Below are 72,089 nucleotides of genomic sequence, written 5' to 3' on the forward strand. Positions count from 1 at the left end.
GTCTAAACTCACTATCTTTTCAATATACCTTACCAATATTACGAACACCTGAAAGTGGATAATTTCAGAGACCATCATAACACTGTCAAGATATGATTGATAGATAATGTTTGTATCCAATTTATGTACGATCATATTTGAAAATAGGGGAATTCATTTGATGACTGCCTCGAATGCATTCCTTTCCAGGATTACACTGTTGTTCGGAAAACGATCATGTTAAGTGAAAAATAAACTCTTGCTTTTTTGTGTGTGTTTTTTTTTCCATAAAGCACTGTTAGCTTTAGAAAAGATCACCATCCGGAGAGCCTGAGGAGACACAGCAGGCTACTGAGGAAACAATTAGTGAGCGTGCATTAGAAAGATAGATACGACATACAGGGAGAAAAGTCTTAGCTTTCAGCTTTTAATATTTGAAGTTTGCTTTATCAGAACGCCTTTAGGGGGTTGCATTGAAGTTTCTTTTACAGGTAGAAGAAACAGCTTCAATGAGTGATAGGCACTGGGTAACTGCATTTTGGAAAAGTTTTCAGCATTTGACATTATCCTCTATGGTAATTAAAAAAAACTTAGACTGACTTTTGTAGGATTTCTGTCCTTAAATAGTTACAGGAAGTCATATTCAGTGTTTCACACAATTATTTTTTATTTATTCCTCAAACAGTACAATGTAGCCTTTAAAAATAATTTTCAAAAATAGTGTTTTCTTTTTCAGCAGTTTTAGGCTTACAAAAAAATTGCACAGTTGGAATTGAGAGTTCCCATATACTTCCTTTCTATTCTACCCAGAAAGGTTATCCTATTATTAACATCTTGCATTAGTAAAGTACATTTGTTACAATTGATGATACCCTATTAGTATATTTTTATTAACTGAAGTTCATAGTTTACATTAGGATTAACATTTTGTGTTGTACTTGCTATGAGTTTTGACAAATGCGTAATATCGTGTATTCACCATTATGGTATCATTTGAAATAATTTCATTACACTAAAACGGCTCCGTGCTCTGACAATTCCTCTACACCTACCCCCAAGCTCCAGACAGCACCTGATCTTTCCATTTCTCCATAGTTTTGCTTTTTTAGTATAAGGCATAGTTGAACTCACATAGTAAGTGGCCTTTTCCAATTGGCTTCTTCTACTTAACAATATGCAGTTTAATTTCTATGTTTTTTGCTTCATGGCTTGACAGCTCATTGCTTTTAATCACTGACTATTTCACTGAATGGATGTCCCACAGTTTGTTTATCCATTCACTTTTTGAAGGGCACCTTAATTGCTTCCAATCTGTGACAATTATGAATAAAGCTAATATATAAACGCATGTGTAGAATTTTGTGTGCACATAAGTTTTCAACTCGTTCGGACAAATAAATACCGAGGGAGGTAATTGCTAGATATTGTTATACGCCTGTTTAGCATTGTAAGGAATGCCAACTGTCTTCTAAAATGGCTATACCAGTTTGCATTTGCCTTAGTAATGAATGAAAATGTCTGTTGATCTTCATCTTCATCCTCATTGGGCGGTGTTAGTGGTTTGGATTTTAGCCATTCTAAGCCATATGTACTGATACTATTTTTCGGGTAAATTTTTTAAACTATTAAGGTAGTTAAAAATAAGGGCTTTAAAGGAGCCAGAGTTCTTAGTGTTGAATTTTGTCTCTCTTACTTGCTAGCTGTATGATCTTAGGGGAATTGCATAAAAGCATTGTGACTCAGTTTCCTCCCTATAAAAAGGTTACTGGTAGTATCTGTCTCATAAGGTTATGCAAGAAAGAATGAACTGATATGCTTAATGTGGTTAAAACAGTACTTGGCATGTCATAATCTCCACCAAGGGTAACTGTAATCAGGGAAATGGTGTAGCCAATTTTTGAGACAAGAAAAAAGGTAAGTACTTGGCCCAGATTTAGTGGTTTAAAAAGTAGAGCAACCTGGATTTAATTTTCGGTTTGTCTCCTGAGCATATGTTCTTTCCAATATTCCATGAAGCTTCTTAAGTTGATATGTACATAGAAATACAGTGCACCCATTGTCCACATTTCTTGGCATTTCTAGTCAAGTGTGAAATGATTCATTCACAGCTGTACATTACTCTAGAGTTCAGGTTGCCAGAAAAAACAGAGCCAACACAGTGTATCTTGGGGGCCCTCTGCTCCTCGTTCCTTGTTAACTTGCCTCCCTTGTATGACCACAGTTCCCTTCCTCATTGCTCTCAGCCTTCCCCTCCTGGTTACTCAGAAAGCCCTGTTATTCCAGTCCTTTCAGCCAAGGTTATATATTACACCTATTAATATAATCCCTGAATATTCTATACACAGGTGCTTTATTGTTATCATTTTCACTTTATTCTAAGAAAGTTCATAATAGAAAATACTGCTACCCCTTTGCACACATTTTAAGCCTTTAAGTTATAGGGGAGGTTTCAGTAAGTGACTATATTTGCATTGCACTCAGAAGACATACATAGAAATGGTTCAAATCTTATTTATCTTTTTTATTACACTGCATCTTCACATCTCCCAAAATATATCAGTCACTTAAAACATATGTTTGAATAAACAAATGACACATAGTTTGGGTCCACCAACTCGGAAGGGGTATGTGAAATCAATCATACACACCCCAAGGGAGGGCCTTTCTCGGAAAGGAACAATCATAACAGAGAGGACCATTGACTTGCTCGGACCTGGCACTGGGCATGTTTCCCCTCCAGCTGGACAGGCTTGCTTACGAGCCTTTAAACTCTGCACGTTTTAATGGGAACTTCATAGATTGCTCATTCTACTTCTTTATAAGAGTTTGCAGTTTCATTATGTTCTTAAGGTTTGTTATTTTTTAAAATTATATTTTATTGATTTTTTTTGCAGAGAGGAAGGGAGAGGGATAGAGAGTCAGAAACATCGATGACAGAAACATCGATCGTCTGCCCCCTGCATACCCCCCACTGGGGATGTGCCCTCAACCAAGGTACATGCCCTTGACCGGAATCGAACCTGGGACCCCTCAGTCTGCAGGCCAACGCTCCATCCACTGAGCCAAACCGGTTAGGGCAAGGTTTGTTATTTTTTATAGAGATTTGGTAAGCTATTGTTTTAGTGTATATTTGATTGTAATTTGTTTTGCTCGCTCTTAAAACATTAATTTGAAATGAATTGCACATCATTTACCTGTCTTATTAATGCTTTTACCAAAGAAGTGGAGCTCATCCCATCAAAAGCCTAATGATTTTGTTGCTGCTGTTGCTGTTCTTGTAGGTAAAAGTCTCAACCATGTAATACAATTACCTGCTTTTTTTTAGGTGGAACACTCCAAACTCAATTTCCATTTTTATTGTTGCCTTGGGGTCATTATTTTTGAACAAGGTATTACAATGTGTGGTAAGACAATGGTGTATATTATTACAGTATGTAAAGCAGCTTGTTTATAATCTGAGAAGACACAGTGTCTCCTCATTGTAGTATTTGCATTTCTGTTTGCATGAGTGTACAATTGTTACTTTTAGCTTCCTCACTTATAACTATAGCTTTTTCTTGCTACTATGTCTGCCTTTACCAATTCTCTTTACCTTGATTTTTTTAAAAAAATATTTTAATACCTTAAGATTTAAAAAGAAGATATAAAATATTTATAGACCCTACAGTAAATAAACATTTTTTTTTATTTTATCATCTTCTATTTGAACATGGAATTTGCTTTCTCAGAAAAATGTATTTGGGATATATATAGTTTAGAATCTTGGATGTTATAAGATGGAAAGTCCTTAGGAGGTACCCTATGCTTGAAGTGAAGAATGCTAGTTTGAGTTATAGGTTTGTCATTTATGAGGTTTGTTAGAGGTTATAAAATGTGCTAAAAAGTAGCTGATATGATTATTCCTATTATTATGTTTACTTTTTATTCTCTCAAGGAAAAAGCACATATTAAAAGTCTAATAACATCACATCACTCTGTGATTCTCAAGGACCACAATGTATGTGACAGTCTCCATCAACTACAATGAACCACACACGTCAGTTTTGCTTCTTCTTTTTTTCTTTGAAAAAAATAGTTTTATTGATTTCAGAGAGGAAGTGAGAGGGAAAGAGATAGGGTCATCAATGGTGAGACAGTCATTGATTGGCTGCCTCCTCTATGCCCCACACTGGGGATTGAGCCCGCAAACAGTGACCTCCTGGTTCATAGGTCGATGCTCAATCACTGAGCCATGCTGGCTGGGCTAGTTTGCCTCTTTTAACCTTTCATGTAGTTGGCCCTCTTCCAGAATGTTGAGATTGCCAGAAATCTGACATAAAATTAAATAGGTTGTCACAGGGCTAAGAGTTTAATTTGTGTACACAATTTGACCTCTATTAGTGTTGTTTCTCATATAACTGCTGACTTTAGACCCCAAGAGCCAAGAAAGGGAAAAAAAAATTATACCATCTCTCTTTCTTTCTCATTTTTTCCTACTTGATTAAGGTTTAATGGGGTTGTGGATATTAAATGCTGGCCATAGCTGTGGCCTGCTAAGTGCTGAATAAACCATGTTAAATTAGGCCAGTGCAGGTGTTTGGGAAGGGATAGGGAAACACATTCCTCCTTGACAAACATCTTCCAGTTGGCCGTAGGCCAGCATCACAGTCTGTCAGTCCTGTGGCTGCTGCCATCAGCTGCTCTTACTGGACTCTAAGCCCTGTGGGCTTCTGGCTCTAATTCTGCTCCTGCTGTGGATTCTTCGCTTTTGCGGGTACCAGCACATAAGAGACTAAGAGTTAGTTATACAGCTGATCACAAACTTATGAATCATTGATTCTCAACCTATTGTCTATTTCTAGCTTTGCCTTGTTCCAAGTGCTGAGCAAAGTTCGGGATAAATTGTTCCTACAGGTACATTCAATCAATAGCATAGTCAGAAGGCTGTATACATGTATGTAGAAAACAAAATATGCAAAATGATGTGATATAGAAAAAATATTTTAGTTTTATCTGGTCTGAATGAGCTTTAAGTTATATGAAAAAAACAATATTTCAACTGGAAGTTTAGGAACTTAAGACAAATATGAAGAATGAATTCCATACCTTTCATGCCACTGAAAGCCTATATCTCCAATGCTCAAGTAATTTTATAAGAACACGTTGTTTCTTGTCTGACATCTTAACACCTCCACCTCCTTAGTCCTCTCTAACAGGCTTTCCTAATCATATAAATCATTACACATACAAAGGTGACTCCAGCGCCCAGTTTGAAAATATTTTAGCTAATTGGATAGGACATAAATGCCAATGGCTCATTTACTATTCCAGAGCTCTCAGAGACCTTGACTACAGTGAGACTTGGCTTTCAAGAGTGCCTTGGCCTAAAATCATCACTAAAACTAAGATTCCATTTGTTGTATAAAGTCCCCTTAGCATGATTCACTTGCAAAAAAACAAGTATCTTGTTACCCTGACAGTCCAAATCTTTTTGCAAATATTCCATTGAAATAGTAGTTCTTATCTTACTTTAAATCTCTCTTGCCTTTTCTTCCCTAAGAGCCTAAAGGATTTAAGGTTTTTCCTTAATCACGTAGCCTGGCATTGTATTACGGTAAGCAATGATCTGTGTCCTGAATGCCATTCTCCTACTACTCAAGTTCACTTACTCCAAACAACAATCAAACAATGTCTCTTCATCTTTGTGTCGATGGAACTCCATGAGGAAAGAAAGGGAATATGTCTCTTTTGTCTCTCACCTTAGTTCCTATTACAGTGGATTATTCTTATTATATTTGACTAGGGGCCCGGTGCATGAAATTCGTGCACTGGGTGGCGGGGGGGAGTGTCCCTCAGCCCAGCCTGCCCCCTCTCACATACTGGAGGCCCTCAGGCATTGACCCCCATCACCCTCCAATCGCAGGATCGGCCCCTTGCCCAGGCCGGACGCCTCTGGCTGAGGCGTCAGGCCCAAGCAGCGGGGACCCGCAGCTGCAGCGGCCCCACGATCGTGGGCTTCGCTTTATGCCCAAGCAAGGGACCCCTAGCTCCTGGAACTGCCAGCTTCGACCGTGCCCAGCTCCCATCGCTGGCTCCACCCCTACTTCCTGCTATCACTGGCCAGGGCGGAAAAGGCACCTGATTCTCCCATCATGGCTGGGGGGCAGGGCAAAGGCGGCCCCAGGGCTGCCTTTGCCCTGCCCCCCAGCTCTTAGCTCCCCCCTGGGTTTCCAATCACTGTCAGTGGCAGGGGGCTTCTTCCTGCTTTCCCTTTCGCCTCCCTGCATTGTGCCTACATATGCAAATTAACCGCCATCTTGTTGGCAGTTAACTGCCAATCTTAGTTGGCAGTTAATTTGCAGATAGCCCTGATTAGCCAATGAAAAGGGTAGCTCGTACGCCAATTACCATTTTTCTCTTTTATTAGTGTTGATGAATATTTATTGAATCAAAGAACAGTGAAGACAAAGCAGATGTTTCAGCTACTTATTTGTCCAAATGTGCTTAAGTACAGATGAGAAGATGAATTAACAGGTAAATAGAATTAATAAAAAAAAATAATAGTCGATAAGAAGAAATCCCTAGACAAATCCTTAAAGTCTCAGAGCTTATCTTAAAATCCAAATTATATTTATTTGTAAAATGCTGCCCAAAGGCTACTGTGGATTGTTCCATTCTTCTCACATAGATATAATCTCTTCTTTCTTTAGTTTTTATAGCCCAAATATTGACATAACTGTCTTATCTCACCTCCCACACTATAAGATCGGTGAAGGCAAAGTTCATAGCTGATTGATCTTTGCTTTTCGCCTCTCCCATCTCCTGTGTAATGAATGGTTCAGTGCCTGCCCAACAACATGAACAGACTGAGTCCTGCTGAAGCGGAGGGAGGAGAATGGCTACAGCCAGGAGGAGGAGCCAGGCCGAGAGCTCTCAGACAAAGCTTGATTAGGAATGCACCAGAACAAGGCCGGCCTCCAAGGGATCATGCAGTCTGGCTGCCAGCTGACCTTCAGTTATGCCAGTCTCCTTCCTCCAACATTTTGAACCTGACAGGAAAGATACTACCTTTGATTAGTTTTTAAGGAGGGGCCTCATAAAAAACATGCAATGTGTGCCAAATCCTTTGCATGAAATACAGAGTAACTTATGGCTCTTCGTTAGCATTTTATCGGTGCTCTTTAAAACACTTACCGGTCAAAACATTCTAGAAGCTAACTCTCTCTGGTATATATCACTGCTTTGCCAGACACCGAGATAGTTTACTGCATTAAATCTAGGATTTTAAAAAAATGTTCCCTTTTGGGAAATAGAACACACTTGGTGTAGGTATTAAAGTGAATAGAGCTTAATTTTCTGATTCATCCAAAGTTTTTGTTTGTATTTTAATGTACTAATCATCTAAGGGAAAAAAAACCCACACAAAATGTTTGATGAGTTATCTATAATAATAAAAGTGTAATATGCTAATTAGACTGGACAGCTGGACGACCTTCCAGACATCATTCCAGACATCTTTAGATGACGCCGTGGCAGTGGGGGGCCAAGGCACAGGCAGTTAGGGGTGATCAGGCAGGCAGGCAGTGTGGTTAGGGGTGATCAGGCAGGCAGAGGGGGTAGAGAGATCAGGTAGGCAGGCAAGCAGTTAGGGGTGATCAGGCAGGCAGAGGGGGTAGAGAGATCAGGTAGGCAGGCAAGCAGTTAGGGGTGATCAGGCAGGCAGGTAGAGTGGTTAGGGGTGATCAGGCAGGCAGAGGGCCTGGGGAGATCAGGTAGGCAGGCGAGCAGTCCTGCCCAGTGCTTGCACCTGCTGCTGGAACCGGCCCTGCTAGCACCTGCTGTCGGTGCCCAGAGCCAGCCCCGATCACTCAGCATCATCAGCAGGTGCAAGTGGCAGTTGATGGCCCTGATTGCCCCTGAGGGCTTATCCACCTCCCCCTCTTCCTGAGGGGCAATTGGGGCAGCAGCTGCTGCTTGCACCCACTGACGGCACTGGCCCCACTTGCACCTGCTGCTGGCACTGGCCCAAATCGCTCCATGAAGTGGTGGGAGTAGGACTGCCAGCACACAGGGGACCAGGGCCATAGCAGGAGGGGCAGAGCAGTGGCATGGAGGGTGGGTGGAGACCTGTTTCTGTGCCCACCGTGGCCTCGCAACCCACAGTTCCTTTCAAGGTGCACAAATTTGTGCACTAGGCCCCTAGTTATTCTAATAAAAGCCCAGATTTAAGAGAACAGTAGCTCTCTAGTTAATCTTTCTCTTTGCAGTTAATCTTGTATTGGTTTCAAAGTTATTATCATTAATTTACTACAATTGACTTTCTATGTTTGGTTCTATATATTTTTTTTTAGAACTTTTATCTCAGTCATTCCCTCCCTTAGAATCCGGAAAATTTTTATTTGACTTGGATTAAGAAGATCACAGGGAAGCTGTGACTCATCTGAGAAATAATATGTACACGTATATATTATAGCTAACATAAAATCTTATATTAGAAGAGGAGGTCTAATAATGAAGTAGACCACTCTCAATTTCCTTCCAACTCTGGGATCTATTATTATTAATTAATAACAGTTATGGAGTAAATTTTTCCATGGCTACTTTAGACATACCTCAAATGACAATTAGGAGCTAAGTGTCACTATTTGAAAAGGGCACCAATTATTTTCAAAGTCTCCACCAAAACTAAACTTAGCAGTTTGTAGGGACTAACACACAGCACCCTGTTTTAACTCAATTGATATGACCAGAATAAGGAGAGCACCCAATCTTAATATTTTAATCTGAACGTACCCCATAGCAATAGCTAAACTAATTATAAGAACAAAAATACCTGTAGATGTGTTAGGAAATAAAAAATATTTATTTTTACTGTAACTATTTCACTGCTTTGTTGGAAAAATCATCAGATAATGTCTGTAAGTTCCCTTACATTTGAGAAAAGGCTATAATTAATAGGAGACACAGGAGCATTGAAAGAAAGAATATATAATTATGTATATGATGATAGGCAGTAGGTACTTTTTGTTGTTTTTGTTAATCCTCACCTGAGGATATTTTCCCATTGATTTTTAGAGAGTGGAAGAGAGAGAGAGAGAGAGAGAGAGAGAAAGGTGAGGGAGAGAGAGAGAGAGAGAGGTGCATCCCACACTTGCTCCCACGGGGGAGGGGTATAGAAACTCTTTGGTGCTCAGGCTGAGGTTCTAACCACTGAGCGAGCACACCAGCCAGGGTGGCAGTGGTATTTATTTTATTTATTTTTAACTTAGTCTTTTATTACTTTGGCGTTGAAGAGATTTGTAGGTATTTATACACTCCATGGTCCAACGTACATCCTCACAGAGAATGTAGGGCAGCTGTCCCTCTGGGCATATGGCTAGTGTGTTCTCCCTGCTCTTTTCTCATGCCTCTTCAACAGCCCTGGATAGCAGCCTTGGTGTAACCTGAAGGGGCAGATCAGTGCATGAAGTGGGAATCCGGGGAGAAGCCCTGTCTGGGACTCTTCTGTTACCATCTGCTGTTAGTGAGAAGCCGGAGAAGGAGGCACAGCCCCTCTTTGGGGGAGCAGCGGTGGGGCCCAGCGGCCTGGACCCGGGGCACAGCTTCCCAGAGCCCAGAAGGTGCACCGCCCCTATTTGACATGAGTGGCAGCGGGTATTTAAATGAACCAATTTCCTATTTTTGAATGACAACAATTTAATGATGTATTACCCCTTGTGATTTATACTTAGATTTTCCTAAGCAGAGATAAATCAACAGGAAAAATGTAATCATAAATTAAGAGTGTTCATGTCACAAATTTTGCAAATGATTCTTTAGTTGAGCAATTTGCCAGTCTTCTACCTATCACTCTGTTAGGCTCACTGATAAAGTAGCAATAGCCACCTCCTTTTAAAATGTCAACCTAAGGATCTAAATTGAATTCTTACCTTCAGGAAATTAGGGATTGTATTTTGACATGCACTACATCCTTACCATATATCCATCTCTCATCTAACGTCATTTGGAATTTAAGTATAACATTACCCTGCGCTGTTCTTTGCTAATCACACAAATTTATAAATATGTTATTTATTTATCTAACACAATAATCTAGTTTTAATCCCACTAGAGAACTAATAATGCTAGTCTGACTGCTTGATTTCTCATCAATTTTTTAAATTGTATTGAAAAAAGTTATTTTTACAAGTGTTCACTTACTTGGCAACCCACTGGGGAAAAAGGCTTGTACATTTTGCCAAACCAGTTGGAAGAGTTTGACAATAAATTAATATTAACTTCCTTTCACAGTATGCAAATTATTTTTATGAGAGGTCAATAACATTTTTATATGTTCATCCTGCTTCAAAAATGTTTAGTCATTGAGAGGGTGAGATCATGGTAGTGAAAGCATGAGTCCTCAACTCTGGGACTTTTTTCCTCCAGTTGGAATTACTACATCTGTTATCTGGATGCTCACTCTTTCACAACAATACTAGTAGGAATGATACCTTTCTCGCTTTTGTGTACAATGTAGCTAGGAAACATTAGATTTGACATATATGAATTTGTAAATATGAACACTTAAAAAGTATCTCAGAGTTTTGGTTATATGTAGAGTGACAAAGGGTTTTATCACTTGAAAACATGTCTTTTAAGATGACACATTGAATAGCATTACCTATGTCTTCTATGATAATGATCTAGTTTGTGAACTTCTGACCCATGATAAAGCCATTCTACTGTGCACATAAATATTTTAATCTTATTTTAAAATTATATAGTTTTCTGCCTGATTAGCAATTGCAAGTAGGTGATGATTTCGCATGTTGAATTTTACATTTCACCAAATTACCTTGGCCACAAAGTTTCAAGGAGCTTTGATGCTTGTGTGTGTATGTGTGGAAAAGATAATGTGGTGATATCAGAAATTATAACATAGTTGAGTTTGAATACATTCATGTAGTTAAGAACATATTGGTCATGATGGCAAAAGCAAGAATGAAGAGAAGGGGATGCAAAAGATGATGTGGAGTTAGAGAATAGATTTAGGGACATATGTTCTGTATAACGTATGTTTAAAAGTATTTTGAGCTAAAGGCATTTGAGAAGTAAATACAAGAAAAGTTTTCTGCTCTCCTCCTATTTGCTCAATAGCAGGATGTAGATTTTCAATGGTGTCCCCCTTTCTTCTCTAACAGTAAGGACAAAAGTTAATCACCTGAGACCATTCTAGACCCTTATCAGCCCAGAAACAACAGCCAAGGAGTCTACATAATAAAGCTTGCTGAAACTAGCTCTTATCCATCATTCATTTCCCCATATAATTAAGTTATTAGAATTTGCCCATGGAGAAGCTCAAAATTCTTTCCCCCTGTCTTTTCATTTCTCTAAAAATGTATTGTTTATTTGTTAAAGTGAAATATAAGCCCAAATTTAAACCACCCATTTGCTTTACTCCTTGATGGATGCTCCCAGGAGCATGATGTTCCTGTTAATAGACTTGTTTGTTTTCCTTTTGTTAATCTGTCTTTTGTTAGTGCATTTTGCAGGTCCCTCAACAATAAACCTAAGATAAGTAGAGGGGAAAATGTTGCAGGGAGTTCAGCCATAACATATAAGAGTAGAGTAATAATATAAACCATGTGATGAAAAATATATGGGCATGTAGGATTTAATTTTCCCCTACCTGATATTTGAAAAGAAATAATAATTTTGATAGCGTAGTTTCCTAAATTTTGTCTTATTTTTATAATCTTTAATATCCTTCTCTACAAATTCCTGGAGGTACCTATTTCATCGATTGGGAAATTGAATGAATCTGCTCCTTGAATCAAGATCAGGGGCCTCGCCATGAATATTCAGTACCTGTTTCATTACAGTTAGACCATTAGTCTGGCACCCTATTGGGATTCTTACTGCAACCAAGTCATTAATATTTCAATCCTATTTTAGATGAGGCATACCTATCATTCCTTACCTCCTTCCTAAGTTTTGAGGCAATGTAGTAAAGGAGATAAGAGCATTCTTATTACTATTAAGAAGTCCTAGAAATTTCCTACACTTTGCTTCTATTTGAAAGACCTTAGCCAAATAACAGTTCTCTTAACCTGTTTCCTCCTCAAAAAAAAATAATAATAATTAATTAAATAATATTGAATTTCCTTGGACTGGACCCTTACACTATGTTCAGGCCAGTGACTTTAATTCTATCTCTTATTTTTAGGTGCCCCACCTGTTACCTACCTCCTTTTAAATATTTGACCTCTATTTAACCTACTTACATATATTAACGCTGACTTCCTAAAGATTTATGATTTAGACTATTGAACACTTTGTAGCTATTCATGACCTACCCAAGTATCATTTTATTATTTTAGGTTTCTTTTCTATCCTCCTACCACTTTAAGATTGAACAATAGTATTAGATCCTTTTGGCAGTGTTTCATATCTCTGTGGAGATCCCTCTGTCTCTTTTCCTTAGCTAGATAGATTTCCCATGAGAAAGTCTCAATATCACTTCTAACATATAAACACACACATACATACCAAAAAAAAAAGTAATCCTAAAACATAAATGTTATTCAGAATATTACTTATAAAATAAGCAGAAATTTAATTGCTTAATATCACTTTGATCTTTATAAAGAGATAATAATATACATTCATTTAGTCAATCTCAAAATAATTGAGCATATTTTAATATCCCACCTCATTATTATATTTATGAAACACATGCAATGGAAGCAAAGACCTTTCTGGCCTTTAGACCTCCCATCACCTCCTACTTCTAGAAAGCTCAATAATACGTATGCACGAGTAAATAAGAAGTTACTCACATACTTTTTTATCTGCAGTAGTTTTCAAGGCTCTTTAGTAAGAGAAATGCAGTGCCAGGGTTTAGGAAAAGAACAACAATATCAATTTTTTAGCTTCTTCAGATGTTTTGCCTCAAGGGTACTGCCGCTCAAAATGTGCTTGGTTCATTTTATCTTAATCACAGATCCAAATGCAAAATCCTCAAGGGCATCCTATGTATTTGCATAAGTCTCTTGAGAATATGTGTAAATATTCAAGAGAAGGTTGTTTTGCAACTTCAGTGAAATGGCTATGGATTTCATACAGATCAAAGCAGAGAACTGGAGTAAAAAATAACCTCGGTTCACGCCAGCAAATGAAAAAATAACCACTCAAAATGCAGGTGCCTGTTTCATTACAATTAGACCATTAATCTGGCAACTCATTGAGTACTTATTCTGTCCCAGGATATCTGTTATGAGCTCTCACAGGCAATCACGTGCCACTCTTACAAAAATCTTGTAAATCCCTCAACTTGCCCAAGGGCACCCATATCTTAAGTAACTGAGGTAGGTTTTGAATGTCCAAACTCTTCATTCTAATTCCATTCCATTGCCTTTCAATACATGTTGTGTCTGATCTATTTAAGTTTGAAGCTTAAATAGATTCTCAACATTCTAAAAAAAAATATTGATTTAATTTTTATTGGATTTGTTTTAAGTATCTAATGTGATCATGACCAGAATATGAAATGTGAAGCATGAACTTACTTCACTTTTTTTATTGTTTGGCAAATACTTGAATTTTATCAAATGCTAGGCTTTGTCATCTCTGCAAATCTAGGTCTTTGGATTTACTAATACTTGAAAGTTGCATACTGTAGGAACCATGTCAGAGTCACTGAATAGCCAAGGCTAATTAGAGTATGGAGGACTTCTTAGTATGCCTGATGGCCAAGGCCACTCTGAGCGTGGGAATCTTAATCAGGGTGTCCATGGACTATACCCATATGCAAGGCCACAGCAATCTCATGGTACACTGTGCCCTTTTATAAGCCAAATGATTGATGTCACTGTTGGCGGGAAGCCACTTTTGTCTATGTATTAAAGTATATCATTAAGGCTAGAGAGTTCAGACAAAGCTGAGAACTGTTACTGCTGGATGTTAAGGGGGAAAAGGCAGGGAGAGGTGAGAGAGGCTGGAGAGGTTACTGAGGCCATAGCTCTAGGTGAGAGTTCAGGTGCCTCTGCTACTTGAGGTGGTAGGTCCAGAGGCAGCGCACAGCTTCTTAGATAATGGCTGTAGATACAGAGGCTACTGCTGTTTTATAGGGAAGATGTATTCGTTTATCAGCTGGTGTGTGGCTCCCTGTATGAGACTTTGCTGTGAAGAACTGTTTTGCCTAATGGTTAATGGCCACTGGTTCCTACAATAAAGACTCATTCTTATATACCCACAACTTCTCATGGCTTCTTCATCTACCATCTGGAGTCTCAAGAAAGCTCAGCTCTTGCCCTGACCGGTTTGGCTCAGTGGATTAAGCGTCGGCCTGTGGACTGAAGGGTCCCAGGTTCGATTCTGGTCAAGGGCATGTACCTTGGTTGCGGGCATATCCCCAGTAGGGGGTGTGCAGGAGGCAGTTGATCAATGTTTCTAATTCTCTATCCCTCTCCCTTCCTCCTTGTAAAAAATCAAAAAAAAAAAAAAAAATATATATATATATATATATATATATATGTATATATATATATATATATATATATATATATATATATATATATATATTTTTTTTTTTTTAAAAAAGAAGGCTCAGCTCTTGGCAGAGGGGCTCAGCCCCAACAGTTAGTCCAGTAAGCAGTGTTCAAGAAAGAATGCTCTGACACTGGATGTAGCCTTTAGTAGGATTCGGAAGAATATATTTACTCAGAGAAGCTGTGCCCTGGCTGCTCTGACACATACATATGATAATATGCCTATAACAATATTTATCATCTACTGCTATTTATGCATCTATAATATATTGTCCACCATCATTTAACATAGTATAAAGCAGTGATTCTAAAAAAAAAATTGCATAAATTAAAATCACCTGGGTTTCTTTTTGAACATAGATATCTGGGTCCTACCCTGCCATTTCCATTTATTAGGTCTAGAATGGGACCCAAGAATTTGCATTTTAATGAATTAGGAGGTAATAGTGATTTTGTTGATTCAGGGACCAGATATTGATAACAACTGGCATAGAACATGGATGTTTTGGGTCTCAAGAGAACTGATTTTGTTTTCCATTTTATTTGGGGTGGGAAGTTGGGATGATTCAAGAATGAATTACACAAAATAATCAAAAAGGGACAATCTCTTGTGGACATAGAGAAGTTGTGCAGTGGTCTGGCACATTTTTAAGGCTGCTGGGAAGAAGTCAGTATGCCAGATGAAAGTGATATGCATTTACCTTCTATGATGGGCCTCTGAAAGATTGCCAGTTATGGCAGTATATGCATTTGGCAGCTTGAACATAGGTTTAATGATATCTCAGAGATGCTTACATTTAGGGAATAATGCTAAGACCAAGGTGGGTATGATAGACAGGTCTGGAAATGGGTTCTTGTGAAGTCAGGAGAAAAGTATATCAGGAACTCATGCGTAGGAGGATTTGATGTATAGTGACAAGATTCATTGGAGGTGGAAAGGTGCGCAGGGCACAGATATTCCGAAGAGGCTGCCACACAGCCTCATCCAGCATCAGGTGGCTCAGCTTTGTTTTGCTGCCAAAGCAGTCTAGCCTCTTGGGGCTATAGGCCTGTCCTCACCAACCCCATAAGGAGGGCCAGGACCCAGCGCCGTCCTGCCTTTAGCCCTGCATCTGACACTTTAGTAGTCCATCATGTACCTGTTCCCATCCGGCTAGCTGTCAGCACTGTGCTTCAGCCCCTGTGGCTTCCACACATAGGCCTGCACAGCTGCTATGAGAGAGAATGCGCCTGGGGCCTTTGTTCAGACTGATTAGGCTTACTTTCAACCTATCCAACCTCTTTCCTTGCTTTTTGCAGGTTTGTGTTGGTACCTCCCCCTAGGAAATCCTTTTTCTGGATGGTCCAGGGTTTTGTGGACTCATCCTATCTTGTCTTGCCCCCAGATTTTCCCAGGCTAGACTCCACCCTTTTATGGTTGCCATTTGGGCTCCAACTGCGCATGCCTCATAGTGCTGCGCTGCTCTGGCTTCTGGTTTCTGCACATGCGCATAGCAGAAGGACCTCTCAATGTATCAGCTTAGCTTCTAATGCCCACGCACCCAGCGAAGGAGTTTCTCCCTTACAGTTTTATTCCTCCCCACTGCGATTGGGCTAACGGGTGGTTACTCACCAGGGCGATTGGAAAGCCCGTCTTTCCCGCCTGCCCTGGGATTAAGTCCCTTCGGCGGGGGAGGATGCTGTTCCTGGGATGTTGGTGAAACTGTAGCTTCCAGGTAATCTGGTTTACTTAGGTGTCTGAGTCCTTTCACTTTCATTAAAATCTAACTAGCTGCCCACTGTAACAGTGCTAAATAGTTGCTGGGCTGAGCCGATGCTCAGAGAAAGATAGTTGTGCTCTTGCCTTAATGACCTGTGCTGTTTTTTGTTTTTCAAATTTATCTTTATTGTTAAATAATACAGATGTGCTGTTAAAATAAGACCTAAGCAAATTAGTCTTTCAGGTAACAATTTAATAGGATTTTTGCAGAGTATCTGAGCTCCACTAGGATTCTTTCATTCTCTGAAATTCTATCAGCACTAATGGGATTACGGTAGATTAATATAATGGGGTCAGGATAGGAAAATATAAAAACATGTTTCCTATCCCACATTTCCCTTATTGCTCCTTTTAAAATTATGTTTCAGAATAGACTACAACAAGTAGACAAAATTATAAGGCTTTCCCTTTGTTTGAGTAAGGTCTATTTGTTTAAATTGTGGATTCAAATAAAACATTTGAAATATTTCTTTCTATAGTTTATTAGCTCACTGTTCATCTTTCCAAGAAGCTTATCTCTAGGTTACAGGTTCTCTGTTTCACTTCTCCCCATCTGAGCATAAAAATACAATTCCCAGTTTTCAAATATATAATGTGAACATAATTATCTCTATAAAGTGGCAGAAATGGAACCATAATCTATGCCATTAGTGTATTTTCCAGTAATTTTCATGACTACACTTCCCCAGAGTTTCATGTTTAACAGTAAAATATGAAATTCATTAAATTCTTCATTTTTTAAAATTAATTTCAAACCTTAAATGTTGATTTCATACTATGTTTTTACCAAGGTATTAAACAAGATGATAAAGAGCTACTTAGTAATAGGAAAAAATAACTATGGGGAAGGTACATTGAAACCATTTCCCACTTCTTACTACCTTCTTCTGGCAGTATTTAAAAATATAAAAATAAGATGTTTCTCCAAGTTTTAACCTATAAAATAGACATTAGAAAGGGTAGATCATCCATAGTCAAAGTTTTTTTTTAAAGGTAGGATGCATCCCAGGATAATATTTGGCATTAGTCTTATTTAATGCATCAGTAAGTACAGTGAAAATGTACAATTCAGGTGGGAATGTAAAACAAGTTAAATCAAAGACACAAACATTGGCAGATATTTTTTTTATTTTTTTATTGATCTCAGAGAGGAAGGGGGAGAGAAAGAGAGAGAGAGAGAGAGAGAGAGAGAGAGAGAGAGAGAAGAGAGAGAGAAGAGAATCATTGATTGGCTGCCTTCTGCATTGAGGATTGAGCCTACAAATTGGGCATATGCCCTGAGCAGGAATCAAATCATGGTCTCCTGATTTATAGCTCGATGTTCAACCACTGAGTTACACTAGCTGGGCATTGGCAGGGATCTTAATGGCTAGGGGCATTGATATATATTTTAATGTAGAAATTCTATACTACTCATTAATTATTTTTATTATAATTTGACTTCCCAACTGAATTATCTGCATCACTGCTCTGATCAGCTAGTGAAGATAAATATTTTGTTTCTTAATCTTGACATTTAGCTACTGTAAAGTGATTTTTGATCTTTCTATTTCTATCTCTATCAATGCTGTAAAGCCTGAATCACAGCATGCAGAGCAACCAACTTATGCTGTACCCAAATAAGATTATCTAAATATATACCAAATAACTGAATCTTGAATATGATGAATATCTAAAGGTATGCCTTTTCTTTTTTGTATACATGTATGTTTAGGCAGTTACCAGATTCACAATCGCACACTATCCACTTAAACACGTTTTTCTCATTCATGGCCTTGTAAACAATGAATTGTAATATATGCAAAAATGCCATAAAATGCTTCATAGAAATTCTTCTTTTGCATCAGGAGAGATCAGTAAAGTTTCCTTAGATAGAAACATTTAAGCTAATAATAAATCCTAAAGAAGGAATGACATCCAAAAATTTTTGAGTAAGTTGAGTGATTAGAGATAAAGTTTGAGAACCCAAACACATAGAGAGTTTATGATGTTTTGAGAGGATATACTGACCATGAATAAATGATAGTGGATAATTGAGGACTAAACCTCTGGATATCTCCTTATCTAAGAAGTGAGGAATAGAATAGGAGTTAGGGAAAGACACAAATGCAGTCAGAAAGGTAAATGTGAAAGCGTATACTATGGTATTAAGGAAGATAGGAAGAGAGAAAAGTTTGAAAAGAGAATACCTTACATGACAACTACAGAATGTTCTAGACCCGTGTTTGGCAAACTGTGGCTCGCGAGCCACATGCGGATCTTTGGCCCCTTGAGTGTGGCTCTTCCTAAGCCTTAGGAGTACCCTAATTAAGTTAATAAGAATGTACCTACCTATACAGTTTAAGTTTAAAAAATTTGGCTCTCAAAAGAAATTTCAATCATTGTACTGTTGATATTTGGCTCTGTTGACTAATGAGTTTTCCGACCACTGTTCTAGACCAAGCTGATTTTAAAAATCCCTAAAAAACTAAAAAGAAACTACATATGGGAAATTCCTTTATCTTCTCCTCCATTTTACTTAAACTGCTCTAAAAATTTTATGTCTGAAACAAAAACAAAAATTGAGAAACCCAGAACCTTTGGCACTAGGACCACAAAGGCTCATGTGTCAATCTTCAAAAGGAAATTACCATCATAATATTTATCACTGGACACATCCATCCAGAAGGAAGACATTCTGACCATGAGAAAGCCTTGGGAGATACTTTCAAGGGCAGGAATGTGAGCAACGATGTGCAGGGTAGACTATTTTTGTCTATGTTCATTGTATATGTATTACATAAATATCTAATTTAAGATTTTAAAGACAGGCAACTATGTATGGGAGCTGTAGGTAATTGCTGGCATCTGAAAGAAAAAGCTTCAGTATTTTCTCCTCAAATATAATACTGGCTGGAAGGGCCTTCATATTCTTTACATTCTTATTACTCTTCCAATCTCAACTGGGAACTATTGCCTTTCCCTTTATTCATTTTATAGCTTTGAAATCATCACCGCTTTGAAAGTTTTCCAAAATAAATAGCATAATATGGGATCAAGTGGGGGGACATTCTATAGGGAATATTTCACAGCTTCTCTTGGCAAATGTATTCTAATTATCTCAAGACAGAATTTCATTTACTTTCATAAAGCATGCCTCTCACCAGCAACTGTATAAAAATATCAGTTTCTCATGTATGGTTGATTCCCATGTATAAACCTTTTGAATCCAAAGATAGGATATTTCTTGCCAGAATTTAGCATTTTTCTTTCCAAATAAATAGAAAATTATATTCAGAAAATATCTCCATTGCATAGTGTTGTGTTTTTTTCCCATGAGTGCAGAAACAGAGTTCTCACTATATCTTTCATTTGCATTCTTGCTTTCTGTCAGTAATAGGACTGGGGTGGGTGTTTCCAAGTTATTAACATATTTATTTTCTAAAAGCTGCAGAACATACTCTAAGTGTTTCCTGCTGAAACCGGAAGAGCCACTGGTAGGATGGGAACACCATCTCAAGTTGCTCTTGTTCAAAGACCAGCCTCCAAGTACTTGAAAAATCCCCGCTGAGAGTTTTGATTCTAAACACCATGGCCTTGTTCCTTTTTAAGATTTGTCTCCTTTTTTTTGGAGCAGTTAGCCTGTGATCTTATGCCCCACCTTGAAAACATAGCTCCAGTAGCTGATGGATGGGCAAGGAAAAAAGTCAATGAAAGTGTCCAGCAAGGAGATTGACTTGATGTCAATTAAGGAAAGTGGGGTAGGTGGGTTAGTGATAAGTGGAGTAGCAGGCTTGTGCATGAGGATATGGGCTACTAGTGCAGCACAGGGCCAACTGATAGCTGGGGGGATACCCAATCGTCCCTTCTCCCCCCCAAATTATCTTATAACAAAGAGATATGGCAAATCTGATTCAAATCCAGAGTAGAAAATGAAAGAATTGCTATAGAATGATGAACAGCCTTAGTAGTTCTCACCTACTAAAGTGCAATAGACATATAGGAAGTGATCTTAACAGAGGCTAAAGTTGATGTCTGTCTGTCTGGGATGTTTCTACTGAATGGCCATGCAGGCAACATCAGGCATCTGTTTCATTTGCATAGAAAAGAGGATATTTGAAAATATTATTGGGAAAGAATGGAGATAAAATATGTGGGGAGGGAGAAAGAGGAATTGCAGAATATCCTCTACCTGGCCTGATGTTATGGGGAGTGTGTGAGTGGCACAGTGAGAACTGCAGGTAGAATCTGAAGGGTCTTTATTTGTGAATTACTTTGTGATAGCCAGGTACACAAGTGGCTCTACTTACTTTCCCAAGTGACAAAGCGTGACATAGTGGGATTTAGACAAGTGATCTGTCTGTTTTCAAGGATATCTCTAAACACTCAAGTGTCCAAATCTTGGAGAGAGCAGCCCTATAATTTTACATGTGACTTTACAGCAATGGCAGTAGTGAAGATAACATTCAAGAAATGTCACAGACTAAGAAAATGAAAGCTAGAAGATTAAGGGAAGCACAGTGTGACTACATGATGACTACCTCAGATGGATCAGGGATACTTCTAGGATGCCCTCTATAGATTCCTGGAAATACTGTGCAGTCAGGGTGGAGATTCTCTATCATGTTCTGATAGGAAAGAGCTTGTGAAGTTAATTTGATATGGTTGTGAGCCCTAGCCAGTTTTTCTCAGTGGATAGAGCCTGGGCCTGTGGACTGAAGGGTCCTGGGCTTGATTCCAGTCAGGACACGGACCTAGTTGCAGTTTCCCAGCCTTGGTTGGGGTGTATATAGGAGGCAACCAATCAATGTGTCTCTCTCACATCGATGTTTCTCTCTGCCTCTCCCTCTCCCTTCCACTCTCTAAAAATCAATGGAAAAATATCCTCGGCTCAGGATTAACAAAAAAATTAATTAAATAAACAAATAAAATAAGATATGGTTGTGAAATGAACACTATTAGGTTATTTTTGTTACTTAGGGTAATATCTACTATTAAAATTTCCTTCTAAATTTGAGACCATTTCTATAAATCTAAAACAAATGGCAAGAGAATGAAGTCACTATTAGGATAAATAATATAAATTAAATTGTCCCTGCATTGTTGTCTGTGTCTGAGGTTTTGGTTTTGTTTTTGTTTGTTCACTTGTTGCTTTAAGTTTTATGTCCCACATATGAGTTAAATCATATGATTTTTTTTTTTTACTTTTCTGTTAGAAGGAAGAGGTGTGGGAGGGAGTAAAGGGTAAAGGGATAAAAATATGGTGACAGAAGAAGATTTGACTATGGGTGGTGGGCACACAATGCAGTACACAGATGATGTGTCATTAAGTTGTACACTTGAAGCCTATATAACTTTATTAATCAATGTCACCCCAATAAATTTAACTTTAAAAAGCGGTGCCCTAGCCAGTTTGGCATGGTGAATAGAGGATCAGCCTGCGGACTAAAGGGTCCCAGGCTTGATTTCGGTCAAGGGCATGTGCCTGGGTTGCAGGCTCGATCCCCAGTGGGGGGCATGCAGGAGGCAGCCAATCAATGATTCTCTCTCATTATTGATGTTTCTATCTCTCTCTCCCTCTTGCTTCCTCTCTGAAATCAATAAAAATATATATTTTTTAAAAATTTGTGATTATGAGGTATTCGTTACAATACTGATAGTATTATAAACTATTGGAGCCCTCTTATTTCATCTCACAGATTTTTTATGTCTTGAAATAACTGGTTTAACTTCAACATTTGTTTTCTTATAAATGGCAGCATGAAGAGATCTGACAAGGTCTTTTGAGGACCTGGAATTACATATTCATACGTACATACAAAGAGCAGTAAACATTTTTGAGCAAACAAATTGTGCAGTATTCATTAATAAAGATTGGTCTTCAGTGTCCACTTTTTGTTATCATTGTGTAGTCTTTTTTATGCTCCAGGATTTCAGAGTCAGTTAAGTAAATCCCATAGAAAAATGACCATGAAAGGGGAATAGAAAAGAAAAAAACACAACAGAATTCCCAATACTGTTATGGGAGCATGTTGGGATGTCAGAGCAGATGATAGCATATATGGATGTAGGACATGGTAGAGTGAAGCATTCAATACCATCAGTAGGAAAGTTACAGTTGGGACAATTATTAACCCATGGAGCAGGTAGCTTTATGGAAAGAGAATGCCTCCTCAGGAAAGAATACAAAGGCCACAAACAAATCTGAGAGATGTAATCTACAAACCAGGATATTTATCAAGGTTAGTCGAGGTATAAATCAACTAGTCAATCAATTCTAAATCTTGTTTCTTTTGTCACAAATATAGGATACATTATGAAATCAATGTGGTATTAAATTTAAGAAGCCTGCATCTAATAACTTGAGAGGCATTCTGAGAAAATATGTATTGGTTAGAACAAATCAAATACAAGTTCTATTTGGTGATTAAAACAATTTAAAAGGAAAAAATAACAAAAGAGGAACAAATGGCTTTAGACAGCTCAAAGCACATAACTTCAAAGTTCACATTTCACAAATATTAGAAACCAATATATCTATTTAAGAATACAGGGAGGAATTAGAATTGAAAATGGGAAAACATGTAAAGAGCAGCAATGCTAGAGAATTTTTCTGTGGCTAATGAAGACAGATTTCATGTATAGGTTTATTTAACCTAAAAGTAAATATGATAAAGGACTAAAGAGTAAGATGCTTAGAGCCATTTTTGAAGCTCTATTAGCAATAGCAAAGTAAAAAAAAAAAAAAAAGAATTGAATATCAACATAATAATGGATATATTTATATATAGTATATTAATACAGTATATTTCAATAATTACAACACAACATTAATGATATAGCCCCATAAATAACTGCAAGCATAAATCTCCAAAATAAAATACTGAGAAAAATAAGCAAAGCGCAATGGTATTTCTGATGCCAATTCTGTTGGACCATCATTCACAGAAGCTCAGTGAGACTTAGTGTAAACATATGGTAAGCATTTCACATCTACACCTTTGTAAATGAGGGTTTGGCAGCCTCAGAAGGCTATGTTCTCCATTCAAATCAGAACTTTATCCAAACACAAAAAGAAGGCAAGGCATTCTAAGATACATAAATGATTAAGTAATCTCATCATGTATTCTCTTGAACATATTACTTTCCTGTATTAGCAAACCATTGACAGAGGAAATTATGACATAAAAGAAAAAAGAAAGTTAGAGCATCCCAGATTCTGTTTTTCTATAAGTCTGTCCTTACTTATCAACAAACTGGAAGTGGAGAGGATTGGTAAAATGTGTGTATCAAGGAGTGAAAGGAAAACAATTGAGTTAGTTTTGTGCAGTTTTCAGTATTCTGGAAAGATTGAAATACATATGCATGTGTAAACTATGTAATATAAACTGTGTACTTTTGATGAATTCTCATGTGAGTCCAATGCTCTTATATAGGATGTCCCAAAATTCACGCAAGATTTGCAATTCAATTCAATTGCAAATCTTGTATGATTTTGGGACACTCTATAATTGTACTAGGGGCCCAGTGCGTGAATTTGTGCATCTTGAAAGCAACTGTGGGCAGTGAGGCTGCAGTGGGCACAGGGCTGGGTCTTGGCCTATCCTCCACACCCCTGCCCAGCTCCTCCCACAACGGCCCCCGGTCCACTGCCTGCCCTTAGCCCTACTCCCGCTGCCTCCACTCCCATGTGCTGTTGGTGCCAGCCCCACTCGCACCCACTGATGGAATGGAGCAATTGGTAGCAATTAGCACCAGCCCTAAGTGCTCGGCACTTTCAGCAGGTGTGAGTGGCAGCTGCTGTCCCAATCGCCCCTCAGGAGCAAGGGGAGGTGGAGAAGCCCTCATGGGTGATGGCGGCTGGCAGCCACCACTTGCACCTGCTGACAGTGCCGAGCAATTGGGACTGGTGCTGGGTGCCAGCAGCGGGTGTGAATGGCAGCTCCAGTGCAACCTGTGGTGTGAGCAGAGCCAGTATCTGGCAGAGGGTGTGAGCAGTAGCTCTGGCACCAGCAGCAGGTGTGAGAGGGGCTGTTGCTGGCAGCAGGTGTGAGCAGGGCCGGCGCCAGCAGCAGATGCGAGTGCCCAGTGGGACCAGGGAAAATGGGAGCAAAGATTTTTAGTAACCACCAGAGGCTTGCCCCAGTGACAGCAACCAGTGTCTCTCCTTGCTCTGGCGCCCCTGCTCACCTACTCCACCATCCCACCGCAGCCGATGCCCGCCATCTTCCATACTCTGCCTCCTGCTGCTGCCACCTGCCATGTTCCTCACATGCCCCTGGTTGTCAGCACACATCATAGCGACTGGTTAGTCTGCTGTTCGGCCTATTTGCATATTAGGGTTTTATATAGAGAGATTGAATTCTGACAAGACATAATATAAAGATGAACAGTAAATTTTACTAACAATCAAATATTTTATTTTGACTTTTCTTAGAATGACATCAAATAGCAATTTAAAAACGACAAGTAAAGAAAGACCATAAACAAAGGAAAATGCATTATATTTTAGGAATATTAATGAAACAGTCTTCTGCTTTTTGAAAAAAATAAGAAGCCCAATGGATTTTTGTTTTTTTGTCTGTCTTTGTTTGTTTGTTTGTTTGTTTGTTTTAAATATATTTTATTGTTTTTTTACAGAAAGGAAGGGAGGGAGATAGAGAGTTAGAAACATCGATGAGAGAGAAACATCGATCAGCTGCCTCCTGCACATCTCCTACTGGGGATGTGCCCGCAACCCAGGTACATGCCCTTGACCGGAATCGAACCTGGGACCCTTCAGTCCGCAGGCCGACGCTCTATCCACTGAGCCAAACCGGTTTTGGCTGTTTGTTTGTTTTTAAATATATTTTTATTGATTTCAGAGAGGAAGGGAGAGGAAGAAAGAGATAGAAACATCGATGATGAAAGAAAATCATTGATCAGCTGCCTCCTGCATGCCCCACACTGGGAATCGAGCCTGTAACCTGGGTATGTGCCCTGACTGGCAATTGAACCATGACCTTCTGGCTCACAGCACTTAGCCATGCCAGCGTGGCTGTTTGTCTGTTTTTTTGCCCTGACTCCTGCCAATTATTTAGATGACCCTGGTAATCAGTGAATAGATTAGGCTATACAAAAAGTTAACACTAATACAGCAGTAGCTTTTAAATATTTCTCCAGGAACTGCCAGGGTATCTCAATTTGCTCACATATCATTGAATACTTCTCTCAGTTCTTCAGTGAAGAATAACAAGCTAGACAGGCCCCGATGTCCAACCCTGCTGCCTCTTTCTGATGAAACTGGAGGAAAGGATTAAAGTGTGGAAGCAGCTGACACACATTATGTGGTTCTTCCATGAAACAGAAGCACCAAGGCCAAAGGATTTGCCATCCCAAGTTCTATGTTGGCCATGACCCAGGAAGTTATTCAATGAAAAGGTGCATGTTGATATTTAAATACTGTAGAGAGCAATAAACTCTGTATATGTCAGTCACCAAAAAAAAAAAAAAAAAAAAAAAAAAAAAAAATTGGGCTCAGTGAGGCAAGCTTTGATTTAATTGCATTCCACTCCAATAACATCTTTATTATCTATGAATCACATTAAAAATACTTTAAACATTAATTAAGGAAAATGGTAAGTAATAATTTAAGGCAATCTAATATTTCAGAGGCCTCTCCAACAATCTCTTTTGGTATTTAAGTCTTCCGTTATTAGCTATTGATTAGCTTACATAATACTGGCAACTGAATATAGAACCCATCAATTTTTAAAGAGGTCCTAGCAGACTATAATTTTGAAGTTTTTGTACACAAATTGTCTTTACTTTTTAAAAGAACTGTGTAAAATTTTAAAATCTCATAAAATGTCATTATTTCTGCCTACCCAAATTCATGTTCATCCCCTTCCAAACATCCTGAACAAAAGAGCTTGGAGTTGTGTTTATTTTCTATTTAATGTTGGTTAGGACTTGGGAAAGGACCATCTGCTCATTTTTATAAAAAGCTGCCAAGCTCATATGAGGTTCATAAATAGGCGAAATCAATTCTCCAAAAAGAAAATTAATTTCTTGTTTTCAAAGAAATCCACTCAGAGGCCTTTCGTGCATAAATCTACTAGATTAAGTCCATGATTAAATAACATTCCAATATCAAAATTATAATAAAATAAAAATTTGAAATTACTTAAAGGTATCTGTTAAATTACTTTCCAAAATTATTATGTTCCCAATATTTCCAACTTTGATTAAGTATAGCAGCATCTGCATGGGAGGCTGAATAATTATTCATCAAGTTGTTGCTTCTAATAAAAGTATCAGTAATGATAATAGTATTGTTGGTAATAGTATGGTTAGCTAAAAAATTGTCTTAAAAATGACAATGACATTTTATATAGGTTTTTAGGAATATTTTTATAGAAATATTTTAAAAATTGAATGTATTGAGTAAAATATTTGTCAATCATTTCAAAGTCTCTCATACATTATTTGAGCCATAATATTTTATTTTTGACTTTGATGTTAAAGTCAGTCCTAACTTGTGGTCTCAATGATGAATTTAAATAAAATTTATTGTTTTATTCATTGGACCACAACCTAGATTAACTTAATTTACTAACACCAACTTCTGGATCACTTTACATCCAAATAATAAAAGCCTAATATGCTAAGTGTCCAGTTGTCTGATAGGCCGTTCAACCAATCAAATCATAATATGCTAAGGATATGCTAAAGCTGCTCAACCACTCACTATGAGGTGCACTGACCACTAAGGGGTAGACGCTCCAACCGGTAGGTTACCTTCCTGCTGGGGTCTGGCCGATTGGGACTGAGTGAAACTGGCTAGACATGCCCTGGAGCCCTCCCACAGTCCCTTCCCAGCTGACCAACCTTCCTCCCTGTCTGGCCAACCTCCCACATCTCTCCCTGGCCCCAATCGTGCACTGGCGGGGTCCCTTGGCCTGGCCTGCATCCTCTTGCAATCCGGGACACCTTGGGGGATATTGGAGAGCCAGTTTCAGCCTGATCCCGCAGGCCAGGGCGAGGGACCCCACTTACCCACACTTTTATACTGTTTATAATATACCAAGTTCAGGTACATTTAGTGAAGCAAAACTTGAAAGAACAGAACAGATACAAACTACATATCCATCAACAGAGGGTATTTACTGGTAGATATCTCCAAAGAACAAAGAATCTTCCTTCTGAAAAATTCCACAGAATCTTCATTTTAGGTCTATTGACATAGACCTGAAATGAAATGAATCATGTAACAATTCATTATCCAATCATTTTATTTTTTCTTAATATTTTTATTGATTTTTAGAAGAAGAGAGGGAGAGAGAGAGAGAAACATCTATCCTCTGCCTCCTTCACACCCCCCTACTAGGGATTAAGCCCACAACCAGGGCATGTGCCCTGACCAGGGATCAAACTGGCAACCTTTTGGTGCACAAGAAGATGCCCAAGCAACTGAGCCACACTGGCGAGGGCAACCAATCATTTTAATCAAAAGAATACCATGGACTATTTTTAGTCATAAAATACCTGACGTAATAGTTATCCAAGTGTGAGCAATAAGATGATTCTGAATACATTAGTCAAATAAGAGACTGTCCTATTGATGGGACTGGATTCAATATGCCAACTCTCTTTCCTACAACTTGGCAATGAGAAAAGGCAGCTACACATTCTACTACATTCACTCTGCCATCATTGTTTTGTTAAGACACTCAGTAAGAATCTGTTAACATATGCAGAATTAAATCTCACACACACACTGCAAGTGAGACAAAACTAATTTGAGAACCACAATCCCTAGTTAAACCTATAGTTGGCTCTCAATGAATGAGTGTAATGGGTGAACTCACAGCTTCGATTTCAATTTCTTCACAATTTGATTTCAGTCTATCACCCCTGCTGTATTTTCTACCAGTTAACAGGTTAGTGATACAAGATTTCTCACCATGAGGAATGTCCCCAAAATGTCATACCTTTTTATGACTATGTGCTTGTTTTCATGGTCTTTTCTATGTTTTAAAGTCCATTACAAAATTATTCTGTTTTTGAAAGACTTCTACTTACTACTCCAAACTCAGAGCATTGGTCTGCACTTATTGATTTATTCAGTCAAGAGCATGTTTTCAAGTGAATCTATATAGAATCTCAAATATGTTCACTGTTATACTTGCCAAGTTTTATTGTAGAGTCTTTGCATTTATATGTGTCTTTTCTGTTATACTTTAATTTTTCTATTAATTTATCACCAAGGCTCAGCATAGTTTTAAAACAATAGGTAGTCAAAACATACTTGCAAATTAAACAAAAAAAAATAAATATATTTTTAAAGCATAGGCCCTTAAGTGTGAAATGGTTGTATAGAAATTCAAGCGAGGAACTTACATGACAAATAATAAATCTTACATTTACCACTTTGGTAAAGATTGAACTATAATTAAAATTGTCATATTTTCTGCATATTCTGTTATTTAACTATTATAAAGTTATAAAATTATTGTTAGTAATTGAGTCATTTGGATGATTAACCTTAATATTTGAATTGCTACGTCTATTTCAGAGACTGAAATAATTTAAATGTTCCAAGGCCCTATTTCATAATTCAAAGGAACTCTTGAAACTCAACCTGAAATAAATAAGAAGCTATCTGATTTTTCAAGTTTCTTTATATTGTCTAGCAGTCAAAAGAACTGGTGTGAATTAAATACATACCTACTGAATATATTCTATATCTTTAGCATTATATAAAGAACCATAATAGGTATAGGAGTCATAGCATATGTATAAAACTAGTTAGCAATTTTTAACATTGAGTAGTCATACAAAATTCTATGTATACTATCATAAGAGTAATCTACACTAATAAAAGACAAAGATGCTAATTGACGATACCTTCGCTATGCCCACCAGCCAATCAGAGAGACTATATGCAAATTAACCCAATCAAGATGGCGGTTAATTTGCATATTCTGGCTGGGAGCGAAGACTGAAAACAACATAGAAGGAAGCCAAGCACTGCAGAAGGGAGCAAAGTAGAAGTGGCGGAGACAGGAACGGAGCCAAGGCGCTGTGGGTGGCTGGGGCAGGTGGCAGGGAGGCAGAATAGGCCCTTGATGTCAGGGAGGGGCGGGGCCTGAGCACTTGGCACAGAGGGATAGTACAGGCTCCATGGGAGGGAACAGAGCAGAGCTGCGCTCACACTCAGCCCTGGACTTCAGTTTCCTGGTGTGTCAGTTGGCCCTCCCCACCTTCACCGGGTTGCAAGGTTCAGCTCAAAAGATAGAGCCTCCAGGGTGGTTGGGAAGGCAGTTGCTGGGGGGGGGGGGGGGTGAGGCCGGTGGGAGAGCAGATTGGCTGTAGGTGGGGCAGCAGGGCTCCTGGATTGGCTGGATTAGACAGGGCGGGGCTAACCTTTGAGAGGTGCAAGGGCGAGTGTAAGGGAGTGTGCACTCACGTGTGCCACTGGCCTGCTGGTTTTACTCTTGCACGGTGACTATGGTGACGGCGGTGGTTACTACCCGAGCCCAGACAGAGCAGAGGCCGGTGGAGCAGAAGGAATCCCGGCATCCCGATACCTGATGGCGTGGCCCGTGGGTCATGGCCAAAGGGGAGGGCGCCGAGAACGGCTCCACAATGGGGCTGCTGCCTACAGGCATCCTCCAAGTGGGTGAACGCCAGGCCCAGGGAAGGTGAGAACCTGGCATCCGGTGGAGGGCAAGGGGTGGCAACATCCGCGGAGCATGCGAGGTGTTGGGGGCAGTGGACATGGCCCTGATGACAGGCTAGGCCTAGGGGACCCTACACACACGATTTAATCATGCGCTGGGCCTCTAGTAGAATAAATAAATGATATGAGAATTCAAAGAGGTTGGATAGGGACATTAGTAATTAAGGGCATTATATCCAGTGACTTGAATTTATAATACATCTTCAGTTTCTGATTTATTTTTGAGAGAGAGAGAAAGAGGGAAACATTGATGTGAGAGAGAAACATTGATTGGTTGCCTCCTGCATGTACCCCGACCAGGGATTGAACCTGCAACCTGGGTATGTGCCAGGGCTGACCTGAGTGACAGATGAACGGATTATTCTGACACATTTGCTGGGAAAGAGAGGGCTAAGGGACTGCCTGGCTAATATAACCAGTCAGCCTCAATTGCCTGCCTCATTAGGGTTTTTATCTTTAGATACAATCAGTAGGGTGAGTAATCTTGGGAGGACATATGTGTTTGCATGTGTCCCAAAGATTAGGCATAAAAATTTCAGTAAGCACCCAGGATGCTTACTTGCACAAACTTGTTTGGAAAGGTCAAGGAATAATCAGGGGCTCAGCCTTTGACACTCCCCTAAGTCTCCCTTAAGTCGGAATTCCAATAAACAAGGCAGGCAGCATCCCACACACTTCTCTTGTCTCATAATGTCCTCCTTACAAACTTTCCAGCCAAGTCTCATGCTTCCCCACAGGTATGTGCTCTGACTAGGAATTGAACCAGTGACCTTTTGATGGACAAGAAGATGCTCAGTCAACTGAACCAGGGCTGGGCTGGTTTCTGATTTAATAAAGTTGCCCTGTCACACTTTATTATTAGTGAGAAATTGAGATCTCTCTTATGATTGCAATTTTGTTAATTATGCTAAATACTCAGGGTGATTGGGGCTGGCGGCTGAGGGGAGCGTTCCCAGAAGGTTGGCCAGCTGGCACCGCCTCTGATCAGGGGCTGATTTGGGGCTGGGTCTGCCGGTGGGGGCGGGGGGGGGACCCGGGGGAGGGCATGGAAGATTGGCCAGCTGGCCCTGCCCCATTGGGCTGGTTGGCTGGCTGCAGTGCACGTCATAGCAGCTGGTTGTTTGGTCTTTCTGGTCACTTGGCCTATACACACACACACACACACACACACACACACACACACACACATATATATATATATATATATATATATATATATATATATATATACACACACACATATACATACATACATACACTGAGCCCTTTCAAAACAGCTTTAAAAGTTCATTAAACTGAATAAGATACATGCAGTTATGTAAAATGATTTTGGGTAGGAAATGAGAGTTGTCTCGGTCCCAGAATAGCAGGACTAAAAATCTAGGTGTTAGGATTCAAGTTAAATTTGTATATTAAGATATAGGACCTACATTTGGAGTTAAAAATTCTAACCCAGACATGGGCATATGAGTGTGAAATGAGCTTTTAAGTCCCATAATTAGTTTATAGGACAAGAAGACTTGTGAAGTGCATTAACGAAGTTTCTAGCCATGTGAGAGGCTCATACAAGAGAAATAGGGAAATCCAATAGTGGATACATAGTAGCTCAATCTCACTGCATTGGTATTTAGTGCCAAAAATGTAGTTAGAGAGAGGGAGGTACATGAATGGGAGAGACAGAGTTGAAACTAGAGCAGAGTGTCCTTTAATTAGCAGGTTGAGACAACAGGCAAGATCTGCATTATAGGGAAGGGCAAGTGGCCATTTACATAACTAATTGTGAAAATGGGGTATTTATTATCTCCATGGGCCTGAGTCTGAGTTACATAACAGGATCAAGAACCATGGTAATAACTAGTTCAATTTTGTAACTGAGTATTAGGAGACAAGAGAATAAAAATTGAATTGGCATTGGGAAGAAACTAACAGGTCTCAGACTACAACTATCCAAAGGGTGGGACATTGATTTGCTGGTATTCTTAGAGGATGATCATAAAGACCAACACTATGAATCATAAGAGAGGTTTGGAAGTTTGGCAGGCTTCTCAGGTCAATGAAGCAGTGTCTAATATATAGAATACATAATGTATTGGACAGCTCTTTGAGGCAAGTCTTGAGCATAACATTCATCACCTCCTACAGCAATCCACTGGAACCAATCGAAATGTTCAGAGGGAGATGGGTTTTAGTTTGGGGTAGATAGGAAATACTGACATTTTATAGGATTTTAAATATTTACATAACTCTCTATGCATACCATTTGCCAAAGTCTGTCTGCCTTAAAGTTTTCTTTCTCTAATCATTTTTTGGGAATGCTTGCTTGCTGGACAAGGCATCTATCTATGTGGTATATTATGTGATCTTCCTGAATGATGAATGAAGGCTTACACTAAGTAATGCCATCCATTAACAAAACATTATTTCCCTTTAGCTGATAAAACAACTCAAACATTCAGTGAAAAAGACACACCTGATACAAGATTAAATTTTGATGGCCATCCTGTACTCACATCTCCCACCAAAGCAGTACTTATCCTTGACCTACAAACTAAAAACTGGACTAGTTAGAAAAGCTCCAGATTCTCTGCAATAGGGTGAGACATGTATATGTAATCTTAGGACCCACTCTTATCTAGGAGTCTCAAAACAAAGCTAGTTGGTAGCTATCAACAGATCTGGCCCTTGGGATGTCATGTTTTAAGAAGCACTGGCATGACTCCAGGACATCATTATGTGGTGTGTCAGCCAGACTGTGACAAGTGCATTCACCTCTAAGGAGACAAGAAATGGGAACAATATATTCAGTTCAAACTATACGTAAACTCTAAATATAGAAAGAGAATCACTAATGGATATCACATGTGCTTTCAATCAAATATAAACGAAATAGAGTTATGCTTTGCACATGCTTTTAACAGTTTATCAAGTCCAAAATAATAATTTTTAACAAGCTAGGTAGATCAGTTGCAGATTTCTATGGTGTAATTAAAACATCATGTAGCTCTTTAATAGGGGGAATTGATCCTGTCAATAAAATTAGCAAGCTTTTCAATGACTTCCTACAAACTTACCATTGTGTACCAGGAAGCCAACTGAAGCTAATGTTCTTCAAAGGCCTTGAGTAACTTATTCCCTGCAGGACACCTGAGTTGGCACTGGCAATATTGAATGTCTCAATTGTATCTTATAAAAAGCATATCATCCCCTGAAGTGTAATTTCATAATATATCTTCTTGAGACTGAAAATAAGGTAAAGATTGTCAAGACGTTAGCTGTAAGCATAATTATTTTTCAAAAATCTCAGAAGCACACTTTCTTAAAAGAAACAGTGTTATTGATAAAGTGATTTTAGGAAATGTTGGCTTGAATACAAAAAGTATGAAGGTGTCAGATCAATGTTGCCCAAATATCTAGATGTAAAGTGGTACTTTTAAATTAATATGCTACCCTGGAATTATAATTTTATGGGAGCAGCGGGTACAAATGATGTGATCTTGCATTATATGATTTAAGAGATGTGTATGGGTGCCAAGTTGACAATGGGTGGACTTGTCAAGATTAATTTCATGTGTCAACTTGGCTGGGCCACAGTACTCAGGTATATGGCCAAATGTTATTCTGGATGTTTCTGTGAGAGTGCTTTTGGATGAAATTGACATTCCAATTGATGGACTTTGAGTAAAGTAGATTGCTCTCCATAATATGTGAGTAACCTCATCTAAGCAATTAAAGGCCTGAATAGAGCGAAAGGCCTGATCTCCTCCCACCCTCCAAGCAAGAGGGAATTCAATAGGGGGACAGCTTTGGACTTGTACTCTAGCATGTTCTCTTCCTCTGTCTGCAGACAAACTTTCTGAAAAGAAACTGTTATTGACAAAATGATTTTAGAAAACATTGGCTTAAATACAAAAAGTGTATTAGTGGTTCAAATAACTTTAATGAAAACCAAAAGAAGAATTCTTCATAATAACCCTTTATATTTGTATGGTGCTTTCATATCTTGTAATTCCTTGCTATTTTTGTTCCTGGCATGAGGTTAAGAAAATTATGCTTTTTCGTCACAATTTTCTTCCCCCTGCATTCCCAAGCACCCCTGAAGGGTATTTGTCCTATCCAAATTGTCCATGAGCATATTTGCTTGACATCAAATAGTTCTTGATATTTAGTCCTGTCCAAAATGTCCAGGCTTAGAAAATTATCAGCTTTCTTATCAGGACGTATGTCCAGACTCCCACCTTGCTATGCTTACCAACACAAAGCTGTTCTTACACTGTGATAAACTGCACTAATTCCCAACCATTTCCCTGCCTGCTGGGCTCTGTCTTAAAATCAGCACAGCCAGGCCAGTGTGGCTCAATGGTTGAGTGTCAAGTTATGAACCAGGAGGTCAACATTTTATTCCTGGTCAGAGCATGTGCCCAGGTTGTGGGCTCATCCCCAGTATGAGGAGTGCAGGAGGCAGCTGATCAAAGATTCTCTCTCACATTGATGTTTCTATCTCTCTCTCTTTCCTCTCTGAAATAAATAAAAGTATATATATATATATATATATATATTAAAACACTCCAATCAGGCCCTAAATTTCTATAAATATCCTCTCCTGAATTGCTATAAGTCAAATATACTTAGATTTGATTTTATGGTATTTTGGGAAAGTATATAGCTGAAAAGTCCCAATAAGCCTGCTCCTAAAATCTGTGTGGCCGAAAACAGAAATTCAAATGGAAGCTTCTCTGTCATTTGTGTCAAAAGTTAAATGTTAATAATTGAGCCACATTTATTACCCACACACATTTTCATGGAGCACCCCTCAGGCTGTTCCCTGGAACTGCTGATCGACCAGAGGCTGAGGCATACTGCCTCTCCCCTAGAATATCATGCAGTTAATCTACCTGGGTGGTAGCAGACATCTAGGGGAGGGTAGAAACTGGGTTTGCCCCCAGGCTTCCTGGGTCATCATCGGATCTTTCTGAAACAAGATGTGGAGTAATCTAGATATCTACCTAGTGATCCAAAGCAAACAGGCTCATGTCTCCAGATCTTATTGTAGACTCATAATTTCTAAGCAGTTTTAAGTCCTTCAAAAATCATTATCACCCGAGTCAAAGAACAAAACAGAGTGATTATCTGAAGAAGCTGGTCTGTCTAGACCTGCACTTTGGTTGATTTGGAGCAAGTGGCTTTCAGCAAAAGCAACTCTTCCTCTGGTTTCCCAGTGATAAATATGCTTATGGGTTAACCAAAGAATCCTAATTCCATTCTGTTCAAAGTGTGCTCCACAGACAAGCTATATCTGCCTCCCCTGGGAGCTTGACCAAAATGTGAAATTTCAGGTCAGGTTTCATAAATAAGAATTTCTATTTTAACAAGATTCCTAAGTGTTATGTCCACACATTCAAATTTTAGGAACTGCTCTAAAGCAAGAGGCCTACATATGGGGAGGTCTTATCTAGGTGGAGTCTCAATGCAGCACCCCCTCCCACCACCAATCAATCATTTATCAGACTGAAAAAATCCACATGTTGCTTTACCCATAGCATGGTATCTGTAAGGTGAGGATATCTGGGATATAATTCCTGATTATGGTGCACGTATTATATGTTAAAATGCTCCCCTCTGTTTGATGGCCCAGTGTGGTTTTAAATCCTGGGCAGAGCACCATGGTGAGGTGTTCCAGGGAGGAATGCTATGACATATTTTTGCAATATAGGAAAAGGACTATTGTGAAAACTTCTTTTGGGGAAATTTTGTATCTTGGACAAAAGACTATGTTTTGGGCCTGAGATGATAAGAAATGAAGCCGTATCCACCTACCAACATGACAGAGAATGTAAATAGTTCAAATATCCCCATCATCCCAGAAATTTTGGTTAAGCACACTGTATGTATACATATGCATACATATATATGTATTATAGAACTTAAAGAATATAGGAGGGGTAGAGCATGGAAATAAATAAAACACAGCAAAATGTTAGAGGGAAACAGAAAGCAATTTTTGTTTTCTTCCTTAAAACATTTCTTAGATGACAACAATGAACCAAGCCAGAATGTACCCATCTGTTTGCCTACAATTATAATTTTGTTATCATAAGAAATTACACCTGTGTAATAGTTCATTACAACGTATTATAATTTTGATTTTACAAGTAAGACATCTCATTTCCTTATAGAGAAAATACAAGTTTTCTCACATGTATTTACTACATTTCCTAAGAGGTTTCTTGACTATATTTTGCAACAACATCATTACTTGGGAAATAAAGCTCAAATGGGCTTGTTAAATATTCATTTTGCCTTTCAGATTTTCTCTATTCATATCCTTAAAACAGTTATCCAGTGGGAATTTGTACCACTCAAATTAAGGATATAACATTTACCAAATCTGCCCTTGCTATTTAAATTTAAAGTTTTTATCATGAAGGTAATTGCCAATGTGTAAATGAGTATGACATGAGTATGAAAAATGCAATTCAGCAAGTCATAGAGAGAAGAATCTCAGTTTTCTTAAAATAGCAAAGGCCACAGGGGAAACTAAAGTGGAAATAAGTGACAGAGGGTGTAATATCCATGGGAGCCAGAGATAAGAAACACCAGTACTAAGATACCACTACCTTCATAGATTCCCAAGTGTTTTATCTGTGATTAATATGCTTATCGACTTCTGGACTGTTCAGATACCCTGATAAGCACTGAATTACATCCAGCTCCACCCACTCTAATGAAAAGTAACAAGTTTGGTCAAAAAGAATTCTCAGAGTTTCATAGTAAGTTAACTAAGGACACAGAGAATTAAGAATTTTGTAGCCTTTGAGAAATATGGGTTATCATGATTGACAAGGAGATAAATGGATGAATAGCCAGGTATCATTGATTCCAGAGTAAGACCTCAAGAAAATAATGAGGAAAAAGAAAAAAAAAATATTTTCTGCTGGCAGCAATATCAATCTGAAAATGATACTGGTCCTGCTCTTTGTAGATAGCAAGAGGCTTTATATGTTTTAGGTACTTAACATGTCCATGAGATAGGGGAGAGAAAACTAGAAATATGAAGTCTGAGACAAGTCAAAGAATAGATACTAGTTCCCAATTTTGGAAAAATATAGATTGATGTTTCAGTTCTATCATCCATGATAATCAAACATAGAGTTTAGGTCCAATGATCACAACTCTGTTTTGTGAGGGTTGCTTAAGGAGTAGGAAATACAGCCATTACTCCAGGTTGTCTGTTAAGCTTATTTATTTTAAATCAGACAACACTCTCCTAATCACACAATCCACTGTCCCCCAAAAATAATAAAAGATGATTGGAATAATTTGCAAGGAATCTGGGAGTTAGTTTCACATCATGTACTTCAAAGCACAAAGCTATATACAACCATCAATTTTGCTCCTCTTCCAAAATTATCTAGCTGTGCCTTCAGTAGCAATGGTTCCATTTTCTTTGTTCTTTTTCTTTCATTAACTAGTATTATTGGCTATTTTTTTTATTATAGTTTTCCAGAACCCCAATTCTTTTTCTATTTTTGGAGTATATAGCTCTGCCTCAACCACACAATTCAGATGCCCACAGTCCTATTATTCTATTGTGACATAATAAATCACTCCGAAATTTGTGGTGAAAAACCACCAGCTTTTATGCTCATGGGTTTGGGATGGAACTGTGCTCCACAATGTCTGAAGTCTCAGCTGGGAAAAGTAAATGGCTAGTGGTTTGAGTCAGCTGGAGGCTTTTTCACTCAAGATGAGATCACACATTGGTTGGGCTCATGAAATTCTCTGCTTCAGCACATGCCCATGCATTCTCTATATAGCTTGTGGTTTCCTGAGAAAATGTATCAAATGAGACAATCTAGAGAGTGAGTACTCCAGGAGAACAACGTGGAGCATGTTAGTCTGCTGATCCACTCTCAGAGCATGAGTTTGTGTGTGTGGGGGGAGGTTGGGGGTTAATGGGGGGGATGAAAAAAAAAAAGAAGTCTTACAGTCTCACTTCTGAAATATTTGATTTGTTGAAGTAGTCACAACCTCCCAGACTCAAGGAGGAAGGAGCCTTAAGTCCAACTGTCATGGGAAGGAGTGTCAAAAGGGTGGTATGTCTACACGATATGACTAAAAAAAAAATGCTTCTAAATATGTGAACATTGTCACACTGAGAAGTAAGGTCTTGTGTTTTCATTTTATTATTTTTTTTCATCTCATGGATCATTTTTTTTTCTAGGAAGCATCATTCTAAAAGCAAAAAAGAATGATACTTTAAAAAAAAATGCTTGTATGAAGTAAGGATGGTACGTGATGGGACTTTAAGGATAGAGGGTAAAAGATGGGATTTGAAGTGGTTGACAATAGAAAGGCACATTAAATTATTTTTTTCCAGCTGATCCATCAATCATCATCTCAAGAAAAAAAACCTTTCTTAGGAAATAATACACTTGGTAGCCTAGAAACAGGAGTAAATGGGAGGAGGGGACAAGCAATGTAGCTTTATACTGAATATAAACCCTGAAATGGAAACAGCCTGGTCTAGAATAATGCCATTAACAGAAAAGAAAAAGAATAGGAGCCATTTTTAAAACAATAAGTGAAAGAGAAAATCTAGTGATAAATAAATGTAAAGTTTGAAGGAAAACAAATGAATTACTAAAGACTTTAAAATTTTAATTTTTGAACACTAACAAATATTAATGTAAGTATTTCAATAAAGGAAATGGAATATTAAAAAGCTTATTCAAAATTGGAAATAATACAAAAATTTGGTTTCCTTTCAAAGTCAATCTTTGACATTTTTAGAAAGACATCTATGAGTATTTTAATTATCTAGATGAATATAGCTGAGCTTGATTTTGCTATTTAGTTTTTGATTTGCCAATTTATATCTTGTAGATTTCTTCCTTCTAGGATAATCACAAAGCTTATGTTTTCTTACTTTAAAAATACTGACCAATTTCATTTTTATAAAATACATTTTTATTGATTTCAGAGAGGAAGGAATAGGGACATAGAAATATTAATGATGAGAGAGAATCATTGATTGGCTGCCTCCTGCATGCCCCCCACTGGGAATCAAGCTGCAACATGGGCATATGCCCTGACCAGGAATTGAACTGTGACCTCCTGGTTCATAGGTCAATGCTCAACCACTGATCCAGGCAGGCTGGGCTAGAATACTGATTGATTTATATTTTACTTAGCACTCTCATTCTCATATTCCTATTATTTGATGCTTTCTTGGATGGGTTACATAAACCTTGTTTTCAAAGTTTCTTGAAATCAACTTTAAAATCTCATTTTCTTTTTTTCAATTCAACATTGAATAAAATCTTTATTATGTGTTCATCTCATATTTGTAAAAATGCATTAACCTCATTTTCTATGTGATGTTTGAAATCTAGGGCTTTGCTGACCAGGGAGCGACTGCCTCTTCAAGGAATAACTGACTTTTAGGTATAATAAATGACTCACCTTGGAGTGAGTCTTTCATAGGTAAACTAACCTATTCACAGCTCTTACCCTTCACCTGCCTGACTGTTCTACTGGACTCTTACTTTCCAGGATAGTATTCCCCTGTCCAAATCACCCTGGGGCAGGCATCAGTCAACTAGGAAAAACCTCTATTCCTTGGAGCTCATTGAAATTCTTCAAAATAACCAATTCTAAACCTGCTTGGCCTTCCTTCAGTCATCACTCCCCGGCAGTTGCCCTTGCTCTTTCTGCCTTTGATCTATCTCAGTGTTCTGTGTGGGCCTGTGTGTCATGGTGGGACCCTTTCCTCTTGTGAACTGTGAGTAATAATCATTTTAACAGCAATTCTTTTGATTTGTTGGCCTCACTATACATGAATAAATAAAATCTACATTTTAAAACAAGGACTGTTATGTTTTTTTAACACTTGGAAAATTACCATTTAGCAATGTAAATTATTTGGGGAAAAAGGCATTAGTTTCCCATGCACACCTGCTTAGTTTACTAGTCTTGTGCACTTGTAAACTTCCATTAATAGAAATGTTTCTACAAAGCCATTACCATTTGTCTGGAATACTGTTTTGATTTGATATTTTTTTACTATAAAAAAGAGTTTGAGATTCCCTTGACTATATAGTCTGCACATCCCTATAATGCAATTTTAGAGATACATTTTCCAAATATGTGTTGCTCAGTGAGAGGTGATCTATTTTGATGCATTGCCTCTTTATTATTTGTCTCTCCACATGTAGTTCCCTTTTATCCTGTAACAATAACATAAAAGGAGTATTAGAATTTTGTTCATGAGAACAGAGTATGCTTACATATAAAAATTGAGTTTCTACATGTTTTGTGACAGGTACTGAGAATATGAAGATAACCAAAGCACAAGTTGTTTTTTTGTTTGTTATTTTTTGCTTGTTTGTTCTGTTTGGTTTGGTTTGGTTTTTTGCTCTCAAACAGTGTGTGGCCCCTCACATAACCTGAACTGGTATGTTTTGTTTCCAGGAACTTTAGGTACATCTGCTCAACCTTTTTGGCAGTATGCCACACTCAAGGTACTTATTACCACTCCTGGCTTATTGGCCCAAACTATGTGAATTAATCTGGTTTCTTTTTCTAAGGTCTTGCTTTCAAGCATTAATAAAAATACATACATACATACATACATACATACATACATACATACATACATAAAATAAAGATCTCTTTTATGACAAAGAGCTAATAGCTCATGAAAATTCCACATATTAGCAAATAATAACTTGAAAAACAGAATAAAGACTAGGAAAATGGCTATTTTTCTCTATACAGGGAAATATGGCCATAGAACTTTCAAGAAGTTTGATGAGCTTTCATGGGAAACGGTTTTGGTAAAATGGGCAAAAATAGATTCAATAATGTTCTATACCATTTGGCTTAGAGGCAGTTATGCCTCTAAGAGACCTACTGAGAGCTGAACTGGAAGGCAATGGATAGGAGGCAGAGAGCAATAAGTTGACTAGAAACAATAAAGTCAGGACTGAAATTCAGCATTTTGTCAGAAAACAGATTTCCCTGTATAGAGAAAAATAGCCATTTTCCTAGTCTTTATTCTGTTTTTCAAGTTATTATTTGCTAATATGTGGAACTTTGATGAGCTGTTAGCTCTTTGTCAGAATACAGAATCAGTGTATGTTTGTAAGAGGAATATGGTATGTAGTAGATTTTCCTGTGTGTTATGTAAGAAGTATGGGAAGAAAACAAAGGCAAGAAAATACTGGAGGTAAGGCAATGAGATAACAATGCAAATTGTCTTGATAAGCAAAATAGGTTCTACTTTACAGGGACTCAAATACGCTGGCACTCTTTTTTCAATACCTATTTTTCTTGTGTAACTAGTTTAAGAAGCTCTAATCAGTAACATGAAAGCACTGAAGTCTAACAATTAAGATTTCTATTGACAAAAGTCTCTTTGTTTTGCTGTATTTCAAGCAAATATAAACAGTTCTGTATTATAAGTCAGGTTTACAGTTATACTAACCAAATGTGAAAGCAAATATCACTATCTACACCCATCAGCACTGTATAGGGTAAACATGAAAGCTGCAAAAAATTTTTTTTCTACATTCCATTCCTTATCCTAATAGCAGAGTCTTTCTATCAGAACCTATCATTTATACAATATGAATTCAACTTTCCAAAACATCTGTTTTGCAAAATAAAAACCTGCCATTCACCTGCTATTAAAAAGAGCTGACAGAATTCCACTTGAGGGCTAGTTGTTGTGCTTTTTTAATGCAGGCATTTATATTTATTTGCCTTTGATGTAGAAGCAGCCTCTTGCGGATATATCTCTCATTTTGCTTTTATTATAAAACACATGAATTTTATTTACCCAGGTTAGATTATATTACTTTTTAAGCGTATTTGATTCTCTTCCCTACCCCATTGCAAATAGGTAGCTATGTCACCTTTCTTGGCTGAGTTTTAGCATGAGTAGAAGAGATAGGTGATAGTCTTGAAGAGTCATATCTTCTCTCACTCTCTATCTTCTTCCCTCTTAGAGTACAGTACAGTGTTTACCTAGTGGATAAACCTGACAAAAACTACCCCAGACAGATGCTCAAAGTCAACATCCACAATAATAAATCATTGTGATAGTATAATTGATACAATGCGATTTAAATGGCACTTTATCTCTGTGGTCTTCTTGCAATAACCCAAAACACCTGTTTAATCATGCTAAAATTCAGGTAAATTCTAATGGAAAAGCGTTCTACAAAGTAACTAACCGGTATTGTTTAAAACTGTCAAGATCATCAAATGTACAAAGCCTTAAAAGCCCTCACAGCAAAGAGGCTCCACTGAAGACATGATAATGAAATGTAATGTGGTATCTTGCTTGGGTTTGGGGAACAGAATTAGGACATTAGGTAAAATTTCATATTCAAAAGAAAATATGAGTAAATTAAGAACTTGAGTTAATAATAATAATTCATTCATTATGAAAATGTACCATATAAATGTGAGATGCTATAATAGAGGAAAGTAGATTTTAGGCATATAGGAACTCTATATTTCTATATCTACTGTTTATTCAATTTCTCTGTAAAATTAAAAGAACATCTATTGACCGAAATTCTGAATGTTCATAAACAGCCTTCAAAAATTCTTGAGACTGTGCATATAATATTTTATGAGTTGATGGGTTTAAAAGCTAATACTTGACTTAAATATTTAGTACACAACTGTCTTTTGAAAGTCACTTGAACACTATGCTCCTTGGATTTCTGATCTATAAAATGTATACATTTTAATTTATCTCTAAAATGATACATGAACTCTATCAGTTTAGGGTATTTTAAATGACATGATAAATGGGGAAGGTTTACTTGGCATGCAGCTCTTCGTTGTTGTTGTTTTTTATTAAATACCTTCAAGGACTAATATTTTATAAGTCATTGTAATATAGAGATGGTAGCATATGCAGGTTAAGAGCTTGTGCATTTTAGAGCCACTACACCTTTATTCAAATTTTTGTTGTCAGTTACTAGCTATGCAACTGTAATCAGGTTAGTTAAATATTCTGTGCCTCAAGTCTACATCTTAAAACAGTAATAATAGTAGTAGACAACATATAAGGTACATGAGGATGATTTACAGAGTAAATATATATATATATATGTGTGTGTGTGTGTGTGTGTGTGTGTGTGTGTGTGTGTATGTTAGAAAGTTATTTGATATATAATAAGTTCTATTTAAATATTAGCTCTTTACTATTCTTATTATCAATCCTATAAGAAAGGATACAGCTGGTATAGAGATGTTAGATATTAAGATGAAAATTCATCTGCTTGTTCTTAGGATTGTTCACCATTTGGATTTGTTTTTAGTCTTCAATTTCTCTCTCTTTTTATAGCTAGGAACATCAACCTATGAAATTTTGGTCCATGTTCAATAGATTTTTTAAAAATTTATTTTTATTGTTGGCACTATTACAGATGTCCCCACTTCCCCCACTTTGCCTGCTCCCACCTAGTCCCCATTCCCCTTCCCTCTGGCCATCTGCACACTGTTGTCTGTGTCCATGGGCTCTGCATGTATGTTCTTTGGCTAATTCCTTCACCTTCTTTCATCCAGACCCCTCCCTCCTGCCTCTGACAGCTGTCGGTCTGTTCCATGTATCCTGTGTCTCTTTCTATTTTCTTGGTCAATTTATTTTGTTCATTAGACTCCACACATAAGTGAGATCAGATAGTATTTGTCTTTGACTGGCTTATTTCACTTAGTAGAATAATCTCCAGGTCAATCCGTGCTGTCGCCGAAGGTAATATTTCCTTCATTTTTGTTTTTTGTTTTTGTTTTTAAGGCCACATAGCCATGTGCAAATATACAACAGCTTTTTCTATGCATTCATCCACTGATGGGCACCCAGTTAGGATGTGGAGAAGAGGGAACCCTCGTGCAGTGTTGGTGGGAATGCAAAAAATTAAAAATAGAACTGCCTTTTGAGTTAGCAACCCCATTTCTGGAAATATCTCCTAAGAATCCTAAAACATCAACTTGAAAAATTATATGAACCATGATGTTCATAGCAGCATTATTTATAAGAGTCAACATCTGGAGTTTTCCTTTTCACTGTCATAAGCTTGAGCTCTAGAAATCAGAGTACAATGAGTACAGTATTATGTAATGTATTTTTCAGGTCTTTGTTTTTGTGAAGAAATTAAAGTCCTGAGGGTTTTTGTTTGTTTGTTTTTTTGAGAAATGGATTTTAAAATGTCACCTGTTGCTACATATTCCTGTTGACTGGAAAAATTGACTTGGGAATCAAAACTAAGGTCTTCCAGATTGTCATTCAATTATTTTTCTTTCTTTCTCACTCAAGCTTACATTGACCAAACTCCATGTTCAAAGATACAAAAAGAGCTGAGGAAAGAAAAAGAAAAAGTTAAATGACTGATATTTAAACAGTGCCTTCCACATACAGAGGATCATATACCAAGATCAAGTGAGATTTATCGCTGAAATGCAGCAGGTATATCAAGAAATACTCAATGTCACTATTTCTCAGGAAAACATAAATCAAAACCACAATGAGATATCACTTCACACTTGTTTGAATAGATATTATCAAAAAGACAAAGGCAAGTGTTGGTGAGGATGTGAAGAAAATAGAACCCTTATACACTGCTGGTGGGAATATAAGTTGGTTCAGCCACCATGGAAAAATTTACATATAAATATAAATATATATATATATATATATATATATATATATATATATATATATATATATATTAAAAAATGGACACACTGGAATAATATTCAGCCTAAAGAAAGGAAAATGCTGGCATTTGTGATCATGTGAATGAACCTAGAGGACATTAAGTGAAAGAAACCAGATAAAGAAAGAGAAACACTGCATGATCTCACTTATATGTGGACTCTAAAATAGTCAGACTCATAGCAGCAGAGGGTAGAATGGACATTGCCAGGGATAGGGAGTGAGGGAGATGGGGTAAGTTGGTAAAGGCGTACAAAGTTTTGGTTAAAGCATGGTGACCATAGTTAGCAATACTGTACTTTATATCTGACACTGTCTAAGAGGGTAGATTTTAAGAGTTCTCACAAAATAACAACAACAAACCATGTGAATTGATTGAAGTTATAGATATATTAATTAGCTTATGGTGGTGATTATTTCACTCTGTATATGTATATCAAAACATCAAAAATCAGTATCAATTGTACATATTTATACAATTTTTATTTTCCAATTATACCTCAATTAAACTGAAAAATACATTTAAAATACAAATAACAAAACAACATCCAAGTTTGTCAAGGAGAAAATATAGAAGAAAGGAATTTATCACCACATGGTTCAGACAAGAAAATGCAAAAATGAACATGACATGGGGCCATGCTGGGCCCCATAACCAATGAGAGTCAGAAGTTAATCCCTTCAGCCACTTCCCTGTATCACTAGAAATACAAATTTTCTAGTTCTCAAATCTGCAGGAAGACATTTCAAGTATGTTTGTTTCCTTTTAAGTAGTTTAAAGGAATACATGAAAATGTAGTTTTCAACATAAAAGTCTTGACATGTAATGCCAATTTTTAAAGTGAGATCTATTTATTTTACACACTTCTTAACCAACATGGCCTGCTGAATGCTTTTTAACCAAATAGAAGAAAGCAGGACAAATTTCACTGATACCCTTGTCATACAAACAATTACACAGATATATATAAATCATCATCAGTGTTTCTTAATGCATTAAGATTTTGAAGTTATTTTATCATAATCTGTACTTCTGAAACTTTTCTAAGTATCATTTTGAATTAAAGAATATGTCTCCAGAAGGAATTTACTTCAATTCAAGGATTATTAAATGTTAAGTTACAAATGACTATTATTCTAGTCCTGATCTATTCCTCATAAGTTCCTATTACATGTGTTTTTCCTACTGGTATCTTTTGGAATGTGTTAAATAAACAATTGCAAGCATTTCATATTTAGGGGAAACAATAATGAAATAGAAACTACATATAGGTTTTTATTACTATGTCAGGAAAGCTTTTAAAGCTTACTTTTGTACTGTGGAACTGATTTGCAATGAACTACCAACAGTGGTTGCACGTTTCTAACATTAGAAGACATTTAAACAACAGACGTTTGTCTGCAGGCAGCAGGAGATGTATAGAAATCCATCTAAATGCTCAGATAATAACTGTATTTTTGAACAGGCATTATGCAGCAGGATTCCTAATGGCACGAAGGTTCTCTTTCTAGATGCCATGAATACAAAAATACCCCTGCTGTTTAGACCACGAACAATCCAGGCACTTGAACTGAATTGTGTATGATTTCTAGCTTTCATCAAACCTCGTGATGCTGTATTAAAATGAAAATAGTTTCCTAAAAGAAAATATCTGAGTCATTTTATTTTGCTTAAAGTTATTCAGGATGACTTTAATGAGGAAGTAAGGGGTGCCTGTGATTAGAATCTGTGAAAGGCCTTTTTGCATTTATTCTAGGCCTTGTCTTGGTTGGTAGAATAAAAGTTTTAAGAAAGTGATTCACCCTCTAGATACCTAGGGGTAAAAATATCAATGTCTGTTGTTCATTAAATTATTATTATTAGACCCAGACTAGGTGTGAGAACCAAAGATAGGCTTTCCCCTGGAAGTCTTTTTGTTGTGATGTTTAAATTATTTCACAAGTGAAATTTTGTGCATTTGGTGGTGGACTGTAATCTGTAGCTTTTACCAATTTTCACCAACTATTTCTGAAATGTTTACAAGTATTATTCAATGTGCTTTGTAACATCTGTCATAATGTATAGTTGTTTTAAATGTTATCACTATTGTAGTTTGTTTAAGGGACTAGGTGTTGGGGTTACCATATTTTATTAAAACTGGTAATTTTAAAAATAATTTTGGAATGAATAGATGACATGAAAGTAGGCATAAAATTGCATGTGAATTGTCTTAAAAGACTTTTACTTTCATTAAAAATCAGGGAAGAGCTTTGATAAAGAACTCATATCAAGGATGTTTTATAAATAAAAATATGTCATTAGTAAAATATACACAAAAAAACTTTTTTATGTTAATGCTACCTCAGCTAGCCAGCCTTCGAATTATTCCAATTTTCTCCTTTCCATTTCTGTAGCATTAGGCACTAAGTCTTCTGATTGGACATTTAACAAAGAATTTCTCAAAAGATGCATCTTAGGGAAACTATCCTTGTTTATCACTTACATTTTAATTATATATTTTTCTTTTGATAACTCCTGTGTACACTTTTTAAAAAGCATGTCAAGGTTTCAAGTGTGTCATAAACACAAAACTTTTGAGAACCAATATGCTCAGCTTCTGTTTTAATCATTAACTTTCTGAACTGTTGGGTGAATATATACTACATTTTCTGCCAAACCCTTTAAGTCTCATAATCCTACCAAAAATCTTTATGGCACCGAGAAATCCCTCTCTCCCTCCCCAGCTAGCCAGCATCCAATGGCATTCAGTTGCCTCAGAAGCCTGAGCCCATTTCAAAAATACCATTCCACCCTGTCAGCTACATGGTCACCTGTGTGGCCCAAAGGATGATTTGAAAAGTGGATATTTTGATGATGTCAAAATGTCAAAAAGTATGGATTTTTATTTATTTATTTAATATATTTTTATTGATTTCAGAGAGGAAAAGAGAGGGAGAGATGGAAACATCAATGATGAGAATCATTGATTGGTTGCCTCTTGCACGCACCCTACTGGGGACCCAGCCTGCAATCCAGGCATGTGCCCTGACCAGGAATTGAACCTGGGACCCTCGAGTCCGCAGGCCAACACTCTATTCACTGAGTCAAACTGGCTAGAGAGAAAAAAAAAGTACTGATTTTTAAAGGGGACAGAAGTGTGTTAATTTTGACCACTTATAAATTTATGCAATACACAAATTATAAGCAAAGTGTGTGGACAGCTGCATGCTCTTTTAATAGTATTTTAAAAAATTATCATTCGAAAGTACTTAGTTATTCAGTATAAAGCACCTGGAGTTGATATTCATTCCTGATATTTCTTTGTAACCATAAAATAAGAAGTTAGAGGCTAACTGTTAGAGGTTAATATATAAATTTCACTCAGATAGAAAAGATAACCACAAAGGTTACAGATGTTTGGCTCTATAAAACAGTAAAACATTTTTGTACCTATTGCCCAGCTGGCATGGCTCAGTGATTGAATATTGACCTATGAACCAGGAGGTCATGGTTTGATTTCTGGTCAGGGCACATGCCCAGGTTGTAGGGGACGTAAAGGAGGCAGCCAATCAATGATTCTCTCTCATCATTGATGTTTCTATCTCTCTCTTTTTCTCTCTTCCTCTCTGAAATCAATAAAAATATGTAAAAATATATTTGTGGGGCCCTGTCTGTGAATACACTGCTCTAAGGCCTCTCTAAGCATGTGCCTAACCTCATTGCTCAAGGCCACGATACTTTTGTGCAGGTGCAAGGTAGCCGCAAGCCTTACAGTGCACAGACGTGCCCTTCTGTAGCCAAATATGATTGATGTCACTGTTGGCAACCAGCCTCCTTTGTTTCTGGAATAACATACAGGTTATCCACCAGGAGTGTGAGGAAGTGTGCTGGAGAGATGAAGCTGAGAGCTGGTACCACTACAATGTAAGGCGGTGAGTTTACAGGCAGCGTGCGGCTGCTCAGATACTAGCTGTGGGTACAGAGACTGCCACTGCTTTTGTAGAAAAGATACGTATTTATCAGCCAGTGTATGGCCGCCTATATGGGATTGCTGTGAAGGACTGTTTGGTCTGCTGAGTTATGGCCACTGGCTTCTGCAATAAAGACTCATTCTTATACACACACAACTTCTCATGGCTTCTCCATCTAAGACCCGGCCTCCAAGGAGGTCCAGCCCCAGGCAGAGGGGCTCGGACCTAACAACCTGTAACTACTGAGCAGAGAATAAAGGAGGGACTTGGACTAAGTTCCCAACAGTTAGAACAGTGAGCAGGGCTCGAGAAGGAGCCAGCCCTGGTGCAGTTGGGAAGAATTTAGAAGAATATATGGACTCAGAACAACTCTGAGCAGCAGTGCTGAGCAGTGCTCTTGCTGGCTCTGACAATATTTTAAAAATCTTTTTATCTATTAACAAATTCATTTCAGCCTTACTTTTTATTGACTGACTATATAAATATTTATTCTTCAAATTCCTCAAATTATCTTAATGGTTCCCTCATTAAATAATGTGTTAAGTAACATAATCAATACATGTTTATCTATGTTCGATGAAAGCCATGTTTGAACTCTTCAAAAATTATTTCAAAAGAATAAAAGTTTCATACTGTGAAAGTATCAATAAACCTTATAGTAGTTCTGGGATTAATCTATATGAGACAACTCTCTCAAAAAAAATATAAATTTAATGTTGATCTTAAAATATCTTTATCTGGACACAATAACAATCTCTGTCATGCCAATATCCAATAACTCAATCTACATTAAGTTATTAAACATTCATTAACTATCCAAAAATGGATGTATATTTATTAATCTATTAACAGAACATATTTGTAATTATCCTGAGTTTTGACATAGAAAAATTTTGTCATTGGATAATGAATACACATTTCTTAAAGAGTTGAAAATTAACTTTATGACATGACTTTCATGTTTTCTTGATAACTTAATTGTCAGTAATATTTATTTATCTACAACTTAAATCCTTTTATTTCAATCACAGTGAATATTGCAGCAGAAAGTGAGAAACAAAATTAGGATAAATTAACAAATGTTTTAGTGAACTTGCTTGCTCAACGCTTTCAATGTTATTTCTAAAATATAACTGTAGAAATTTCAAATAAAATAGTAAACAGAACTAATCTCTCTGTTGCAGTGACTCAAGTACTCTGCCTCCGGCAATCAGGCAAAAACAAACACTGTTGGTCTTTAAAGCTACTTTCATTTTGGCTGCAATTGTCAAACCTTGCCTGACTCATTTTCCACGCACTCCTGTTGCAAATGTCTGTGCTATGGAGCAGCTGTTGTTAAACCCACATGTTTTTTATAGCTTTATTTAGACTTTGCACCTTAAAGTCAAGACCCAGGAAAAGTGTGCTCTGTGAGACATTATTTCCCAAGAGCATTAGATGTTTTTTTTTCGCAGGAAAAGTTTCAGAGAGGATTTGAAGCTACAAGTTTAGGATTTTTTCAAAGTTGTAGCCTGGCCCTGGCAGGTGTGGCTCAGTTGGTTGGACGGCATACCGTTCATTGGAAGGTTGCTGGTTCAAGGCACCTGCCTGGGTCTCAAGCTCCAGTCCCCCCGCCCCCCTCTTGTTCTCCCTCCCCCTGAGGGGTCCTGCAGGAGGCACCTGGTCCTTAGGTGGATATTTCTCTCTCCCCCTCTCCCTTCCTCTCCCTCTGAAAATCAATAAATATATATTTTAAAAATTGTAGCTTGGTTTTTAAGGCCAAGAAAAATTAATTCCTCTGCGTGTATGTGAGCAAAGCCATGGAAATGAACATAAACACGTACACCAACAATTTATTTTCTAACATATTTCCAAAATTTCACAAAAGCTGTTTGTCTCATGTGAAGAGTATAAACATTGATATTTAGAGATACGCAGGAGCAAATATGATTGCATATCTCAACACAGGCTTTCATTTTGTATCCACTCCCTTATTCAAGTCTTATTTTATTTTATGATGACAAAATGAGTGCAAGTTGGTGGTACTGTTAGTGTAGGCAGCTAGTTACGTGTTTACCAAGGTAGGGAGCAAATAGAGGCAGACATCTAATTAAGCCAAATTAACTAGGAAGCGATAGCTTCCAGACCCTTCAGGGGACAGCCACATCGTTGCCTTGCCAAGGGGATTAATATCTCACCAACTTCCCACTAAAGCTTTCCAATCTCCCCAGGGGACAACTGTTCTGTTTCCCCAGATAACTGAGTGGGGAGAACCAGTAAAGTGGAAATCCTGCTGAGGCATGCACACTAGAAGCCAAGATGGTGCAGGCAGAGGTCCTTCTACGATGAGGCAGGAAATAGGAGTAAAAATGGTGACTCAGAAGGAAAAGAATCTGGCCTGGAAAATCTGGGAAAAAGATTAAATTGGATAAGTCCTTTTCTAGAAGGAAAATCTTAGAAGATCCAGGAAAGAGTGGTTTGGGGGAGAGCTCAGCACAAGTCTGAAGAGCCATCAAAGAGACTGGTTAGTTTGAAAGAAAGCTCACTCCTTCCCAAACCCAATCTACACTAATAAAAGAGAAACATGGTAATTGGCATACGACATCTACCCTTCCCATTGGCTAATCAGCGAGATATGCAAATTAACTGACAGCCAAGATGGCGACCGGCAGCCAGGCAGCTTAAACTGAACATGAGGCTTGCTTGCTTCAGTGACGGCGGACTCCAGCGTTCCCCGCCTGCCGCTGCAGGCCTCTGAGCGGGCAGTTTGAAACATAGTAACATATAGAAGCTAAAAAAAACTCCAGAAACCTGCTTTCAGCGAGCCGGGATCTCAGAGCTGGAGTTGATACAGAGTTTCGATTGTAGAACACAAACAAGTCTGCGCCCCAGGGTTTCTGCTTTCCCATCAGCAGGGGCCGCAGAGCTGGAGCCACAGCTAAAGCTGGCCCAGAATAAAAAAAAGAAAAGAAAAAAAGGAGCGGTTGGGAGCTTCAGTCACCCGACAGTCTGAAAACAGCCCTCAGCCCCTCACCCAGGCTGGCCAGGCACCCCAGTGGGGACCCCCACCCTGATCCAGGACACCCTTCAGGGCAAACCAGCTGGCACCCACCCATGCACCAGGCCTCTATGCTATATAGTAAAAGGGTAATATGCCTCCCAGCACCGGGATCAGCGGAGCCGCGAGGCCTCCCGGCACCGGGATCAGCGTGACAGGGGGCAGCACCCAAACCCCCTGATTGACCCTGATCTGTGTGTGACAGGGTGCGGCACCCTAACCCCCGCCCCCCATGGGCCCTGCTCTGTGTGTGACAGGGTGCGGCACCCTAACCCCCGCCCCCCATGGGCCCTGCTCTGTGTGTGAGAGTGGCTGTGCCCCAACCCGCTGATCTGCCCTGCTCTGTGTGTGACAGGGGATGGTGCCACAACTCTCCTATCGGCCCTACTCTGTGAGTGACAGGGGAGAGCTCCCCAACCCCCTGATGGGCCCTGCTCTGTGTGTGACAGGGTACAGAGCCCCAACCCCTCTGATGGGCCCTGCTCTGTGCGTGATGGGTGTGGCGCCACAACCTCCCCATCGACCCTGCCTTGAGTGTGACAGGGGGTGGTGCCCCAACCCCCCAATCTGCCCTACCCTGAGCGTGACTGAGGGTGGCATCGCAACCTCCCAATCCACCCCGCTCTGTGCATGACAGGGGGCGGTGCCCTAACTGCCCAATCGGCCCTGATCTGAGCCTGACCAGAGGCTGCACCTAGGGATTGGGCCAGCCCCCTGCCACCCTGGAGCAGGCCTAAACCAGCAGGTCGTTATCTCCTGAGGGGTCCCAGACTTCAAGAGGGCACAGGCTGGGCTGAGGGACCTCCCCTCCCCCCCGAGTGCACAAATTTTTGTGCACCGGGCCTCTAGTATAATATAATCATGGCTTAGCAAAGGCCCAGGCCCTGTTTGTTTGCAGGTGTTCGGTAGCAGCTGTTGAAGCACTGGCCCAAGCATAGGCCTGGGCAGCACTGGCTGGAGTTCTGCCTGGAACAGAGACTGAACTGCTGGGAACAGACACTAAGCTAGCCGGAGGGGGACAGGCTGAGAAGGACTACTGAAGCGTTGGCATGGCCTGAACTGAACTACGGAAGCTTTGGCTGTCCTGCCAATTCCAGGCGAATGGCACAGCATCTCCAGAGCACAGCCCTTCTGGACTTGGTGAGAACAAGCGCAGGTCTGAGGCCCAGAGCCTGGACTTCTGTAGAGAGATGGAGCCGAGCCACCGGATCCTGGGTGAAACATTGGGCAACTGGGGATAGGCGTTGTTTTCCGCGCTAATAAACCTTGCCATACAATTGCTCACATCCTCCTCTCCATGGCCCCCAGAATGCTCTTCATGAGATTTCCAACAACCTGTGACTCCCTGGAAGCATCCTGTTTCCACCAGCAGTAGAATGAACTTGTGATTCCTTTGATATTAAGGAGCAATGATATGCCAATGCGACTCACTGCAATCAACCTCTAATATACTGAAAGGTTGTCTTTAAAATAAAGTTTAAAACAATGAATCACATTTAAAAGTAAATTGGGAGCCAACATTTTTAAGTAAATATTTTACATTTATGATTCCGCAGCTACCCCTGTTCTATCCACTCCTTTACCCGGCACATCTGGACTCCTGAGAAACCCCGAGGACAAAGGAAGTGGCAGCCAAATGTAAGATCTTTATTCTTTGAGAATTTGCCATGATTATTCTTCTTTGCTAGACTTGAGTAAGTAATCTAAGGAAATAAAAAAATGTGTGTTCTCCTTACCTACCTTTGCTAAACCCAGATCCTGGAGCCAGCCATAGTGAACCTATTGTCTGGAGCCTCAACTTTGGACCTTACTCTGATCTCTGAAGAACTTCAGTGGTGTATTATTAATTTTTAATATAAAAGTCATATCATAGGTCAAATGAGATAGAGAGACAAAGAGAGAAATGAGCAACCCAGATCTTTCAACTCTCAAAAGTTTAACCCTAAAAATCTCAATATGTAAGGCAAAACTTAGATTTCAAAACAATACCCTAAACCTCAGGAGCTATATAGCTTAGGTTGTACTAATTTCATGTGCCAGACTAATGGTACCCAACATGGCCACCTTAGGGTCTGATGTTGTTAAATTTTCCACCTTGTTAATTTTCCCTGCGTGTAATGGCTCAGGCCCTTTCCTCCTGTACAGCCTTTTACCTCCTCTATGTTTTCTACCATTGAAGGACCTTGAAAGTGACCAGGCTCTCCCACTCCCCAGAATGTGTAAGTGCAGTGACACAAAGGAAACTTCTCTAAAATTAGTCACTTTGAAATGAATTTTTACCTGCAGATTGATCCTTTTTTTCTATTTTATTTAGTATAGTATATTTTACTGATTTCAGAGAGGAAGGGAGAAGGAAAGATAGAAACATCAAAGATGAGAATCATTGATCAGTTGCCTCCTGCATGCCCCCTACTGGGGATCGAGCCAACAACCTAGGTGTGTGCCCTTGGCCGGAATCAAACCCAGGACCCTTCAGTCTGCAAGCCAACACTCTATCCACTGAGCAAAACCAGCCAGGGCTGATCCTTTTTTTTTCTTTTATCAGCATGGACTTTTAGGAAACAGGATTGTTTAAAGCAAAAGGTATATCAATTAATGATTTGACTTTCAATATAGTTAGAAATTGATCTAACACTTAACACAGACATGTAAAAGCCTCCCTTTTAAAGTTTTATAAGATATTTTATTCCCTTTTTGTGGCTCTAAGTAACATGTAAACTATTGGTAAATAATAAATTACATGGCAATTACCATTAACTTTATTAGCAATAATTTTCTACATAAACAATTGATGTCCAACCTCAGCCACAATCTGCATCTTACTTAAGATTATTTTGTGTGCCGAAACCAGTTTGGCTCAGTAGATAAAGCGTCGGCCTGCGGACTGAGGGGTCCCGGGTTCGATTCCGGTCAAGGGCATGTACCTTGGTTGTGGGCACATCTCCAGTGGGAGGTGTGCAGGAGGCAGCTAATTGATGTTTCTAACTCTCTATCTCTCTCCCTTCCTCTCTGCAAAAAAGCAATAAAATATATATTTTTTAAAAAAAGATTATTTTGTGATTCTTTTCACTCCACATTTATTGAAGATTTCAAAAGTTGGCATAAATTCTTCTGTATGTATTATTCATTCTATAGTAGGGGAAAATTTGGAGGTGATCTGAAAAAAAGTACATGGTCACCTGTCAGAAAAAAAGTCTGAAAAACTTCAACAATTATTTCACATTCCATGTTAGAGACATGTTTATATAAATTGCAATGCATTTGCTTTAATGGTTTGAAATTTAACTATTTGATAACATGCTTTGGTCCAATTTTCATATTTCTTAAAGCAGGAAATATGTCACCCTGGCTGGGGTGGCTAAGTGATTAGAGTGCCGGCCCCCTGCAAGAAAGGGTCTCGGGTTCAGTTCCTGGTCAAGGGCACCTACCTGGATTGCAGATTTCATCCTGGGTCTCTGGTCTAGACGTGTGGGGGAGGCAACCAATCTCTATCTCTCTCTCTCTTTCTCCCTCCCTTCCCCATTCCTTCCCTTACACTCTCTCTAAAAATCAATGGAAAAAATATCCTCAAGTGAGGATTAACAAAAAAATAAACAAAAATCAGAGAATATGTCAAAGCACTTTCCTCTCCAGAAGAGTATATTAGCCAGAGTATTTCTTGTAGACCTGCCACCCTTCTTAGCCATCATGCTACTACTAACCATTTGACTGCTTTACACAATTTGCTCATATCTACCAGGATATCCTGCCATCCAAGGGTTGTATGCCCCTTTATCCAATGACATCTTTTCTTCTTATGGCTCCACACTTCACACACTGGTTTCCTCATCAAAAGGTCAGACTTCGTTGTGTCTGTTGAGTTGTAACTGGAGTCGGTTGATTGTGTCACAGCTATTGGTTAGATACCAGTCTCTTTTTTTGATCTGGACCTTTGACTATGCCAGTCACTTAGTCTAACTCTATAATCCACATCTCACTGAAGGCCCTGACTGTGACTACTCCCTTGTCTACTTCAGGGCTTCTTACTGTGTCAGTCCCTCTTGCACACCCTGATGTGCCCTATCCTCCACGTTTGCTGTATCTAGTTACTCGTTTAATCAATAAATATCTGTGGAAATTCTCTATGGACCAAAAGTGTTTGTTGTAGGCTGTTGTCTATTATTAAAATGATACACAAAGTGTAGGGTGAATTTCTAACCAGATTTTTAAGGGCTAACATTTGCCCAACAAGGTTTCCTTCAGTGACTTGAATTCTGGCCACTTCTGGGCATTTAAAACCCAACTTTTCTGCTTCTGCATGGTTGGAGGTCAACTGGTGATTTCATGTCCAAAACTTAAAGACCTTGATTGAGATTCAAGTCAGATTTGAATTGCAAGACATATATTAATGAAAAACAGTGGCCTAGAGTGTACTTGAAAGTAGCAGCCTCGCATGTACTCTCATTTTTTTTATACTGCAAACCTATTGTCTTGGGTTGAAAGTAAACCAAATATATCTTTAAACATAACTCAAGGACACAAGCATGGAATAATTAGGAAACATGTCAGAGCTAATCTTGAGGTGTTATCTAGACAAAGACCTCTGAGAGTTCCTCCAACTTCCTTTCTACTTCCTGCATTCAGAAACAATATAAAAAGGTACTAGCGATTATACTAATTAAACTTCCAGCTAATACTAGATCATCAGAGAAATAGAATGGTCCAGCAAAATGAATTAAAACATAAAGAAACAAAAGGAACACAGTAATAGATGGCTCAAGCCAATATAATCAGACAAATGTGAATAATTTTGTTTAGTAGACCAATGGCCAGTGGGAAATAATGAAGACTAAAAGTGGTTCCCTAAATCTGACTAGAGTTTGTTCCTCACAAATGGGAGGCACAAAATGATGAATTTACAACCTGCAAGTGAATATTTTAGCTACTGTCTGTCTTCTAGAGATAAATGCTCAATTTGTTTAGTTACTTATCTATTCCCTTATAACATAGTCATTGAAAACCTGCTAAGCACCAGACATTGAGATAAATCTTGGGAAGCAAATAAATAAGAGATCACAATTGAGAGTTTTTTTGTTTGTTTTGTTTTGTTTTGTTTTTCAGAAATGAACACAAGACTACAACAGAGTGTGATAAATACAACAGAGTTAAGGATAAGATCCTGAGAGAGCAGAGTGGAAGGGAGTCATCTCTTTCTTGGTAAGTCTAAGATGGCTCCACAACTGAGGAAATAAATGGGCTGTTTCAAGGAATTTATATTTGTGTTGTCTATAGAGAAAAAAATATACAGAGTTAGAAGTTCCATGTAATATTTCTATGATATATGTGATAGAATTTGGCAGGAATGAGACAAAATCTTGGGATTAAAAATCCTTAAACATGATCATGAAGATGGTAGCTGCAGCTTGAAACTGCCCGATGGGCTCCTCTAAGTCTAATCTTCCTTGGCCGTGGCCATGGCCTGAATGTACCAGCAGCTTATGGGAGTGTGGAACCATAAAAGCCCCAGTCTCAGCAAGTGCCGGGAAGATCTGGGAGGTCTCAAGCCAGTACTGCTGGAGCTCAATTTCCTGCCAACCACAGGACCAAACTGACCAAACAGCAGCTCATTCTGGCCTGGAACAACTCCCTGAGTCAGAGTGAATACACCAGCTCTTGGCCATAACCTTCTCTTCCTGCTGCCTCAGAACCGGGTGGCTGAGCTCCACATGAAATGGGAGTGGCTGCCTGCCAAGGACATCCAGACCCATGTATACATCAAGCATCCTGGGCTCCCTGAGCAATACCTCATGGAGGGCAGCAACAACAAGGTGTTCCTGGCCAAAGGCAACCTCCCTACCGAGAGGTAGACCTTCTTCATGGACATCCTGCTTGGCACTGTCAGAGAAGAGATTGCTGGATGCATGGAGAAGGCCTATGAGAAAATCCTCTTTTCTGAGGCCACCCGGATTCTCTTCTTCAACACACCCCAAAGACGACAGACTACACCAGGAAGCGAGTGTGGGTCCTGGGCCTCATCAGCTACTACAGCTTTGCCAGTCAGCAGCAGAATCCAGAAGATAACACCATCCCCTCCACAGAGCTGGCCAAACAGGTTGTCAAATAATGCCCGGCAGCTGGAAATGATCCTCTGAGCCCAGCAGGCACTGGGTAAGGCAGTGCTTACACTATTGGAAGCAGTTGTAGTGCAGGGCTTCCTCCAATAAAGCTGAATGGACATTAAAAGAAAAATCCTTAGAAGCTTTTTTTGACAAAGTAAAATGACATCCTGACATCTGACAAAAGAGAAAATAATAAAATGTATAATATGAATATACAACTCAACAGAAGAAGAATAAATTCAGTAAATAAGCACTTCATGGAAAATCAAAACACTAATAAATAGGTTGAAAGGGGCTAAATCTTAAACTGGATTACTAAGCAAATAAAAATTCTGTGTGATCATTCAAATATAGGGTGTTTCAAATATATATACACACAGTTTGAATAATTATAAAGGCAGTGTTTATTAAAATACATTTCATTTTCCAAATTGAGCTATCAGTTGTTAAAGTGCATATACAGTTTTTGGGACCCCTGTATATATCAAAATTAAATTTTTCAAGGTTCTTGCTTAAATATTATCTGCTCAGAGAGGTCCTCTTCAATAATTTGTTCTCATTCTATTGTATTTTTTTATTGTCTTTTTCTTCCCTGAAGTTATAAAAGAACTATAATATTTTGATTGCCACTGCACCATAATCTCAAAAATGGTGTCTAACAATATATAAGTGTTCCAAAAATGATTGTCAGATGGATAAAAACATGCAGAAATGATGGAATAACACTTATTATTCATAAAATTGACAATGAGTAAAAATAATAGTCATGCCAACTATTAAAATGAAGTATGTACTCACACAATTAATGAGAGCTTAATTTAAAATATCTATTTTAGAATTGAATTTTACTATATCTGTCAAAATTATAATCTAAAAACCTCTTAAGAATATTTCTTCAAATATATTTGTATGAATATGAAAAATATGTAAAAATCCTACAAATGTACCATTATGATAGTATGAAAATACAAATAAAATATCTGTAAGTAGAGAAAGAGAAGCAGAGTATATCTTAAAATATATTGAGAAGTCATTAAAAATAACAAGATAGTAATAAATAAGGCTAATAGATAGTAATTTTAATAAAATTTAAACTGGAAAATAGCTTACCTTGTGTATTATCATTGAAAATGTAATTTAATTATACAACTGTCAGAGCATAAAATGGTAATGCTTTATAACTAAAACAGCTTCATTTTGGGTAACTAATGTGCCTACAAATATTATATCTAGGCTAAACCACAAAATTATGGTATAAAAACCCTGGCTGGGATTTTAGCACTCCAAACTTCTCCATGCCTCACTTATTACTAATATTCTTGAAATTATTTAAAAGCTTTATACTGGATATGATTTCTGATTCTAGTCATTTATTTTTTAGTGTTTTAATATATCTTTTAATTGATTTCATAGAGGAAGGGAGCGGGAGAGAAAGATAGACACATCAGTGATGAGAGAGAATCATTGATTGGCTGCCTCCTGCATGCCCCCTACTGGGGATCAAGCCCGAAGCCCAGGCATGTGGCCTTGACCAGAATCAAACCTGGAAACCTTCAGTCCACTGGCTGATGCTCTATCCACTGAGCCAAACAAGCCAGGGCTGATTCTAGTCATTTTGACTTGACAATCTAATTTTTTTTGTAACCGCATATGCATATTCATGTATAGTCACTTATGCAAGTGTATATTGTGTGTATGAGTGTATATGTGTGTGTTTAGAATATCCTCAGAACGATTCATAGAAGACTCCTAAAAGTGATTATCTCCAGGGAGTTTGACTAGAAATGCAAATTGTGAAAACTTTTTCTTTTGTCTTTTTTTATGTATTTAAATGGCTTGAATTGAACTTTCAGCAATAATAACAATAACAGCAATTAAAAATATGTTCTGAATCAAGTGTATAAACAGCAAAGAATAATTTCAGAGAACATAATTAAATTTGCATTTTAGAATAAAGGAATATGAAATAGAGAGGTGAGAGGATGACAATAATAGCACATTTACTAAACTAGTTCATAATCTAGGGGTAATATGAGATGGAAATCAAGCAGTGGTTAAGATAGAGAAGAAACTGTTTTATTGATTTAGAAATGAAAGATGTCAACTGACTGGAGACAGAGAATGAAAATGAAGAAATTGCTAAAAACAACCTTTTAGATTGAGATACAAGGAGAATTACTTATTTATTCAGCAAAATTCAGGATTTAGGACAGTCTAATCAGTTGCCTGAAGAAGAGACAAACTTCCCAGAAGTAAAATTAGAACAGAAAAGCATCTGTTCTAATGGAACCACTGAGCAAAATATATAGAGTTAAACTGATTGTATTCAGAAGTGGGAAGAGCAGAATTAATTATGTAAATTTTAGGTTCAATTAGAGCAAGAGGAATTGAACTGATAATGCTAGGTTAAGTAAAGCTTATCCTTAAATAGCCTCCTTTCAGAGCAAAACTTTTGAATTTTCTTTATTACTAATTGTGCTACAACTGCTAATAATATTAGTATAGTCTTTTTACAATCAGTAATTTCACACTTTCTATCATTTGTTATATACACAATTTATATTATTTTTATTAACATGGTCATATATAGATGGAAATTTGAGGCTCCAAGATAATATTATATAGCCTGTGTAACAAAAATCAATGAGTGGTTGAGCTGAAATTTAAATTTATGCAGTTAAAATCATCATTCCTCTCTCTCTCTCTCTCTCTCTCTCTCTCTCTCTCTCTCTCTCTCTCTCTCCAGAGAGAAAGGGAGAGGGAGGGAGAGGGAGAGAGATAGAAACATCAATGATGAGAGAGAATCATTGATAAGCTGCCTCCTGCACACCCCACACTGGGGACCGAGCCCACAACCTGGGCATGTGCCCTTGACCAGAATCAAACCTGGGACACTTCAGTCTGCAAGCCGATTCTCTATCCACTGAGCCAAACCAGCTAGGGCCATTCCACACTCTTAACAATTATGCTCATGATTGCTTTGGAATTCAGAGTCACTTTGTATGCTTCAGATGATATTCTAATATTTCTATCAGTTTTATGTAAGGATAAGCTATTCATGAATAGGTGGTGTTTATGTGTGTTTAGAATATCCTTAGAAAGATTCATAGAAGGTACTGGGTTGAGAATGAGGTATCTTTCAGGATCTCATTCAGATCTAAACTCAAAATACTGAAGTATGAAGAGGATTGTGTTATTGTTGTCTCCAAATTTCATTCTCAATTCCTTTCATTTGTGGTTTAGATGCCTTGAATGACTATGTGACAAGTTAGAAAATCATTCAAAAGGGAGAGAGGTTCTTTTGCGTGTCCTGAGACCCAATTTCCAATGGGGGGAAGAGGTTCTTTATACCTCCAACAAGAAATTCTCAGAATACCTTTTGGGTGTCCAAGAATTCTGCTGAATTCAGACACTATCTACCCAGAGGTAGAATCAGGTTCCACAGGTAAAGAACTTAGTCCCACAAGACAGCCCTGCACTTCAGACTCCAGCAGCAAACCCCGGTTCCTGTGCTTCTGACCAACTGGTTACAAATTAGAGGCTCCAACAACCAGCTCTAACTCAGGAAGCCAATTGCAAGTCTAAGTTGTTACCTGTACTTCTTAATGTCTGGCTATAAATTAATCAAACCCACAACCCCCTGCCTGGGTTTGCTTAACTCTCTAGAATGGCTCCCAGAGCTCAAAAAATCCATTTACTCACTAGATTACCTATTTATTACCAAGGATATTAAAGGACACAAATCAACAGCCAGCTGAAGAGGAACATAAAGTGAGGTTAGGATGAGGATCCAAACACAGGAGCTTCTGTCCTTTTGGATCTTAGGGCCAACACGGTGGCATGTGGAAGTATTCTGGATCCTCAACATGGAAACTCTTTGAAAAAGGCCTACGAGCCATCCGCTGGGGTTTTTATGGAGGCTCCATTGTGCTTCTCTTCTCCCTGGGAATATCAGGGTGGGACTGAAAGTTCAGGCCCTCTAACCACATGGTTGGCGCCTACTTACAACAGGCCCTCCCCTTTGTGTGGAGTCCACAGTCACCTCATTAATATAACAAGAAATCATTGTGTGTGTTTTTTTAGTTGTTTTTTTTATTTGTTTGTTTTTTTTTAATATATTTTTTATTAATTTCAGAGAGGAAGGGAGAAGGAGAAAGAGATAGAAACATCAATGATGAGAGAGAATCATTGATCGGCTTCCTCCCGCATGCCCGTAACTGGGGATCAAGCCCACAACCTGGGCATATGCTTTTGACCTGAATCAAACCCAGGACCCTTCAGTCCGCAGGCCAACGCTCTATCCACTGAGCCATACTGGCCAGGGCAAACCATTGTTGCTTTTATCGCTTAAAAAATTCTGAAGGATTTGGAAGCTGTGAGCTAGGAACTGTGGATGAAGACCAAATATATCAAAGAAATATATTTTGGTCATCTGAATTTGGTCACCATTAAAGTGACCAAAATATATTTCTTATAAATCACAATATCACAGAGGTAAAATAGGAGATGGTACTAATAAAATTCATTTGAAACATGCAATTTCCAGTAATCGGGACATCCTCTAGGTTGTTCTTGCTAATGAGAGGAATAGGGGACTGCATCATAAATGTTGCAATATACCTGTTTCTAAGCTAGTTGCCTTCCTTTGATGTCATTTTTCCAAAGTCACTTCACATTTTCTACTGGCACTCATGGTTTTATTTTGTTTAGTTTCATTATCATTTGCCTAGCATTGCCTTAAAATTATATTTATTGATAATAAGTAATCTGTGGGTATGAATGAAGTAAAAGTGAAGTTTTTATAAGTGTTTTATATATTACTTTACCATTTGAGAAAGATATGCATATTGCACTGGGACACCTTTGAATCTAGTTAAGGTACTAGATCTCTGAAACTAGTAGTTACCTGGCCCTTTACTAACAATAAAATGAATTAATTTCCCATTTAAGGTATAGCATGGGAAAGTGGTTTTATGTTCAGAGTGTGTTTTGTTCTATGTGATAACATTTTAGTTATATGATAGATTTCCAGTTAGGGCAGGCCCTCTTTTTTGAGATTAAGAGTTTCAGTTTAACAAAGATGAAGTAAATCTACAAAACCACTCATGATAGGTCTTAAAAAACATTGGCAAATACTTTTGTTTGTTTGTTTTTTTAAATCTTTATTGTTGAGATTATTACAGATGTCCCTCTTTTTTCTTCCCATAGCTCCCCTCCACTTGGTTCCCACCCCAACCCAGGCCCTTGCACCCTATTGTCTGTATACATAGGTAATGCATACAAGCATATAAGATCTTTGTCTAATCTCTTCCCGCACTGCCCCACACCCCCTTCCTTCTGAGAATTGTCAGTCTGTTCCATTTCCATGCCCCTGATTCTATTCCATTCACCAGTTTATTCTGTTCATCAGATTTTTTTATTCGTTTGATTTTTAGATTAATTTGTTAATAGATATGTATCTGTTGTCACTTTGTTGTTCATAATTTTTTATCTTTACCTTTTTCTTCTTCCTCCTCTTCTTAAAGAATACCCTTCAGCATTTCATATAATACTGGTTTGGTGGTGATGAACTCCTTTAGCTTTTTCTTGTCTGTGAAGCTCTTTATCTGACCTTCAATTCTAAATGATAGCTTTGCTGGGTAGAGTATAGAGTAATCTTGGTTGTAGGTTCTTGCTATTCATCACTTTTAATATTTCTTGCCACTCCCTTCTGGCCTGCATAGTTTCTGTTGAGAAATCAGCTGACAGTCGTATGGGTATTCCCTTGTAGGTAACACTGTCTTTCTCTTGCTGCTTTTAAGATTCTCTCTTTGTCTTTTGCTCTTGGCATTTTAATTATGATGTGTCTTGGTGTGGTCCTCTTTGGATTCCTCTTGTTTGGGGTTCTCTGCGCTTCTTGGACTTGTAAGTCTATTTCTTTCACCAGGTGGGGGAAGTTTTCTATCATTATTTCTTCAAATAGGTTTTCAATGTCTTGATCTCTCTCTTCTTCTGGCACCCTCATAATTCGGATGTTGGTATGCTTGAAGTTGATCCAGAGGCTCCTTACACTATCTTCATATTTTTGGATTCTTTTTTTCTTTTTGCTCTTCCAGTTGGGTGTTTTTTGCTTCCTTTTAATTCAAATCTTTGACTTGATGTTTGGGATCCTCTACTCTACTATTGAATCTCAGTATATTATTCTTTATTTCAATCAGTGTATGCTTAATTTCTGACTAGTCCTTTTCCATTTTTTTAGTATTCTCACTTAGATTCTTGAAGGTCTCACTAAGTTCCTTGGAGGTTTCTAGAAGATTCTTGAGTAACCTTATAACTGTGGTTTTGAACTCTATATCTAATAGTTAGCTTTCTTCCATTTCTTTCATTTGTGACGTTTCTTTCATTTGTGACATGTCTCCATATTTTGGCTGCTTCCCTGTGTTTGTTTCTATGTATTGGATAGCTGCTAAGTCTCCTTGAGTTGATAGAGTGGTCTTGTGTAGTAGGTGTCCCATAGGGCCCAGTGGCTCAGCCTCCCTAATCACCTGACTGGCAATGGCTGTAGCAGGTGGGTGATGGGGCTGGTGCCTTCCCCTGATTAGCCCGGTCACTTCCCACAAAGGGAGTTCAGACTGCAGCTTAAGCCCGCTCCCCAAAGGGAGCAGGGAGCAGGCCTAAGCTGTCAGTCACTAGGACATCCCCTGAGGGCTCCCAGTATGTGAGAAGGGGCAGGCTGGGCTGAGGGACACCCACCCCCCAGTGCACGAATTTCATGCACCAGGCCCCTAGTTTTTAATAATATGCTGAATATTACTAGTGTTGATAGAATAAAACAAAAGCTCTTTTTTGGATTAAACTATTTTTTCTCATGAACCAACCCAATTCTCTGAATATAAATATGTTAAATAAAATACTTTTATTTATTCAGGTTAAAATTATAATTTGACCCTCAGTTGAGTCAAAATGCAGAAGAGGCACATGGCATTATCTCAGAATAAAAGGTTATGTTTTATTTAGAAAAGCCCCAATTAATGCACATGTGACAGTGTCATAACTGATAGAAAATTGCCCTATTAGAATGATTTATGTTAATTATGTCAATTCAATTTGCTTTTAAATAAGGATTTTAAGGGTTGGCATTCAGTGTCTTTTCTAATTTTAGAGACATTTGAAGTAAAAAAATTAATGTAGTAAGTAAAAATTTTAAGTATCTTACATATGGCTTATTTTGTGCTTCAATATTCTCAGTATATACGAATTTGGGAGTAGCAAATGTTTGAAATTTGAATCTTTTTGGATTTTAGGAAAGCTATGTCAAAAATAAGATAGCAATTACTTCAGTTAAAATGAGCTATGAGTCAAATGACCTTATGCAGGGGAATTTTCTGTCTTTTGTGCCTGATTTTGAAGGATGGGAATCTCAACTGATGGAAGAAAAAAAATCAGAGATTGGCATACTGCTTACCACACAGTGCTATCACACACACGCACACACACACACACACACACACACACACTATGTTAAATATAACATAATGTGTTATTTATTCAAAAACATATATAATAAACAAACCCATGTTCTATTGATCTGATTGCCACAACTTTATGAATCATTAAAAGATCTATGAAATTTAGATATTTTGATGTTAAGGTTGATACAAAAACAATTTTTATTACCATGAGTGATTTAGAGACACCTTTTGCAATGTTTGGATACAGTTTTTGAAAAAATGAGAATCCTAAATCTAAGGTTTGAAATTAAATTATTGTTAAAATAATAATTTTGGTTATATTGTTGGGAATTAAAATATCAGTTATATTAACTAAAATAAGCAAAGAATACAATGGTTTACTTATTATCTTTCACTTATGAAAATATATACCATTACTTTTTATTAGACAAGGTCATTTTGCTTCTATAAAAGGTGAAAAAGATAAAAACAAGCAAGCAAGTAGGAAAACAAAATGATTTTAATTTCATTTTTCAAGATTCCATATACTCTTTTTTTTTCATCTTCCCACTAAACAACAAATTGCAGGTCCTAAAATAATACAATGCTTTAGTAAGATGTGTCTTTGTTTCTGATATTTTTCTACTTAACCCAGCCTCAATATGGCTTTCAAAATAGTCTTCCTGAAATGTTATTTGTTTGTATATTCGTTTTATGGTTAAAATAATTCAATAAATATTAGTTTTGATCGAATAAAACCAAAGCTCTTTTTTGGACAAACTACTTTTCTCATGAACCATTCAACTTCTGCTAACTTAAATATTTTCATCTCTGGCCCACTAATCCACCTCAACTGATACACTCCCTAATACTTGAACTTGTTACCCACTCTGTTAGACTGTCTTTCATATTTTGAGGTTCTACTTATTTTCAAGGTCTCGTTTTTCAAACAATTTTAGTAAATCTGCTCCAAATGATCTGTTTCTCTTGCGGTAACATAGAAGATATTTTTCTAGTATAGAATTTTACATTTTTAAAAGTCAGCTATATCTCCTCCTTGTTTGAGCAAAAACTGTGGCTTCTTTTATTATTGTGTTTCTGTGAACTGGCATAATGACTGGTTTAAATTGGTATTTAACAAATCTTTAATTAACTAATCTTTAATGATCACATAGTTAAATTCATAAAATCTCATTCAAATAATTTCTCTGAAAACTCATAAAACTTGAAAAAGTAGTTTGCTTAATTATTCAAATTATGATAATAAATGACTGTGTTTTTTTTTTTTGTGTGTGTGTGTGTGTGTGTATGTGTGTGTTTTTGCTAAGCCTTCTTATGAGTCCTCAGGAAAATAGCAAAAGTAAAAACATTTATATCCTTTTGTTATACAGCTTTTTACATTTATAACTACTTTATATTTGGAAACATGTATACATATATTTATTTTCTTCATTTATAAAACTAGAAACACAGGAACATGGTAAGACAATTTAAATAAGTACAAAAGCAATATGAAGTGAACTGGCACTTTTTACTTCTTCAAACTTTATTTTTTTATTTTACTTTTTTTAAATATATTTTATTGATTTTTTACAGAGAGGGAGGGAGAGGGCTAGAGAGTTAGAAACATCGATGAGAGAGAAACGTCCATCAGCTGCCTCCTGCACACCTCCTACTGGAGATGTGCCTGCAACCAAGGTACATGCCCTTGACCCGAATCGAACCCAGGACCCTTCAGTCCGCAGGCCGATGCTCTATCCACTGAGCCACACCAGTCAGGGCTCTTCAAACTTTAATCAGACTACCTGACAGTGACAAAGGGAGAAAATACATATTGCCATTTTTATTTATAGTTATTCATATGGTAACATATGATAAATAATATGCCTATTTCTTTATTACTTTAAAACTGATATACATTTTTATAAAATGTAAATTACTTTAATTAAATTTAAATTTAATTAACATTTTGCTTTATATATCATTTTAATTTGATTGTATTGCCTTTGTTCCTTCATTAAAGATCAGTTGAGTCTATTTGTGTAATCTATTTTTAGGCTCTTTATCTGGTTACATTGATTTGTTTGTCTACTCTTTTGCCAATTACACACTGTTGGCATTATTGCAACCTTATAGTACATCTTGAAACTGGGTAACATTAATCCTCCAATTTTGTTCTGCTTCAATAGTGTGCTGCTTGGTTTAGATCTTTTGCTTCTCATATAAACTTTAGAATCAGTTGGTCAGTAGCCACAAAAATAAATTGCTGGAATCTGGATTTGGATTGTGTTGAATCTATACATCTAGTTGGAAAGGACTGGCAACTTGACAAAATTGAGTTATCCTATCCATGACCATGCAATATCTCTCTACTTATTCAGTTATTCTTGGCTTTCTTTAATCAGAGCTTTGTAGTTTTCCTCACATATATTTTGTACATATTTTGATAGATTTATACCTAAGTAAGTATTACATTTTTTTCTGAGTGCTAATATATATGATGTCATGTTTTAAGATTTAAATTCTAATTGTTTGTTGTTTATCATATATAAACAATAATAAAATAGCTAACATGTATTATTTTAATGAGCCAGTTTTGAACTCTTTATGTGTGCCATATCAATTTATGCTCCCTGAAGCTCGAGGAGCTATGCTCCATCACTTTTCTATTTTGCAGATGAAGAAAATATAACGTGCAAAACCCAAAATGACTTGCCCTAATTCACTCTGTTAGTAAGTTACAGAGACAGGTTTTGAACCAAAGAGACTTGGCTCCTAACCATTATGTTCTAACATGGTCACAGGCCTCTATAGGCCTCATAAGTGCAATTATAAGACTATTCAACTGCATAGTGTGTTAGAATAGCTCTGCTGGTGAGGGAAGAATATGAAAGTGGAGACAATCAAACCCAGGAAGGCAGCTATGCTCACCACTATACCACCAACGCCGCACTCAATCAAACCCAGGGATCACAGATGATAGGAAATATTCTAGGGAATGTTATCTGTGAAGCTTTGCATTTTGATCAATGTTAAGTTTTTACTTAAATGTATTTCAAAGTAGTTCAGGCCTTATAAAGTAACTTGTGCTGCATAAATTAGAATAAAGACAGCAAAACTAATCATAACTCTTTCTGTTTTATCAGACTTCAGACCCTTTTAATATTTGAGTTGATTTCCTGTTATTTGTATAGAAATGGTGTTTCTGAATAAATACATAAGTATATCAGTTTATTTCAAAACATAATAGAAATGGGAAAGTATTTTGCATCTTTTTAGATTGAAAATTTTGAAGTGGCCACTTCCTTGGAAGCTAGAAATATTGAATTGGCATTGGAGATGTAGTCATGAGATCTGTGTGTAATTTACAGTGTCAATTGGATTAAAAAATAAGCAGAATCATTTCTGCTTTGATGACTGTATAACTCCAGTTAACTTAATAAATCTTTGTTTCTGGACTGGATACGTTTTTAAAAGATAGAATTAGCGGAGTTGGCTAATTACCAGGTAACTATAAGTTTTATATACTATATTTATTCATAGATATCAACTTACTTAGTAAATTATCAGAAAAAAGTCATGCTTTTTCCCAAGTGGAAATAAATGATATTTTGATGTTCAGTGGGACATAATGCATGGAATAGTGAAATTACCTTAGTGGTGTGCTAGGAAACCAATCAATGAGAATTTATTACATATACACAACACACGCACTACAATACAGAGACAAAATAGATATGATATAGATTATAAATGTAAAAGTAGACAACATATGGATGACATGGAAGTCTGTAAAAAGATGTTCAATATCACTAGCCATTAGGGACATGTAAATAATGACCAGAGTAGATATCCCTACACATATATTAACGTATCTGAAATAAAAACAGTGACAATACCAAATGCTAGCAAGGATGTGGAAAAATGAGATTTGTTGCTGTTTGAATGTCAAGTGGTAAAGCCACTAGGAAATTTTGTCAAGAAAGAAAAAAACTAAATGTATGGTTACCATATCCTCTAATATTTAGAAACCTGGGCATTTATCTAGGGAAATAAAAAATGATGTCCAAACACAACTTGTACATAAATGTCCATAGCAACTTTATTCATGATAATCCCAAACTGAAAACATCTAAAACGTCCCTAGTAGATTCATGGTTAAACAAACTGAGTCATATTCTCAGCAATAAAATAGAGCAAACTGTTGATGAACCACAACCACTTGGATGAACCTCGAGGGTGTTGCACTGAGTGAAGGAATCCAATCTAAACGCTCACATACTATATGATTCCGTTCATATAGCATTATATAAGACATAGACTATATCTATGGAAAACAGATCCATGGCTGTCAGGATTAGGGATGATAGTGGGGAACAAACGGGTTTGACTTCAAATAAATAGAATGAAGATCTTTGTGCTAATAAAACAGTCCCAAGTCTTAATTGTGAAGATGCTTACACAAATCCACACATGTGAAAAGATGATTTAGAACTTTATACACATTGTATCCATGTACTATTTTGGGGTTTGACATTGCATATAATATGTAAGAAGTAAACATTGGGGAAAACTGGGTTAAAAGGTACTTGAAATATCTCTGTACTTTCTTTTCAATTCCTTGTTACTCTGTAATTACTTTTTAAAATCTTAGTCTGACCCAGCCAGTACGGTTCAGTAGTTGAGCATTGACTTATGAGCCAGGAGGTCACAGTTCAATTACTGGTCAGAGCACATGCCTGGGTTGCGGCTTGATTCTCAGTAGGGGACATGCAGGAGGCAACCTAACAATGATTCTCATCATTGATGTTTCTATCTCTCCCTCTCCCTTCCTCTCTGAAATAAATAAAAAAATATATTAAAAAATCTTAGTCTGAAGTATGTGATACTTGTAATAATTATTAGAATAAAAAAAGTGACAGTGGTCAAAGAACTAAATATAATGTTTTTGAGGAATGGTAGACAAAACTAGTGACAGAAGGATAAAGCATGCTGGCTCTCTTAAAATATTTGATAGATTGTTATGAGAATAAACTGTTAATCTTGACCTTCAAATAAAATAAATAGGATGAAGAATAATAATAAGGCAGAATCCAAGTTTACATAAATTGACTAGAGGGCTTTGAACTCTCATCTAATTGTGAGAGTTGATTCTATGGTGCTAAGTTCCCTCACACGTGCCCAAATGATAATTGAGTGAGTGACACAAGAACTATTCAAATATGGCCAAACATCTAACTCCAGAAGCAGGTAAGAGCACAAAAATGAAATATTTTATAATGAATAAAAAACAAAGTAGGGATATTCCTAAGTGAAGAATGAATAGCAATTCGTACAGTTTGCCTTTAAGCGACTTTCTCTTTTCTGTTATTCACATTACTTAGTGTCATCCAGTGGCAGTCACACTCCTGCTCCACTTAGCACTGTCAGAATTTACTCCCAGTAGAAAGTCTGAAATTATTTTGCACCAAAATATAAATGAAAAAGAGCTAAAGACTATCCATTCCATGTAGAACATGTAATTACCTTTTACTGTTGTTTCAACTGTTACTCTTTTCATACACTTGTTTAAGATATTTACTAGTAATAGGAAACTAAACTCTCTAAGCCCTTAGAAAACGAAATAATTTAATTTCTAGATAAACTAAGATGATTTCAATACAGTAATATTGAGATTATTTAAGTTATATTTTAATATCTGTAAATGCTTTATTTCATCCCTCATGATTCCCAATTTATTAAAAATATAAGATATATTATTTCAATGGAGAAACAGATACCAGCTAGAGTCATAATCATTTACTTAGCTTTGGATGTCAAATTATATATATATTCTATTTCTAAAGGGGCCAATAATCTTGAAAACAAGTCTTTATCCTCATAAGACAAGCAAAAAAAATATTGATCAAACAAAGCCAAGCCTTTAAGCCAAATTGCAAGTGCAATAAGGGATAGCAATCCCTTAGGAGATAATTACTAGTATCCTTCCTATAAGAAGAAAATCGGGAGAGGATATTATTTGGGTTAAAGTTTGGAGTGGGCAGAGTTCATAAAATATTAATTCTGGATTTTGAGCCCAGGGAGGCAGATGTCTTGAGGTTAGATAAGTGATCAAGCAGTTCATCTTGATATGTAAGATGTTCAGATACTTCATAGTCTTATTTTCCAGGAACAAGTAATGAAAATGTAACTGTAGCAAACATATTTTATCTTTTTCTTGTCCTCAGTATTGTTTAATATAGGAACAAGAAAGGATGCCTAGTTCCAGAATTCTTTAACACAGAGACAGGAAAATATGTCAGTTTCAGTTCTCACAAGACTTTACTGAAGGAGGAAATAATTACATGAATACTTTATTTTCCCTTTTATATGTCAAATGCCAGACCACAGGACCCTATCATGGTGGTTACTATAGTTCAGAGGTAGAAAACTTAAGATAATTTTTTGAAGTCCAGATTAATTTTGGATAGATTAAGAGAAAATCATGTAGAGGAGCAAACAGACAATGTGGTCTATTTTATTTGGTTATTTATGGGTTTTGCTTCCTCATTTTCCTTGAATAAGCAAAAATATGATTCAATTATGATAGTTAGGTAAAATCTTGAGAGCTAAAACCAGTGTCCTTTAGCTGTCTAGGAAGAGAAATTAAAGGTCACTCGCACATTGTCACTTTTTTTTCATTATTTTTATTAGTAACAAGTCACTGAGTCTAGCCCATACCCAAGGGGAAAGAAATTTAGCCTCATCTCCTGAAAGATGGCACATGAAAAAAAAAATTAGACATGTTTTAAAATCCTCACAGAGATTGTGTTTTAGGAGTGCTGACTGAGAATGTTGAAATCTGGCATATATATATACTTTAATTTTACATCTTATTGTCAGTGGGCATGCAATC

General features: G+C 37.6%; 1 pseudogene; it reads left to right on the forward strand.

Annotated features, from left to right (window-relative positions):
* Positions 1-29,817: 29,817 nt before the first annotated feature.
* On the forward strand, positions 29,818-57,797 carry LOC132213945 (26S proteasome non-ATPase regulatory subunit 8-like; annotated as a pseudogene).
* The last annotated feature ends 14,292 nt before the right edge of the window (positions 57,798-72,089 follow it).

This window comes from Myotis daubentonii, chromosome 12 (assembly GCF_963259705.1).
Source record: "Myotis daubentonii chromosome 12, mMyoDau2.1, whole genome shotgun sequence".
NCBI classification, from domain to species: Eukaryota; Metazoa; Chordata; class Mammalia; order Chiroptera; family Vespertilionidae; genus Myotis; species Myotis daubentonii.